The following is a 72,089-nucleotide window of genomic DNA, read 5'->3' as shown; positions in this document are numbered from 1 at the left end:
ATTATCCCTTTTTGTGTTCTAGATTGTTTCCTACCGATCTTGGTAGGAAAGTGGCAAATCCGGTGGCAAATTTGATTTACTGATCCAAATGAGGTATTAGAGTCATTTAGGAAGAACAGGTGCCATGAGGAAAACAAGCAGAGAGCTTAAAAATAATTAAGGCTAAAGGTATCAATTTATTTGTATTCCAGAAGGTTGCCCTTTGGACTCCTGAACATAATATATTAACATTAGGATGAAATGTTGCCATGCTGTCCAAACTTTTCACCTGATATTGAATTGCAAGCTACAGATGCTGAGTCACTGATTTTTTTTATTAGTTCAGAGAAATAACATGACATTGCTCAATGATGGAGACCAGCCTGAGTTTTACAAAGATAAGAAGTGGATGAATTTCCTCCCAAAAGTCCCTACCTTTCTAGCTTCATTCGGTGACAAGTCAGCAGAAAAAAAAGAAAAAAAGATGAACTGCTAAAAAGGATTTGCTAATTTGTTTTCTTAAAGAAGATTTGTTCCTTTTAGAAGATTCCAAACAGCATCATATTTGGTCTCTGACTACCAAGGAATTGGAGACCTGATTTTCACTGAATCACAGGATCATTAAGGTTGGAAAAGACCTTCAAGATCATCAAGTCCAACCATCAACCCAACACCACCATGGCCCCTAAACCATATCCTGAAGTGCCATGTCTACATGTTTTTTGAATATTTCCAGTGATGGTGACTCCACCACCTCCCTGGGCAGCCTGTTCCAATGCTTGACCACTCTCTCAGTAAAGAAATTTTTCCTAATATCTAGTGTAAACCTCCGCTGGCGCAACTTGAGGCCATTTCCTCTCTTCCTATCGCTAATTACTTGGGAGAAGAGACCAACACCCACCTCACCACAACCTCCTTTCAGGTAGTTGTAGAGAGTGGTAAGATCTCCCCTCAACAATCTCCCCTCAGCCTCCTCTTCTCCAGACTAAACAACCCCAGTTCCCTCAGCTGCTCCTCATAACACTTGTGCTCCAGACCCCTCACCAGCTTCGTTGCCCTTCTCTGGACATGCTCTAGCACCTCAATGTCCTTCTTGTAGTGAGGGACCCACCTTATTCGAGGTGTGGCCTCACCAGTGCCGAGTACAGGGGTGCAATCGCTTCCCTACTCCTGCTGGCCACACTAGTTCTGATACAGGCCAGGATGCTGTTGGCCGCCTTGGCCACCTGGGCACACTGGTGGTCGACTGGCACCCCCAGGTCCTTTTCCACTGGACAGCCCTCCAGCCACTCCTCCCCAAGCCTGTAGCATTGCATGGGGTTGTTGTGACCCAAGTGCAGGACCCTGCACTTGGCCTTATTAAACCTCATACAGTTGACCTCTGCCCATTGATCCAGCCTGTCCAGATCCCTCTGCAGAGCCCTCCTACCCTCCAGCAGATCAACACTTCCACCCAACTTGGTGTCATCTGCAAACTTACTGAGGAAGCACTCGATCCCCTCATCCAGATCATCAATAAAGATATTGAACAAGACCGGCCCCAGAACCGAGCCCTGGGGAACACTGCTTGTGACTGGCCACCAGCTGGATTTAACTTTCATAGAACTGCTGCCACATAGCAATCTAGCTTACCATGATAAATATGCCATATTGATTATATATAACCATTGTATGGCCAAACAACAACTACAAAGAAATGCATCCACAAATTTTAATTGTTTTCAACTCCAAGAGGCCAGACATGGAAGTGGAAAGCTGAGATTTTAGGGGAGCACAAGAACAGCTATTTGGTTCAAATGGAATTAGTCAGGTTGCCAGAAGTAACAGGGAACATGGTCAGTATTTGCTAAAAGACAGAAGCTTATGGAATAGCTATGAAATAGTGGTGTTAAACTTTCAGAAGCAAAGGCCCTACTGATGGGTCAGTAATTAAAGCACAGCTTTGTCCAGGAGAGCTCCTCTATTTGGTCAATGCTTGTCGGAAAACAAATATTTCTGTGGATTTTTGGCAATTGCTATTACTTTTGGTACCATACCCACATATAACAATATTGCATTTCAAAGTTGTAGTTTCTACTTGTAGATCTCCGCATTTCAAAAGGATGAGAATATTTAAAAGAGACTATATCCTTAGTGCAGTCAAGCAAACACTTTCCCATCAGCTATGACAGTTTCTGTCTTCTGATTCTTCTCTCAGGTTTAATTCTGTTTTGGATTCTGCTACTGATCAGTTCTGTAGGTCCTGGAGAAGTTGGTGTGCAAGTGGGACAATTTATCAAATGCAGAAATCTGAGATGTAGAAACTTGCTTCCTTCACAAATACAAGTGTAATATGCTATTGAATAGCAGCTATTATCTTTTTTTACAGTGGGTAAAAAGAAGTTATATGCCTTAAGGAAAAAAACATTTCAATGCTAAAATCAGGATAGAAACCAACAATTTCTGAGTGAGTTCTGTTTAGTGTTTTCTGACTGGCACCATACACAGAGGTAGCAACAGCATTTACAGGAAAGAGTGTCCAGCAGCTCATATCTGAAGATCCTCATTTGACTTTGCAAAACTTTCATACAGCTGAACGTTTTCACCCTTGGTATCACTAAGAGTGCCCATCATTAGAAAATATTGACAAAAATGGTTGTCATTGCTGAGAATAAGATGAGACATGAAATACACCTTCTTTTTTTGGGTTCAGTCACTGTTGAGAAGGTGACCAGGTGGGAAACATGCCATGTTTCCTAGGTTAACAAAACTACAGTTGAACTTTCAGGAAGCTCTTCAGCAGCTATGAATTTGATGGGGAATTTCCCGTTTGGAGAGGTGGGGCTTGCACTGTATGAGAATTATTAGAATTAGAATTCCTCAAATTCTAAGCATGCAACAAATGTATGTTGGAAGATCTCAGGAGATCCTGCTACTCCAGTCTGTGGAAAAGGTTCCTGAGCTCAGTGAGGTCTGATTGATGTGCCATCCCCACACAGCACCACTGCAGCTGCCCTGGCTGGGCCAGACTCACACTCTTGTGAAGGCTCCAAGGCAAGGATCAGCACATGAAGCCAACGGACCGGCACAAGATACACACTTATCACAAAGAAATGACGAAAAGCAAATAGCCAGACAGCTCTGTGTTCAGTTCTTCTCAAGTATTCCTGGAGCTGGGAATAAACAGGTTTCTTTTATCAGCATATCATCTGTGAAAGGCAATGGACAGGCACATGTCTTAGCATCCTTTTGGGACTGACTCCCTGGGGAGGAGAGCCTATCTCTTAGTGCACAAGCTCAAAGGGCAGAAGTCAGTGCTATGAATCAAAAGTGTCTTATCTTGCTGATGAATGCGTAAGTGTCAACATGCATGGTGTATACATAGGAGGTCTCAATTTTCACGTTCCCTTTTGTAAACCCAGAAAGTTATTCACACACACACCCCCAGCACGCATGGGCCTGCACTGAAAGAAAATTATTATTGCAAAGTCAGTCCCTCTAATATCATGAGATGCCAGAATTAAGCTTGCCTTTAATAGGGCATTCTGTTGTGTATATATTATGACACACTTTTTTAATGATACCACTGCATCACACTCCTTTCAAGAGATCCCTGCTTCATTCAGTACACACAAACAGCTGAGATTTCTTAATGACAATCTAGGCAGGATTTTTGTTAGCACTGTCCTTCTGCACCCTCTTCTGTTTGTTGAACTCGTTTCCAGTACAGCTCTGAATAGAAAACTAAAAATGTAATATTTTATGTCATTATTCTGAATGTTCAACCCAGCTTCAGCTGAGTGCTAAGACTCAGCAGTCCAAGATAGGAAACTAAAAACTGCAGACTAAGCAAGCTGTGAAAATCTAGTTTTCAGGTCTTGTCTCCCCCAGGTTGTGTGACACAGCCGTATCCAGCTGCATTCACTGTGGCACTACTTGAAAGTTCCCCACTCAACCCTAAAATCCGACCACATTCTGCAGCAAACACAGCAGAGACCTTTCGGAGAGCAGCATGTTTCGGCCCAACCCCAGAAAATGCACATCTTTTACTCTCACTGGGCACAGTTACACCAATGTCCTCAGGCTGACTGACTGACTGTGGGATATGTTTGCACAGAACAGAATCCGACAGAATACCTGAAGGTATCATAAGGAAATGTGGAGTTGAAAACCTGAAATTCCCTCTGATCTATCACAAAATTGACCACTATATCCAATGCCTACATGCACACACACAGAAGAACAGAGTTCTCTCTTCAGAGGATCCTGAAGGTGGACAGGTTGACCAAAACTCACAGAATAAGGCAAAGCATCCATTCCTCCTGTTTCCCAGGAGGTAACATGAGTGATGTGTCTGTGACAGCAGGAGCACTGGGCTGAGAGCTGCCTTTAAGGCAGTGGCAGCTGCAACGTGGGACCCTCCACCTTCAGACTGCCAAGAGGTCCAAGTTGCTATGCCAAAGAAAATAGCAACACAAATAGCCCATTTCTTAAAAGGAAGCTAAAGTGGAAACCCATAATCTGTTTAAAGGTTTCAGAGGAGAATCTGCTCAGGAAAACCAGCAAGTATGCTCTCTGTGTGGGTTAGCTCTTTCACTCAGGACTTCCTAACATACACAGCTCTAGGGGATCTTCAACAAAGGTGCAGGTTTTCATATGTAGATGCCCTCTTGAGTACTCTAGGATATCCCGCCCAGCCTCCAGCCACCAACGCAGAGGGCATGGAGGTCCAGTAGGTCCTGCAGTTGTATCTGCAGCACTGTGTGGATGTCTTAGCTATCCTTGGTAGCTTATGTCCAGGCATCTGCCTTGCTCCCCAACAGCTGAGGTTGTCAGTGTTTGGGCATGCATAGCCTATTTGCTGCCGTACACCCAATGCTCCCACATACCTGCCAGCTGCACCTGCCTGGCCAAAGGAGGGTGCCAAAGGCAACAGTGAGTCATTGCGGTGTTCACCCCAAGACGCTTTTGCATGAGGAACATGGGTCGTTCTTGCCGTGTTTTGTTTGTAATGGGGCTGAAGCTGTACCTCCCACAGAGCTGAGAAAGTGAAAAAGAAAGCCTTAGATGACCTTTCAAGGGAGGGTAGTTTGGGAGGTGCCTTTTCTTTTAAACTAACCTCAGCAAAAGAATGAAGAAACAGTCAGATAAGTGTTAAAATGAATGAATGAAAACACATGAGATAACTGACCCAGTTTTGAAATAATATCATATTTTATTATTTTAGATTTAAAAACAGAACTGTTCAAAACTTAAGAGATTAAAACTGCTCCAACTGTAGCCAATAGAAATATTGTCTTTGACTTCAATAGAAACAGAAAATATCTTGAGTTAATCTGCAAAAACTTTGAAACACTGGAATGACTACTAGTTGCTGCCAATCACTAGCTTTCCTCCTTTTTCTCCAACTGAATGATGTTAAATCTTTCATGGGCAGTACATTTCATTACCATTTATTTATTTGCTCTCTAGCTTCTTAGTTTCTCTGTAGATTTTTGAGAGGAAGATGAAAGGCTGATCTGTTTCCAGAATCTATGATAGGAAAAACCCCAGCTAAACAAACAAACAAGCAAGCAAGCAAACAAAAAATGGAGAAAGAAAGCCTACCTAGGTCCTACGGAGATGGCAAGAGAGGTTGCTACCATCTCTTGGAGGGAGCTGAGAGACAAGCTTGCAAAACATGCAGATTTTATTTACCATCTTCCCTTAAAGCAAAGCCTCGTTGCTGCCATCTCACTGGCTAATCTGTCATATTGCAGTCCCAGCTTTATCCACTTATATCCACTCCATGAAAGACAAAACCATAATGACAGCTAAAAATAATATGTATATGCAGCATGATGCTGAAGGTGGACTTTGCATGAACAGAACTGGGTCGTTTGTTATTCACGGGTAGTGGCACTTCACCACAAAATGGATTACCCAGCCTGCCACTGCTATAAAGATCTTCTTTCCTTTTCCTCCCCTTCCTTTCCCTGGACCCAGACCCAGTCACACAATCCTGTCCCATCCTTTGCATTAGCTTTAGTGCTCTTCAGCAAATTCATGCTTTGAGTCAACTCCATGTGCCAGCACAAACAATTCACCTTTTCACCAATTTAATATTCTTCTTGATTCCAGTGAATCGAATTGGGTTAGTGCAGGGTCAGAAAACACAAGTCTGTGCATGTGAGGGGAGGAGGGCCAAGGCAGGAGGAGAACAGGGAGAAGGGCACAGAACTTCTTTCTTTATGTGGAAATGAGCTGTTAGACCATCTCAAGCCCAAACGTGTAATTTCACCTGTGGCAGCTTCGCTACAGACACTTTAATTCTTTGTTATGTGCCCTGTAGACTTGTCTTAACAGCCATCTGCAGCCTGTCAGTAATTATATAGCCTGGCTCGGAGGATTGAGCAATAATGTGGTATATGGTGAACTTAAAGAACTCCAAGAGAAAACTATCTTGGACACCAGATATTAAATGTGTTTAGAGGCCTAAAATGTGGAGTAGCATATACTGAGGTGTTTCCAAAGGTGTTTCTATCCCTTGAGAGCTATGCATATCTTTCTAGTTGTCTCCGAGAACCTGGCCCTCACCTCCACGCAACCTCCTTGGTCATTTAGGATCATGTCTTGCTTTCTACAATACAGTCTGAGAAACAAGTGTGGTAGCACCACCAAAGACCCTGCAGCCCATGGTCCATGGCTACTTCTTCCAACAGAGGTGTTTATACAGCATGTGGGAGTAGTGGTGAGACAGCAGCCAGCAGAGCTGTTCCCTCACACAACACGGTTCCTCATGGGGATAAAACAGAGTTATTGAGCTCGTATTCCACCCATTCTTCAGGACTTGAAGCTCTATCCGGGAATACAAGCTGCCAAAGAAAGACGCAAGTGGGACATAAAATTTTAATACCTGAAATACTCAATGGAAGGCCAATGTTTCCTTTTTTTGATATAGTTGGTCTATTTGAAAATTGTCATTTCAGCTTCATTAGTATTTGCTGAGCTAGCTAACAGCATCTTTTACTCTTGAGATGCCCGGAGCATGCTTAGGCTTATTAATAAATTTAATCTTCTGTTACATATAGTAATAAACAGGTTTCTACTTGGAATTTTGAACAACTATTTCATGATTTAGTTAAAGCCTTTTCCTTGGTGGAGTGCCACAGAATTATACAGCTCTTACGAAAAGGAAGATTAGAGCAGACTGGTGGAACTGGAATCATGAGAAATTTGAGAAGAACAAAGGTTTCTCATGGGATGGTCCATATGACCAAAAACTACACAAATGCATACACTGAAAGGGAGGTTATAAGGTACCATAATTCCCATATCAAAGCCCAAGAAGAAAATAACCGGCATTAGACTGAATTATTCTGAGCGTGGAGTCTCCTGACTGCATCTGCTGTTCTTCCTTCTAGCTCATACGACTAGAACAGCCTGCGTCGAGCGAACCTCGCAGCCTTCCCCGCCCCTTCGCACCGTGCGCGGATCCGTGCAGGGCACAAACCCCGCCAGCAGCACTGCCTTGGCACTGCTACTCTACACCCTAGTTTTGGTAAAAAACAGCTGGCAGCAGCTAATCCCGCGGGCAAAACCCGGCAATCCTGGTGTCAGCGCCAGCGAGCGTGGGAGCACTGCGGGTTTAACAGGTGGATGTTGCTTTTTTACACAACTGTGCGAAGTACAGTTCTCATGATAAAACATTACAGTACATTACAGGTTATCTGGGGCAAGGGTTATGTTTTCCCCTAGTTTTATCTTGGTGCCTGATGTATTCTTTGGCAGAAATGGGGAGTTGGACAAAGATTAAAGAAGGTGTGGATGTGAACAACTGGGTTACCACATGGAGGCTGTATGACTGTTACTGGCAGTATTAGCAAGGGTTAGAAATGTGAGGCATATAATCATTTACAGGCATAGGAGAGAAACCAGGCAGTTATTTTCTATAAACCTCAAATACCAGAACAATGGAGCCTTGGGGGATTTAGTAATGCAAAGCGCAGTTTGGGTTCCAACTCTTACCTCACCTGCTCAGCTTTAACCATTTCTTCATACTTTACGTAAAAATCTTACTGAATGCCACACCAAAGCGTTTATATAACACAAAGCCTGAGCTGAGACGTGTACCTTGCACACAGCAAGGTTATAAACACAGACTCAATTATATAAAGGTGTAGTACTATTTTAAAAGCTTTTTCAATATCTTTATTATTTTATGATCATGGCCTTAGTATCAGTTATTGAACAGCCATCAGAAAGAAGTACTGGAAGGCAGCAATAAGGTCTCCCTGGAGCCTTCTCTTCTCCAGGCTGAACAACCCCAACTCTCTCTCAGCCTGTCCTCACAGCAGAGCTGGTCCATCCCTCTGAGCATTTCTGTGGCCTCCTCTGGACCCGCTCCAACAGGTCCATGTCTTTCCTGTGCTGAGGGCTCCAGAGCTGGAAGCAGGACTCCAGGTGGGGTCTTACCAGACCTTATTGCAACCTTCCAGTACTTAAAGGGGGCTTATAAAAAAGATGGGGACAGACTTTTTAGCAAGGCCTGTTGTGATAGGACAAGGGGTAATGGTTTTAAACTACAGGAGGGCAGATTTAGACTAGATATAAGGAAGAAATTTTGCACAGTGAGGTTGGTGAACCACTGGCCCAGGTTGCCCAGAGAGCTGGTAGATGCCCCATGCCTGGAAACATCCCAGGTCAGGTTGGATGGAGCTCTGAGCAACCTGATCTAGTTGAAGATGTCCCTGCTCATTGAAGGGGGTTTGGACTAGATGACCTTTAAAGGTCCCTTCCAACCCAAATGTTCTATGATTCTATGATTCTAGGTGCTATAAATAACAACAACATATTAAAAAGTGCTGTAACTCTAAGTATTAGGCCAACTTTTAAAATTGTATCAATTAGTCCACTCAGAGAAATTTCACAGAAGATATTTTCAGTATCTTCTGTTTGACTTGTCTTTGAAATGGGATCTTCAAAACATTTCTAACATCCTTCTGGAAGAGAAAGCCTGAGAAGTACTTGTCTAGTGGAAACACCTTGGAGGTATGAATGGTGATAACAGTTACCTACAAAGAATATGTTATAACAACTACTGAGTTTCTCTCTCAATGATCTCCTTTTTCAAGGTTTCTTCTTACTGTTTTGATTTTGCACTGATCTCTGTCTAACACCTTCAGAAAATCACCAAACCACCAATTTCATCAGAGACAAGGAGAATGCATTTCCAACATTTTTCAACTTTTCAGTAGAACCTTATACTCCATATAAAGTAGACTATACACAATATACAATATGAAGTAGATGAGATGAAAATACTTTGTAATTAAAGATTTGGAGATAAACTAGAAACCGAGAAAGGCAAATTGATCTCTGGAGACTATTCAGTATATGATTACTAGTGGACTATTTTCTCCACTCCTGCTGCTTAACGTATCCCGTTTTTTCTCTATATTCCTGAAAAAAAAAAATGCGGTGTAATATTATATCTGAAAATAGATTAGTCTCCACTAGCTATCAAAAGCCAGAGGAACTAAGGTACGGCACTCAATGGAAACTTGAGATTGCTTTTCAAGAGTTTTATAATGGCCATAGCTAAGTAGTACTAATATATAAAAGCCTGTAAGTTATTATTTTTCTTGCCATGTGAAGAGTGGGTTAGACTTTAAGGAAAATTATGTTCTGGTTATTAAAAAAAATACCAAAGGGTATTTGCTCATTGCCTCAGTCTTTCGAACTAGATGCAATTCTTGGGACCAAGCTACTTTCTGGGACTTGGTACTTTGGACAAAAATCAACAGCAGAAAACTTATGTGTAATCTTTTTGTGACCATCCCTGCTTAAAATTGACAAAAGGATTAAGTGTTCAAATCAGATCATTTTCTGAGACTCTGGACTTACTTAGGGGCTTGGAAAGCTTTCACTGTATTTTTTGAAAAACTCTTATCTTATCAAATCCTACTCTGCTATCTCATTTTCTCCATGAAGGTTAGGTTGTTTCCTGCTGCTGTTTTATCTAAGATACACCTGTATGTATGGCCATTTAAAACACAATGGGATTATTGTCATTTGGTTCATTGTTACATGACCAAAAGGCTACAGAATGAGCGATCTTGTAAATATTGACTACTCTCAAGAGGAATCAATGCACAACTTACATTGCAGTAACAATATTGAATGATGAAAGGAGACAGAACTGCAACACACAAAAAGCTGCCAGGCAATGAACAAATACACAAAGAGCGGAAAAAACAGATCCCATCTTGGGAAATTTGTGGTATTTCCAGCTTTGCAGATCTAATACTACTCAGACACTGAGCTGGGCCAGAGCTGAATGCACGTGGGTAGAGAAGAATTGGAGATGTATATTAATTATCTACATACATACCAGATGTATACTTTCTCTGGGAGGGGATAGGAAAAGCTGGTGGCTCTAGGCTGTTGCCTGGCAGGGGAACATACCTCCAGGTGGGACCGTGGAGCCCAGGGCACCCGCCATGGCCCACCCCAAGGTGGGAGCGCAGCGCTGTGCTACGGCCACCGTGCCCCTTGGTGGCCTGGGGGGCACTCGGCACAGCAGCTCACAGGCTCTGCTTTTATCTCCCAGCCTGGAAAACAACTTAAGGCTGAAAGTTCGTGTTAAAACCAAGGTAAGAGCTGCTACTAATGCATCTTAGGAATTCTGCTTTTCTATGCTATGGGCCAGCATTTTAGTCTTAGCTGCTAAAGGTCTCTGTATAAAATAAATATGCCACAGTGTGAGTATGGTAGGAAAGACAACACCATTGCTGATGAGAAAAATATGATTTATTTCTTCTACTTTTCAACTAACTTGCGAATGTTCCAACTAATATTCAACCAGTATTTTGTGGGTTGTGGGTTGTTTACAGGAGAAGTTAATCATAGAGTTAGGACTTTTTTGGTGTATCCGCTTTCAGTGCAAGAGAATTGCACAGACCTACACTCCTGCCTGTGGTGGGAATCCAAATAAACCAGGAATTCAGCTTCTTTGGTATGCTGCACACATGTCCAAATTCACTCTGTAAAGCTTAGCTGTCAACAAAGCCTTTGGAAAGACTTTGCACATAGCCTCTGTTTCAGATTGTGCCTCTATTGTTTCTCCTACCTTACGCCTAAAAAGAAATGTTACTGTTTCTGATATTGATGATGAATTAAATGACATGTTAAAGAAAACTACTTAGCATGCAGAGAGGATCAGAATGTAGTCAGTCTTCTGCTCTGCTATTGAGCACCTGGCATTATTTTCTCTTCTTACACAGTTATTATGTACCAAGAAAAAAACAATGAGGTCAGCCTGTGGAAAACAATATGAGGATAGCCCTCCAGTATAGGCTCTCCAGCTTAGAAGATGCTGGAAAGAAGATAAACTGGGAAATAATTTGGAAGTTCTTACTTTCTTTGGAAGTACTTTGTATCTTGTGGGCATCACCAAAGAGCCTCTTTACGAGAGATTGGGACACGGTGACAGCTAAGTTGGCAGGAGACGGTGTCTCCAAGGGAACAGGTCGTGGCAGGAGAAAAGGTGAACAAGGTGCAACGGGCCTCAGTCACCACGCTAGACGACTCTGAGAGGGAGCAGCTCAGCATTTTGCACACAGAATAACTCACACACTACAACCTCAGTTATTACCACCAGCAGCATTCATGGCATGATTAGATATGCCAGACTCACTCGGTCAAGGCACCACAATCATGCACTGTGGACAGCAAAACAATATATGTGCCACTAGGAAACTAGACATTCAAGTTCTTTGCAAAAAGAACATGCTGATACAGACCAAAGTGATGAAAAAATGTGATGATTTTCACTTTTGATGTAAATGTATGAAACTTTATAGACTGAAATGCAAAACTGACTCTTGTTGAAGTAAGTAAAAAACTCCAACCCTCAAAAAACAATTGTATGAATGAGAAAACCCACAAAAAAGCTTAGAAATGCACCACTCAGACTCAGGACAGAATTTAATCCTACTACAGTTGTTTCCACACATCAGGTGAGAGCAAGAAAAAGACGTTTTAAAGCAATACTGAGAAGTCACAACCGTGTCTTTCATACACTAATTGAGACGTCAGGTTGGAGAGGAATCAGCGTTGTATCTTTGACTGGAACAAGTCTGTTAGTCATCTTCCTCACTGCAGAGCAGGAAGACTTTAACTTGAAGATTCTTCAGAATATTCTTCATTTGAAACTTTTCAGTGTCATGACTCCCCTCTCCCTGCAAATGGACTATCTAATCCAAGTTACTAGTTGACAAGACTTTCTGCATCGAGAAATAATTGACTGTACACAGGTCTCTCCAGTGCCTCAGAAAATGCCTGGAGGCCTCCTCACTCAAAAGGAGGCAGTTATCCCATCTGCTGCTCACCTGAGTCAATTATACTGGACACAGGCACACAACATAAATTATAGACCTGGAAGCATAAACATTTGATAAAAAAAAAAGACAATGATCTTTTTTTCTACCAAACATACCATTCCGAAACTTTGAAAGTAGACTTTTCCATCAGAAGTCTTTTCATTTTATTCAGAGAATAACACAATATTCAGTAATGTCAACCCAACAATCACCTTGAACAATGCTGCTTTAAAAATTTTTGCAGATGATTCATGAAGAAAAACAAACCTTTCTTTCTTCCCTTTAATAACAGCTTCATCACAAGACATCTACTTTTTACTTATTACTTCTAATTACAGCCAGTAAAAGAAAGGATTCTGTAGGAGCAGTTTCACCCATGAAACACACCTTTCATCTCTCCCAGCGGGTATATTCTCAAAGTGCCAAGCTACTTTGTTTGGATTTAGTGGCTCTGAACGGCTTTGCAGATACACAAAAGATGAAGTGGATTGTTCTCTGTGGAATTTCTAGGAAGACAGGAACGTAGGAACCTTAAGGGCAGCTCCTGATGGTGGCAAGTGCCATATCATATATTCTCCTCCCAACAACTTACTGCCTCCAACTTAAAAGTACATGGGCCTTCTCCCTCAGCTATTCCAACTGTAAAGCATTTCCAGATCCCTACTGATCTTAATCTAAATTCTAACAACTGATGGTTTTCTAATGGTTTTCAAGGCAAGGATCTCCCGTGATTTTGTAACTTCAGTACATCCTTGTTTCTTAAAATATTTTTGTTTCCTGGCACAAACATTTCTAGGTTTTGACATGTTGCATCAACAACAGCTGAATCTCACCTGGAAACGATTTGTCCATCTCTGGAAAAAATAAATGTTTCTTTTTTGTAGCTTGATGCAGACAAATTGTGTTCTTTTTCATACAACGCAAAGTCTCTCCACTAAGTTTCTGTTCTAAAACAGAGCAGGGAGGAGAACAAAACAGAAAAGCTGGTATTTGGGTAACTGGACATACAATTTAATTAAAGCAATTATTCTAACTGCTTCGACTGAACACAAAGTTAAACAAACAAACAAACAAACAAAACCAGATTGAAAATGTATGAAAGTCACTGGTCACATTTTCCAAATAAATGCTAATTTGCTCTGTGATCAGTGGATACGGCTTCAAGGATGGGGAATAGTCCCCACCTGGGACTGAAAAGCAGCTACTCAAGAGATAAGGAAATAACAAAGTGGCCTAGTTCTGAAACGGATCTTGTTGGAGCAAAGGGAGAGTTTAAGGGGAATTTGAGCTGAGTCTACTCTTACAAAAAGTTCCATGTTGCTAAGTTTAGGCAAAGGGAAGTTTTTCAGGAGGATATATTTCTTCTATACAAAATGATTTTCTAGCAAACTTTTTTTTTCTAAGTTGAATCCAGAAGGTTTTCCTTTGGACTGTCCAGAGAAACAAGTCAAGTCTTGGGGCTGGAGATATTGGTACGGAGATAAACTAATAACAACATCCAAAGTACTGCCTGTATGTCTGGAGCAGCTTTTTTTCCATATTAAGTGTACTGGAAGTAATTACACATGATATTAAGTGTACTGGAAATAATTATACAACATTATGCATGTAGGCAGATATTATACAACAGCAGTTTGCCTTGAAGTCATATTTTATGTGATGCGCAAATGAATGCTTCTGTATGTGATGCTGTCAGCCTCAGAATGGCTTATATTCCTCCTCCATGCCACAGTCCCTGCAAAGGAAAAAGGCTACAGATACCCCCACGCTGCCAGAACACATATATTAGGACTGAAGGGAAAGGCTTCAGCTGAAGATGGTAAACACCTCATAAACAGAGCTGACTTGTCACCCTGTTATGCTAAAGATTACAAAGAGAGAAAACAGAGTGTACATTTTTATCATTTTTACTGGTGCAGAAGGAAAATATCTTGGATCTCTTATAAACAATGTACTAGCTCTATCGTTGATATGACTAAGCACACAGGACTAGAAATAGAGCAGATAACGGCACTGAAACAACATAAAAAGGAGCTCAGTTTAGACGTGGAAAAAGACAGACGCTGAAAATGTGCTCTTGAGTTTCAGGTCAAAGAGTATCATTAGCGGTCAGCTGAAGAGTATGGGCTGCGTAATAGCAGCCTGTGTTATAATAAAGGCGATCTTAGTTTGGAAATTTTGTGTACGTTGCTGGAAATGTTTACAGTCAATTATTCACAGCAGCACACTCAAAGCAGCTGGGATCATACCAAATACCCAATTCTTTCAAAAACATCTCTCAGCAACGCAGTGATCTCGCTATCAGCCAAGTGAACTGGGAGCAAGAATCCGAAATAACCTGGACAGGTTTGCACAGACTTGTAAGACGACAATGTTAAGTTTGCTCTGATAGAGTAACATTTGCTCCAAAACCAGGCTCAGCTGCCCCAAGAGAAGGAATGGGGCCAAGACAGCTGGTAGAAAAGCCATTAGGTGCTACTCGGCCACGTTTGTCACTGCTGGGGCTCCTCGGGTGCTCCAGCTTGAAGTTAAAGCTGTGGAAAACCTGAGGATGGGTGGCAGTGTGGTGGCACCAACGTTGAATCTCGATCTTTTGGTGCAACTGTTCCCAAATATGCAGGGCACTGCATGAAGTGTCTTTGTCCTCTCAGATCTGAAATAAAGTACAACTTGGCTTTCACTTGAGGGATATGCCTCATCAGACTCCTGTTGCCAAGTGTGAGATTTTTTGACCTCCTGATTTTTCAAAAATGAAAAAGACTGTGGAATTTTTTTAGCTAAAAGAAAAGATTGTTTTCTTCTCCCTCAAACTAACCCAACAGGCCTTCTCCAGATCTACAACAGTACCAACAGCAGCATTGCTTTCAGTTAGAGATCAGCCATTAACATTTTAGCCAGAATCATGAGTTTTAAGAAAGTCATAAGTCCCTAAAAACAGCGCATTCAAAATGAAATGTTTGTATTTCAATTATAATGGTCAGTGCTTGTTCTTGTTCTGTCAATGCTGCTCCTTGTATACAAACTTAGGTCATTAAAAAAGTAACCAAAATATAAAGCATTTTACTTTTGAGTGGTTTTACTTTAATATTTGATATTTTCCACTAATGCATTTTAAATTTATTATTCTAATGTGTTGGAAGCTGTCCTATCCTTGAGGAACCTCATATCCTGGAATAAGGACAATTAGACAGTTCTTGTCAGTATAGTCATTCAGTTAATGAAATATCTAATAATACAATGCATCCATTAGTGGGCTACAATACCACAATTGAAATATTCTACTAATCCTCAAAGCCTTAGCTATGCAATCCCACTCCACACCAGCCATGCTTGTCCCCAAGGCCAAGAAGAAAGAGCTCTGTGAATGAGATAAAAACAAGGGTTCAGGCATAATGAGTTTCAGCTTCCGAGGCCTTCTCGGCTTGCAAACTTGCTTATATCCCTCAATTTTTAATGGTATCCTTAAAGGACAGTCTTCTCAGAAGTGAGAACCTGTCTCTTCATGCAATGTTCAGTTCCTTGTCCCTTCATTTAGAAAACACTTGAAATAGCACCGATAGTCCTTTCTTCTATTTTGTATCAAATATAAAACACACACCATGACATGCCCCTGCTTCCTCTTTCCGGAGACGAATGCTGTCACAATTCCCTCCAGGACAATTCCCAGGTAACCAACTTATTTTTAACACCTTCATCAGTTGGGCCTTTCCTTGGCACAGCAGGATGTGGGCTCCACAGCCTGAGCAGACACGTCTCGGGGAGACCAGGTGTCTCTCTGGAGCCTCACTCCACCCACCCAAAGCACCTATAGGCGCCTTATTTTTTATATATATATGTATGTATTTTTTGGAGATGTATGCCTTGATCTGAAATCAATACACATCAGCTTTCAGGCCAACCTCTGCGTTTTAGGACCTTTCCGTTAAGACCTTCATTTAGGCACTTTTAGTCACCCCTTTGTCACACGAGGATGCCTCTCCCCCAGAACGCCAGCCCGACCAGATCCGCAAGCGCGACGCCAGCGGCCGCCCCCTCCTGCCCCGGGCGCCCCCTCTGCTCCCGCACCCAAGGCCGGACTCGGGGCCGAGCAGGCCGTTTGCCCGCCGCCATCTCCGCAGGCCTTGCGCAGGGCAGGGACGCCGCCTCCCCGCCGGCTATCGGAGCGCGCTGCGGGGCAGGAACGGGGCAGCGGCGCTCACACGCGCGCGCCGGCGGAGCCGGCGGTTTCCCCGGCGTTTGCTCTTCCAGAGCTGCGTCCTTCCCGCGGACGCTGAGGGGAAGCCGGCGCCATCGGCAAAGGCCGCCAGAGACCCCGGCCAGCCCCCTCGCCGCCCCCATCGCCGCCCCCCGAGGCCGGCCCGCCGACAGGCAGCGCTTCAGCCCGCCCCGCAGCGAGCCCCGGGTCGGGGGGCGGGGCCTGCCGGCGGAAAGTGCTGAGTCACGGCCTGACGCGTCGCTGCCGTCACGTGCGGCGCCCAGGCTGGGCTCCCGCCGCCGCTGCCGCCACGGCGCAGAGCGCACTCCGCGCCGCGCAGGCTCCGCTCTCCTCCCTCCCCTTCCCGGCGCCGCCGCTCCGCTCCGCCGCGGGCCGGCATGGGGTTGCTGTCGCAGGGCTCGCCGCTGAGCTGGGAGGAGACGCGGCGGCACGCGGAGCACGTGCGGAAGCACGGCATCCTTCAGTTCCTGCACATCTACCGCGCCCTGCGCGACCGCCACAAGGACGTCCTCAAGTGGGGCGACGAGGTGAGACCCCGGCGCGGGCCGGGCCGGCGGGGCCTGCCGCGGCCTCCACCACCCGGGCGCAGGTGCCGCGGCGGCGGGGAGGGCGCCGCGTCGCTGCGGCCCGGCCCGGGCCCTGCCCGCCGCCGTGCCCTACCCGCCGCCGTGCCCGGGAGCGGGTCCGGCCGCCGCGGTCGCTCGGTCAGAGGGGAAGGTTCAGGCTGCACGTCGGGGCTTTGTTTCTCCCACGCACGCACGCTCTGGCTCACTCGCCGCCTCCGGTTGCGCAGCCCCGGTACTAGCCTTGTGATTTTTAAACGCTGAAACAACTTTCGGTGCTGCCATCAGGCATCTGTAAATCCGCCTGCGCAGCCCCTCGGGAGGTGTGTTCCCGGGAGCGGTGATGCCGGGCGGTACTCGCTGGTTCCCGGGAGCCGGTTTATTTTCTCTGGAGCGAGGTCTGGTTAAAGCGTGTCGACGTCTAGGCTGCAGCGCAGCGCCAGCTCAGCAGCAGAATCTGTTTTTGAGAGGGGAGCGAGGGAAGCGGGAGGTGGGCAGGTGGGCTCAGCAGTGGCAGCCCTCTCACCACGGGCCAGGTCTTTCCATGGTCCTGGCTTGCCCCTGCAGAAGGGCACTCGCCAAGCCTTGCTTTACCCAAGTCTTCCAGGTGTCTGGCACGAGTCAGACTGCTTTTCGAACAAGGATGGGGATGATCGCTCGGGTCGTGACTTGAACTTTGTTACAGTTGGTTCGTGCCTTTATCTGCAGCTCTTTACGCATGTTGCCATGCAAACCCATGCTGAATCGTGTCCCAGCCTGAACACACTCTCTGAGGAGCAGAGTGTCCCTCCTGTATTGATCAGTAGGATTTCCCAAGGGTCCCGGCTTTCCCTGGGGACAGGGAGCAGCTTCACATGTGCTGGGATAGAAGCCATCCTTAATCGTGATGTTGGTGTGGTCCAGCGTTTGTTGCTTGGAGGTGTCTGTGATGTGACTGCAGGGAAGTTGAAGAGCAGAGCAGGAAGCGAGCAATGTGGGGGCTCAGCCATCGCATCTCTGTCTCTTGCTCCGTTTCCTTTCTGAATGGCAAAGGCATTTGTGAGAAAACTCTGTCCAGATGGCAATAGTAGCTGTTCACAGATGCTTTTTTGCCAGGGGAAAAATGCTGTTCCCTTTGTGCACCTTGAGAGACCTTGTCTCTTAAAAGTCTATCCTTCTTTTAAGGAATTGCTGTCACACTTCACATAACTGAGCAAGGCAAGCATCGGAGCACAGGAGCTGCTTTCAAGAGGAGTGGATGGGGGCTTGGCTACTAAAATCTGTCTGGTGAAGGGAGGGATGCTGCCAGCATGTCTAGCCTACACCTCAGTGTTTTGCGGCCAGAGTAGTGTGTGTTCTTCGGAAACTTACATATACTTGTATCCAGTCCTGTCTGATGTTCAGTGCTCCTACATCTTTTGTATGACTGAAGTTATGCTGACAGAAGAGCCCCACAAGCAGTCTGAAATTCAGGAATATAGACAGAGCAGAGTCTTCCTATTGCTCTGAGACTTAGCTTGAGGGTTTTCTCATTAATCTTTAAGATCGGATACTCATTTTTCAATGGGTGTTACGTTTTAGTTGTCCCTGCTTTCTCAGGGTGAGATTTCACAAGATAGCTAAGGCTGATCGGCTAGCGAGCTGGTTCAGCTTCCCTCCCCTTGCTCCAGGCTCATGTTTCTTCTGCCTTCCTTGCGTTGTTACTGGCTATGTGAATTCAAGAAGTTAAACCAGCAGAAAATTCTTCTCCGTTCAGTTTTCTAGGGTGGTTCACTTTCTCAACAGAGCTTCCGCTGTTTCACTGCGAGATCAAACAAGTTCTGCTTAATGTGAGAAAAGTAGCAGGAACGTGTGGAGGAAAGGGGCAAGTAGAACCATCCCCTGCAGCACCCGCGGCTTGTTGCTTGGTAAGCTTAGCTGTACGGTAAGACTGCACGCCAGGAGCCTTGTTCTTCCTCTGGCATGGGGACCCTACTGAAGAAAGTGTTTATGCTTGGTAAATGGTGGTGCTAGTGTGGCAAGAGTCAGAACTGTAAGAGCAGTACAATTACTGCCATGTTTGTGATACGGAGCTAAGAGCTGTATTTAAAATGCCTGTGAGCGTTCAGAGGTCAGGTAACCTGGTTCATCATCTACCTCCGATTTTAGCAAATGGTAATAAACTCAGGTGTGGCAACTTATCTTTATTCTACTGTATTAGGCGATTTTATTATTTTTTTACATAACACAGCATTGTTGTCAGTCTGCTCTTGTACAAACACAAACACACACCTGTCTCCCTAACTCATTTCAGCTGTGCATGGACTAGTGGGAAAAGTAGTAAATTTGTTTTCTGTTTTTCATTTCAAATATCTAGTTATTAGAAAGTGGTGCCACATTTACACGCAGCTTAGATGAATCAACCAACTAGCTGGACTACTCTCATAAAAAGCCTTTTGTGCACTTTGACCTTCATCTATGAAGTCATAGCCTGAGGGTGGTTTATTGTCTTAAAAACCTCTTGAAGATAGAAATCAAGAATGAAGATGACAGCCTGCACATAATGGTAGAGATTAAATCAGAATAAACAAAATTACTTTTTTGTTTGAGAGATGTTTCTGAGATAGTGTTTGGTGAAAGATGTGGGGTTTTTTACTTCATTTTTAAGGAGAAAAAAAAACCCACAGCTTAGCACATACTGAGTTTTGTCTTTCAGGGCAGATGTGAATACTTTAAAGATTGTCCCTATTGAGCTGATGCCATTGTGAAAAAGAAATCCTGTGTTTGCGCGTGAGAACCAGCCTTTGCTTTGGATCCGTTTTCAACAGGACTTCACTGTGTGTGTTGTAAGGCTTATTATAAGAGCTGTGGTGGTCCTCTGGGGTGCTTGTAACTTCGTAGGGACTGCATTCCCTGTCGTCCCAGGGAATGAAACTGTGGGGAATCATCACACGCTTTTTGTTTCTTGGGTGCCAGACAAAAGTGTTGAGGTGAAGTGCTACCGGAGAAGGGTGATGGCATTTGTTTTGAAGGAAGCGAGGCAGCATCGCATCTTGCATTGCAGAGTAGCGTTCCCTAGTGCTCCCATCCTCCCCTGAGCGAGGACCTGGAAAGGTCAAAACACTGGTTCTGCTACCTCTTGAAAAGTCAGCTATCTTCTTTCTTGCAGGGTTAGTAGAACCAAGGGGTTTACCAAACATCTGTTGTCTCTTTTGGGGGCAGTTTTTTCACTCTGTTTTCCACAACTGTGAAGTCTTTGCAATGGTGTTAAAAAAAAAAAAAAGCCTACAGATGTGAGTGTGACAGAGAATAAGACTTGCTTGAATAAATTAAAAAAAAAATCTTTCTAAAGGTCTCTTTGAACCTGCATTAGCAGGTGAAGATCTTTTGCCTCTTAATCATCCTTCTGCTTCATTTAAAACTGACAGTTGGCCTCCCTGTTAATGCTTGGCTTCTCCTGACTGTGGAAAATACAAAACGCTGAACTATCTCATTATCCCATATCAAAACCCTCCTTATTATCCTTGCCTTGTTGCCCAACTTTTGTGGGCATTAATTAGATCTGCTGAGGAGAGCCCATCATGCTGACCAGTGTGGTCTCATGGTCTTGTGTTTTCATCTTCCTCTCCCATCCAACAATGTGTGCTTATCTTTGGATTTGCAGATTAGTGGTCATCAAGTTTGGGGTTTTTTTTGTGCAGCAGATGCAAAAACCTGCAACTTGTTGGTACTGTGTTTAAAAACTCCAGTAGAGTTAGTAGGTACTATGTGAGACCATTAGTTTATGCAGCTTGGCAGATGTTAGCGGTACCAAAAGAGTTTAAAGGATTTTTGAGAGTAAGGCAAAGCCTGTTCTGCTGCTTTCTAGCTTTTGTCCCAAAAAGCTGTCTTCTCTGCCAGTGCATTTCCAATCTCCTGTGCTGTTCCGTGCCTCTCATCTGCTGATTGCATTTCTCTAGCTGACGGATGTTGCTTAAATTTCACTTTGCAGCTTAATGTAGACACTCGCATCAGACAAGTGGAATGGCTGGCCCTTGGCTAGTCTCAGTGCAGTTGCTTTGTGCTGAGCCTGCGCATGAGTGTACAAACCATGACATTTTGCATAACTACATATACATATATATTCATATATGCATACATACATGTAATACTTGATTAAGTTTTCCTACGGTCTGTTTTGGTGCTAACAGGGACAGGTTGGTTGTTCTGCAGGCCGAACACCTGTCTGGACTGGGAAGAAATGATAGAAGGAAGAAGAGTTGGAAAAGGAAAATTGGTGGGGACAAAGAAACAATGAATAGTAAGGAGGAGCTGCTTCAGCATGTGAAAATGTTGAGAAAGGGGTGCTGGAGGGAGATCCACTCAGAAGGAGGGGTGTCAAAAGCAAGCATGAGAAAAACATGACCATTTTATTTGGAAGAATATGTGAATGAAATGGCAATCTGACTTGCCCAGCCTTGTTTAGTGAAATAGGACATAATGACCCTTTTGTTGTGTATGTGTCTTGTTCCTGTCAGTGTTGGGATGTGGGACAGAATAAGCATCTTCAGCTCTTAGAAAGTTGTTTTCTTCATGGAGACTTGAAATTTGGAGGCCTTTAAAACAGGTTTGATAATGAACTCTATGAGGCAGTGTGAAAAATGTGCCACCGTACTGCTTTCAAGTTGAAGTTTTCCTGGCTTAATTCTGTTTTGTGTGGGTTTTTTTCCTGCGTGTTATCTCTTTCTCAGTCTTTTTTTAACCTTGTTTTGGTCTTTCTTCTGTACTTTTGATTCATTCCTCTCTTTATCCATTACTTTTTTAATTATACCTTATTTATAAGTCAAATGAGAACTCACATGAACATTTGCTGCTCAGCACTTCCTTGTGCGAGAGGCAAAGCAGCCCTTCTCAGATGCTGTGAGAGGGGAGGCCAGAGGTTTCTTACCAGAATGTCCTAGAGGTATTGCTTCTGATTAGAAGATACATGACTCTTTCAAGCTTTCTCCTTTTTCCTAATGAAAGGCTGGGCTGTCAAGAGGTCTTTTTCCTTTTGAATGGTTCTTCCCAGGGACCTAGCTATTGTATTAATGTCTTGCTGCAGTTTACAGCCTGTATGTGTGTGTTTTTCAGGGCAGTGGCAACGTGTAACACTGTTTTTTATTTAAAACCAGCAACAAAGTCTAGGGCGTTTTCTAACAACGGTGGACCTAGGTCCCAGTTGCATAAAGTAAGTACAGCTACTATCTGTAAAATACACAGATAAGGTTTTGGTCATCTCTTCTCCGAAAGACAGTGGTGAAGCTTGGTGAGACAGATGCGTGTGTGCACAGAAATGTTCAGATACAGATAAGAAAGGACTGTAACTGAATAAAAAAAGCAGTAGGTTCAGAGAGCATCATGGTGTACAGGAAAGGTGTTGTTCTTTTCTCGTTTTACGAGAAATGTGGCTAACCTAATGGGATGGAAAGGCAGCAGATGTCTGTGGTGGGCTGACCCTGGCTGGACACCAGGTGCCCACCAAAGCGGCTCTGTCACTGCCCTCGTCAGCTGGGCAGGGGAGAGAAAATACAGCAAAAGGCTCGTGGGAGAGATCGCTCACCAGTTACTGTCGTGGCCAAAACAGACTTGGCTTGTGGGAAAATAAATTTAATTCATTACCAATCAAATCAGAGTAGAGATAATGAGAAATAAAATCAAATCCTAAAACACCTTCCCCCCAACCCTCCCTTCTTCCTGGGCTCAACTTCACTCCCGATTTCTCTCCCTCCTCCCCGCAAGCAGCACAGGGGGACGGGGAATGGAGGCTGTGGTCAGTTCATCACACGTTGTTTCTGCCGCTCCTTCCTCCTCAGGGGAGGACTCCTCACACTCTTCCCCTGCTCCAGCGTGGGGTCCCTCCCACGGGAGACAGTTCTCCATGAGCTTCTCCAACATGAGTCCTTCCCACGGGCTGCAGTTCTTCAGACTGCTCCAGCCTGGGTCCCCCCACGGGTGCCGTCCTTCAGGAACAGACGGCTCCAGCCTGGGCCCCGCGGGGTCACAAGTGCTGTCAGCAACCCTGCTCCAGCCGGGGCTCCTCTCTCTCCCCACGGGGCCACAGGCCCTGCCAGTAGCCTGCTCCAGCGTGGGCTGCCTACGGGGTCACGGCCTCCTTCGGGCATCCCCCTGCTCCGGCGTGGGGCCCTCCCCGGGTGCGGGTGGAGATCTGCTCCCCCGTGGAGCTCCATGGGCTGCAGGGGCACAGCCGGCCTCCCCGTGGTCAATATTTGTATTTTCCTGACTGTCAATAATAGATCTTTTAAAAAAATTCAGCCAAGTCATTATACAGACTCCTGATCAATACTGTGATGATCTCACGTTCTCACTTCGTACAAACTGCTGCAATATACTGGTGTGCAGAAATTGCTTTGCTCTAAAGCTCTTCCTGGGAATCTCAGGCTTACAATAAAGCTAATGTAGCCTGAAATCTTACAAAATTGATTGTTACAGTTGAGCTCTTGTCATTTTAAGACAGTCACTTTTAATCTCCCCCTCCCCCAGCAAAACTCCCCCAACACAACGCGTTTTTGCGTTCCTTTTACGTGGAAATTCCTCGCGCTGGCCCCCTGCCAAATGCGGCACGTGCAGGTGCGTCGGAATGGGAGCTCTCCTAGTCGATGCGCTTGCCCGCTTGCCACGTGGGGGGAAACGGCGCTCGTGAACGATTTGGTGGTTTGTCACGTGTCTGCTCATCCATCCTTTCTCTCTCAGCTTTATTTGGCTCAGTGAAGGGACAGGGTCCGTATTTGTTTACAAATAGATTTACTGCTTCCTTAATGTGTTTTGTAGCTGTGTCTATTTATCATAGTGGTGTTTTTGAGGTAGAGTCTGAAGGTATGATGATAATGCATCAACTCATGCTGCTTGACAGCCTGGAGAAATATATATATATATATATATATACACATATATATATATATATAAAAAGCTCTAAAATGAGTACACTAATACACACAGATATAACTCCTTAAATCTTGACTCAAATAAGATAGTGCCCATGAAGAGTCTCTTTGTTTATTCTTTCTGTGGATGCTTTGGTTGACGGTCATGGAACTACTTTTTCTGCCTGGCTTTAATCCTTGTGTCGGGGAAAGCCTAAACTGAATTATGTCTAAATCCTTTAGCTCTCAAAGTGTGTGTGATGTGTTAACCTCCCCAATGACTGATTATTTTCCTTGAGCTCCCTGCCCTCCCCCGTTCTTCTGCGGACGGATGGCAAGACAAGTGTAGGTTGTAGTGCGGCACCACTGACCTACGTGTGAGCTTTGTCACTGGATACGTTGTGCGTGTGACACTGCAGGACTCGCTGTAGTTTATAGCGAGATGCTTTTTCAAAAGATAATTTTGCAATTCATGGGAACCAGTTTGGAGGAGGTGTTTTGTTTTCCCTAAAAAAGCTGCAGTTTGTCATAAATAGTGACTTGGCCTCCATGGTATGCATTGATTTCCTCCTTCCCAATCTTAGATCTTATTAAGAGAAGCTTAAATTATTTTCTCTTTGTATATTTCCAGTAGAGAAATATTCTATTCACAGTGACCTTCCTTCTGTGGATGTCAAGTGAATTTGCTATGGTCTTGTCACGGGATTGTTATCTTTTGCTTCAACGTAATTCTTCCTTTGCCACAGGACTTCCTCTTCTCCTTGCTGTGCACACAGTTATTTTACTTAACAGTATGAGAAAGGGTGAGTAGGAAGGATGACTACAGGAAAAGTTTTGTTGTTGATGTTGCTTGTTTGTTTTTTTCCTTCTTGCTTTCTGATGCAGGAGGCAACTTAGAAGCTTGCAGCATCTTGTTTCACAGTTGAATAAATGGTCTTGTAATAGCCTATAATAACATAAGGTCTGTGGGGAATAGAAAATATAGTTGTGCCAAAACACTTGTTCTTTTCTGCTTTAAATCTAAAAATTCATCAGTGAGTGTCTTAAAGTTGTCTTTGCTACAGAAATCCAAAATTAACGATATTCTAGTCTTCTTTTAATAGTATTACTTTAGGTGTTACGTAGTACAGCGGTCAAAGAAGAGGCACCTTGTTCTCTACTATGCCACATCTTGTTCTTGCAAGCATGCAAATGGTTATAACCTTTAGATTTTAGTTTTCAATAACACAGCTTCCTGATTTGTGGTATATTCAGCACAGGACATCCTCTAGTCACGTCCTATCACATGCAGAAGAAGAAAATCTGCTGTCCTTATGTTGGCAAGTGGGCAAGGGAACAGGCAGGAGCACTTAGCTGGGGCCGGCTGTGTTGACTGAGATGAGAGGCCCTCCATTGTCTTTGTTTTCTTTATCTATGGTCACCTTTAATGTGGTGTGGAAATTCTTCGTTTTTTGCTTATTGTCAATGTAACATAAAACATCAGTTTGTGTTTTTGGGCTTGGTTTCTGCAAGCTGCTTTCGTATAGAGCTGGAGTCACAGAATCACTAGGTTGGAAAGGACCTTTAAGATCATCAAGTCCAACCATTAATCCAGCACCACCATGTCCCCTAAACCATGTCCTGAAGTGCCACATCCACACGTTTTTTGAACACTTCCAGGGATGGCGACTCCACCACCTCCCTGGGCAGTCTGTTCCAATGCCTGACCACCTTCTCGGTGAAGAAATTTTTCCTAATATCCAATCTAAACCTCCCCTGGTGCAACCTGAGGCCATTTCCTCTTGTCCTATCACTAGTTACTTGGGAGAAGAGACCAACACCCTCATCGCCACAACCTCCTTTCAGGTAGTTGTAGAGAGCGATAAGGTCTCCTCTCAGCCGCCTCTTCTCCAGACTAAACAACCCCAGTTCCCTCAGCCGCTCCTCAGAAGACTTGTTCTCCAGACCCCTCACCAGCTTCGTTGCCCTTCTCTGGACACGCTCCAGCACCTCAATAGAGTCGGTTCTCTGTTTATTGGATTGGCCACTTCCAATATGCTTGATCAAAATTAAGCATTTTGGGAAATACATTTGGTTTTGCTGTTCATAGCAGATTTGTGAAATTATTGCTAGGACAGAGAATACCTGTAGTAACCTCATGAGCATGGAAGTGCTCTGCCTCCTGCCAGTGCACAATTTGGGGGCTTGCTGGCTAGAAATAGTGTAACCAGCTTCTGGGGCACTTCCAGCGTTATTTTTCTCCAAACTTTGCTTCCTCAGGGCTTGGACTTGCCTTTGTGGGCCAGCAAACCCTTCATTAAAGGTACTTTATGAGCTGGTTATTACTGTGGCTCCATGTTTTATCACAGCACTGGTGAGAAAATAACTGCATTAAAAAAAAATTCTTGAGTATGTGCACCTGCAGAAAAAATCTGCTTTTTCCATCTTAGCACTGAAAACTTGTGGCTGAGGTTCTTTAATGAACAGTCAGATTACTAGAACTTTGTTCTCTTGCAGGTTGTCCTTTTAATGATAGATGGTATTTTAATAATGCATTAGCTGACCAATAAATGTATGGAGGAACTAGTGAAATGGGTTTTGTTTCTTTGATGGTCTTGAGAAGAAAGTTTCCCTGGATTTTATTTTCTACTGTGTACATAAAGTATGAGGCATACTGCATGAAAATATTTATATTAAGTGTTGTAGTGGCTTTTGGTAATAGTAAACAAAAGCCATGGGACCTCATTTCCAATTTCTCTTAGAAGTCTAGGCCTGAGGAAAGATACATGTGAGGAGACCGCTAGCCATTGCTCTGAGTACATGTAGCAATAGAAAGGAGAAAGGGACAATCTTGTTGACTGTTTCTCAGGAACAGCAGTGGTCCATGTCAGGTGGTCAGGATTTTTAGAATGACAGAAGGGTTTGTGTTGGATGGGACCTTCAAAGATCACCTAGTCCTGGCCCCCTGCTATGGGCAAGGACATCTTCCACTAAATGGGGTTGCTTAGAGCCTTCAACACTTCCAGTGATGGGGCATCCACAGCTGAGACAGATGATCAGGAGTGTAGTAAACAGCAAATGCAGAGAACTGTTTTTCACAAGTAGAGAGCATACAGACTTATGTCACTTTCCTCTCAAAAAAGCTTGTCTTCAGACCATTCTTCTTAAACTATTTTCCTTTATTATACAATCTTCTCAGCACGTCTGAGCTTACCAAAGTCTGGACTGTATGCTTACCTGTGTTTTCATATGCAGTAATACCTTGTAGCAAATACTTTGAATGTTAAAAGGATTTTAACATTAACTCTGGAGCAGAGGCTCTATTCTCAACTATTAGGTAGGTTTTTTTCCCAGTGTACTTAGCATGATGATGTTAAATTGAGTGTGCATGGAGGGGTTTTGGTATTGCAAAGCAGACCACTGCCAAGGCAAGTATTTGGACAGTGGTACTACATGGGACGTGTGTTGACTTTGATTCTCCGTGTTCCTTTGAATTGCTACTAAATAGTTGCTTGACTGATAGTTCTTCATTTTTAAGTAGTGTGTGCTTTGTGCAGAAATAATATGTGTAATTATAGTCAAATTACTCAAGTCGTTCAAGCACAATTTCAGACATACTTACCCATTCCCAGAGAACAGTCATCTTTCACTTTGCCACCAGGCAAGTCCAGGACAACTGTTTGGCTGAATGCATGGAGAGTGGTTTGGCTCCTCCGCAGCTGAGGGGCTTCAAGGTCTTACTTGTGGTCGTATTTACAGAGGCAACATCAAAGAATTTCCAAAACCTTGACACTTCCTTAGTAGCCAACTGTGAAAGGTAATCGTGACAAGTGAAGTAACGCTGTTCTGGTTGCTGTCTTGCTGGCGAGATAATGGTGCATACTTCTTCCCCAGAAGATACGGCGGTGGAGCAGAGCTGCTGTGAAGTACTCTGTAGATGCAGTACGTTGCAAGTCAGTGGTTGAGAGGAATAAAGCCTGTAAAGAATAGTTTTTTGTGTTGGCTCATGGGTAGATCTGTTATACTCATACTGTCATACTTTAACTGAGATTTTATTTGGTTTTTTAATGCATTTAACTTTCAACGACTTTTTTAGGCTTGCTCTCTGTGTGTGAGTGGATTTACAGCTTTCCCTTTGCAGCCTGGGCCAAACTGTTGTTCCTGCTGCTGATAAGGTGCCACAGCACTTCTGCAGCCATACAGACCTGGGCTGGTCGGAGAGGTTCGTCCACTGAAGCAGTGCTCTGTGTGTCTGTCTGCAGGGAGAAGCTGGGAGGCCGCCTCTTGTCCTCGGCAGCCTTGTGGCATGTGCCAACCAGAGGATAAAGATGCGTAGAGTTCGCTGCAGGGAGACAGCAGCATCTGGGCACGCGGGTCCAAGGCGGCCACCTTTCTTACCATGGCAGGGTGAGCTTTCCTAGCTGGCTCTTAGCAAGGTTGCTTGTCAGCCATCTGCATGAGTGATTTGACCTGACATGTGTTTTGTTGCTTGCTGGGGAGTCTAGTTAAAACTAGAGAGAAAAGTGAACTCTAAAGAGCTCAGCAAAATGATGAATTACGGATGTTGGGTGAAACCCCACATACTTGGTTTTTGGACTCTTGAAGCTCTGCCAGGCGTGCTGATGCTTTCAGCTTGGCTGCATTTCCCTGAACTTTATTGTGGATAGAAAACATGTGAGAAGGCTGTGAATGATGAGCTGAGGTTAAATGTAAAAATGTGTGAACTCTGAATTTGTGTCTTTCTTTCTAGCTGTAGGCTAAATCTTTTGATGAACTTAAATTAAATTCTTTAAAGATGCCCATTCAGTCAGTCCCTCTGTTGGCAAGATACTCTGTGGGTTACTTGGAATTGTTGGCAGCTGTCTGAAGTTTTTTTTTTTTTCTTTACTCATTAAAATTAATGGCAGATCTTCTGTGTGTTAAGACAACTTTGAAGATTTAGTCAGTGTTCCTGGAGGCAAGAGTAGTAGTTGTTTCTAAAGCTAGATGCATAAATGCAATATATTCACTACTGCACTCGGATCACGAAAAGTTTTGGTTTCTTTGGTTTTGCCTTCTTGGCTTAATGTTTCTTTACACTTTGGGCTTATTTTCTTTTGTGAAACTTGTAAGGTGGTTTATAGAGAAGTATAGTGTTCGCACCACCAGCTCATTGCAGTTACATTTGGAGAGAGAGTTTTAAGACAGGAGGCTAATCACAGTAACTTATTCATGTAATGGTGGACAAATGTTCAGCTTTGGGGTCTCTCAAAGGCAGCTGCAGTTCCTTTGCCCTTGCTTCTGCTATCAGCCCACCTGGGCGGTGTGGTGGGAGGCCAGGCGTGTGGTGGGCTTGATGCCCATTCACAGGTCCGTCTGCATGACTGAGAACGGTGCGCTTGCGTACCTCCTCCGGTTTAGGCTGGTGTTTTTCCAAAGCAGGAGGAGATGATGTTGAACACTGTAGGAAACTGGAAGGTATAAGAGGAGTCCCTTTTTATTACCAGTAATCATGGGTAATGTGTCACTGGAGAGACTGGTATTTGGTAACAGGTAAATCCATGCTGGAGTGCATTCTGGTTGACTGTAGTTGTCAAGTAGATATCAACAAGTAGATGATTGTGGCATAACAATAACTTGTATCAACAAGTAGATTATTGTGGCATAACACACACAAACCACAAAATATACCACACAAATAAATGCTGTCTTGCACAGAAACTAGAAGTCACTATTTTTCTTTAGGGGATTAGAAATTGATCTTAAAAATATAGAGAATGTGTATAATTGCTGAATGAGTCCTTCCAGAGTTTGTGTCTAATCAGATTCTGTAGAATGCTGGTTGTGATTTAATCGCAAATCCCAACGGAGGATTATATTTGTTGTCACGGTAATTAGCAATAACTCTTCCATGAACACTGAAGCAACCAAAGAACATGGAGCCCACAAATCCACTAACAATGTGCTAGAAAGCACTGCAGAAGTTCCCTGTGTTTTGGTAAGCTGTTTTCCTATACACATCAGACTTTTGTACAAAACACAAGTTGCCATGAGTTGGTATGCTGTGACTTTATCATCAGCACCTTGCATGAATCTGAAGCCCTGGGGCTGGAGCGGTGGTGTTTGGTAAGTACCAGTGGATGCGTTTTTAAGGCAGTGTCAGAAAACAAAACGGAGGAGCACGGTGCAAAACCTCTGACAAGTTCTAGCTGTGGAACTGCAGCCTGAATTTTTAACTGCAGGTCGATGCTTGTATTAGATGAGCTGTGAAAGCCTCGAGGCAGCGGTTTGAGAGCCTCCAACAGCGTATCACCGCTGGTCCAGCCAGGGGTTTTCAAAGCCAGTACCCGTGCGGTGCATTTCCATGCATGGCTTCTGCTTTTACAATGGTAGGCAGCGCATCGCACCTGGGGGCTGTTTTATCTTTCACACTTCCCAGAACAGCAGCAAAGCATCCCCTGCCAAATAGGTGTCAGGAAACAGATTGTATAAGGGTAAGGCTATAAGGTCCAGGCAGCTGTTCAGTTGCTATACTGGGTAGCGCTCTAAAAGTCTTCACAGGAGCTTTGATAGCAAGTATGCATGGAGATTAGAAAGTTTGACATGAGGTCGTTCCAGATTTGGCTGCTTTCAGATAATCTCTGTTAGAGAAACAATACTCTCCAGTGCCAGGACGCAGTCTTGGCACCGCTGTTAGCGGCTTGTTGGAACGAGTCCTCTGCTGGTGTGTCAGCAGGAGCAGCTGTGGGTCGCAGCCTGGGGCAGGGACAGGGGCGAGGAGGCAGAGGTCCTGGGGCGAGGTGTGCTGCTGGGCAGCAGGCGAAGAAAAGGTGTCAGCAAAGCTGAATCAAGACGGGGTTGGAAACCCCCATGCTGTGCCAAGAGCTAGAGCATATTCACAGCAGGACTGATGCTGTCCGTAACAACCGTGGGCTTTCCCTGGTGTAAATGAGGCTCTGTCTCGTGGTCGTCTTAAATAGCTCCAACAAGTGATGGGTGTAAATGGATGTCTTGTTTGTAGAATGACTCCTTTTTTTTTTTTTTTTTTTTTTTGCTTGTTGTCAGCAGCAGAGACTGTAACTCATGGGATGACAGAGAGATGTTTGTAGGTAATAGCTTGCAGGGGGGTTTAATTTTTTTTTTGTCTGAAAGATAATTTAGAGGCAAATACAAATTCATGAATCTTTTTGTGAAATATCCACAATTAGAAATGAAGGGGGGAAAAAAACTTCAGGGTCGATTTTAAGGAATTTCAGTTCTTTATTCAAGATGAAATAACCATGCAGCCATCTTCTATGGTATTGTTTGCCACATTCATAGTTAGTGATAGTTTTTAAGCTTCTGTGGAGATAAAGTTCAGTCTGACATTCTTTCCCTCCCCCACATACTTGATGCTTAATATTATGTGCCAATGTGTTTGTGTATGAGCAAAATCTCACCATTTAATTGTTTATTTTGTTTTTGTTATTTACAAGGTGGAATATATGTTAGTAAAATTTGACCATGAGAATAAGAAAGTGCGCTTGGTGCTCTGCGGTGAAGAAGTTCTTCAAACACTGCAAGACAAGGGGGAGAAGGTAAACCCCAAGTGAGTAGCTGTTTCCTGTTTTGTTGGGGTTTTTTCCTCCCATTATGATACTGTAGAGAATTTTGTAGACCTGGCTTAACTTTCAAGTCTGCTCTCAGTAAACTGTAAGCCACAGATATGATATTTTCTGATATGATAAATCTGAGGTGCAGGAAGTGAAAGATTTTGAGCACACTTACAGGCAGACCGTGCACCTTTTGTGCTAAGGCCTTGGAAAAAAAGAAGCATGTAATGGTGAGCCCACAGAAGTTGCAGTTTGAGTATTTGTTTTGTCTTGCTCTGGCTTTGTGTCTGTGTGTACCCAGTAATCGCCTACTAGATGATCCCTGCCCCGTAAAGCATGTGTGTGTGCGCTTGCCCCTGTACCCCTGACTACAGGAGCCAGTGGGGGCTGTATAGGGAAGCCTGTTGTCTCTAGGAGCACTCCCATTTTTGGCAGAATTAGGAAGGTACATGTATCGAGCATAACTTTTGCCTTGCCTTGTACTGTGGAAGCAGTTGAATGTTCTGTATATTCCAATTTCAGTTAAAACCCCAAGAAACAAAGCTTGAGACAGATACTAAAGCTGATTGCAGTTTGACATAGCAAATCCTACTTACTGCACTATACAGCGACACTTCCTATTGCCAAGCTGTGCCTTAATTTCTTTTCACCACCTCCTGGCAGCGAGGTACATCAGAAGGTACATTGTGTTACTCTATTGAATAATCAAATTTAGGAGATTTTTCTTGCAAGTTGCATTTGTATCTGAAATTCTTGCAAATAATCCATCTTGTCTGAAGTTGCAGAAATATTGAAACGAGGCTATGCTTTTATTACAGCCACCCAACACTCTGGCGACCAGAATATGGAAGCTATATGATTGAAGGGACGCCTGGGCAGCCATATGGGGGAACCATGTCTGAATTCAACACTGTGCAGGACAACATGAGGAAAAGACGGCAAGAGGCTGCTTCTGTGCTTAAAGAAAATGAGGCGGTTTGCACTGTGACGTCATTTCCAAGGTGAGGTAGTTGTTGAAGTGTAATGCCATGTTTCCTATTCTCCTTATTGCATATAGCTAAACTGTACAATGAAACCAAGCAAAATATGATTCAATTAACGTACTTTGACTTAACGTTCTGGTCATGTTTCCTAGAATTTTTATTGCTGTGAGGCAAACAAATAAGCATATTTTATACTTCTAGATAACTTCTAATCTGTGATGATTTTCTATTAGGAGAGAATACCCAAGTATTCGTAACATAAAGTTTTGTATATAGAGTAGTCTTCCATCTTGAATTGATATAGCAAATCGTATATAAAAGGTTTCTCTTTACCTATTTTGCAACCCTTGATCTTTATAAATAGCAGATTTGTAAAGCATGGCTAACCTGATCTATTTTTTTGACACTTTTTCACTAAAGCATATGCAAACTTCTTTTGGTGTCTTGGAGCACACAGTAGAACAGGAATGTGAATATCCTTACAAAATGAAGACTTAAAACTTCTATGTCACTTATCATATGTATCTATGATACATATGATACTTACTGAATCTAGAAAGGAGAGCACTGCTCCTGGGTTCAAAACACCCTTACAAAGGGTAGATTTCCTCTTTTTTGTTGGAGTAAAAAGACTCTTGAAGAAATTAAATCCAAGATGTACTTCATTACCTAGGAGAAACTGTACTTTGTGACCTTCCTCTCAAACATAGTTCTAGGCAGGGTTTTATTACACTCATTCTAACTAGCCTGGTCAGTCAAATGAAGGAAGATAGTTACGCTTAAAATAGTAAAAAGATTGCTGTAGAAGAGAAGCAGCTGGCCTTACTGGCTGGTTTCCTGTATTGTGCAGAATGCAATGGCCCTACATTCTTGCTGAGAGCAGGAATGGTACAAAATGTGACGTAGCAGTGAAGTTCAGGTACCAAAATACCTGCATTATGCCCTGTGAATGCTATTATAAAAACATTCTGTTGACAAGATATGCTTTCTCTTTGTGGGAGCGATACTAGATATCTTTAAAGTAGTAAGAGCTTATTTAAAGTCCAGTGGTTCTCAGTGTGTTACAGGATTGGGGATTTTTTTGCCCTGCAACCTTACAAAGAGATTATGTCATTTAATAAATTTTATATACAAACATTTCAGACCCAGTCTGAGGACTGGAGTGATACAGTTTGCAGTGTTGCACTTGTAAACCCAACTTCATCACTTATACATGTTGTAGGACAACTTGTATGCTTAAACAAGGAAGAAGAAACTAATAGTGAATTGCATGCTGAGCATAAATGTTTCCAAAAATGTGTTTCCTGCTATTTTGAGTAGCTTGCTTGTAGTTGTATCAGCTAGCCCTTTTTGTACATCCAAATACTAGAACCTCTCGAGATAGTACAATCTTTGTCCTTCATACTGTGCAGCATGGAGAAATTAATCTTCTGCAACTTTACCTCCAAATCCTCCAATGCTCCTTTGTCTCAGCTGTACTCAAAACCTACTTTTGTTTCAGATGACTCTTAAACTTACAATGGAGGTTCCAAAGGGGAGAGTTGTATTCTGATGTACTTGCATATCTTTCAACATTTTACACCTAACAGCTGTAATTTTTCTTTGCTTATTACATTTCTCTTATTTATGGGGTTTTTCAGATGTCTGAAATACCAAACTGCTGTGAGGCTTTGGATGTGTGTATCACTTGAAACTACCTCTAGTTCTTACAGACTTGGTTAGGTACATCTTTTTAACAGGGGTAGATTGTTGGAAGCAGAGCTGAATAAATTACTTCAGCAGTCAGTGTTAACCTGTACCCTCTAAAGAAGCTGTTCAAGACACAGAATGCGGCTGTATGTCAGTATTGCTAACACTAAAATGTGTGTGTGCTCTGCATAATACTGTGAAGTTTCCTGCTTCAGATACTGAAAAGGTCCATGTTTACTGTCTAATGATAAAGTAGTGGCTTTTTTTTAAAAAAAAAAAAGGGTCTGTTTTAACTACCACAGAAGCTGGTTGTTGGTGAGCACCTTTTAACAGCAACTGTTGTAAGACCTCTTTCAGTCTTGAAAAGCTTCAGAAATACTTATGGTAGATGCAAGTTTTTAAAAAATTTCTTTTATTCCTTTGTCTATTAGAATCCTAATCTCTGATCATCTGACTGTTTTAAAATCACAGTCTGTTTTATTACAGCTTGGTTCTCATTGTTGTGTTGCATAGGTTAGGGTGTCCTGGGTTTACGCTGCCAGAATATAAACCAACACCAGTAGAACGAGGAGCTTCAAAATCCCTCTTTTTTCCAGATGAAGCCATCAATAAACATCCTAGGTTTAGGTAAGAGTATTTGGTGAGTGTGAATGAGAAGCTGAATGTTTTTCTCTGCCTGAATATCATAGGCATGCCTGCAGCTTCTTTATGTTACTGGAATAGTGTGCTATGTGGCTAGTTGCTGCAGATATCCCAAGGACTTGGACAGAGATGGTTGTGATGACATGTATTTTCTGTCAAAGTGGGTTAAGAAAACAAACTGTTAAGTTCAAGTAATTTTATATAGTAGTTCACACCATTATGGGGCAAAAGGTGTTGACTGTGCGACTGCAAAATTGTTTCCAGTTTGAAATCCCATGGCTAACTGCTTCCATCACAGTTAATCCAGCTCTTGCTCAGATATGTCACAGCAACATCTCAGTGTAGTCAGTAACTTGGCCTAGTTACTCTGAAATGGAGTGTGGTGGCAAACTACTTGTATTAGTCTAAGAGGGGTTTTCATTATAGTGTGAGACTTCAGAGTGTGAAAAACATTCTATCTAAAAAACTAAGCATAGCTGTATACATAGCCCCTGTGTTCTGCAGGTCAGTAGCCTTTTACTTCTGACTACTCTATCAGCATAGTCCTGTAAAGTCTATCAAAATAAGACTGACTTTACTGAAGAAAATTTCAGTGTTGTATCTGTGATAGTCTGTCTTAAACAAGGAGAAGATGTCCTGAAGGAAAATGCTCAAAATAAATAGAAAGTTGACATTCTGAAACCCTGAGAATTGCTGAGGATCTAACTGCAAAAACATTTGCATAAAGAGAAACTTTCAGATATTTCAGCAAACTTTTTTTGTTGTAGTACACTGACCAGAAACATTCGGCACCGAAGAGGAGAGAAGGTTGTGATAAATGTACCAAGTGAGTAAATTCAATCTGTCTTTTTTCTTTTTAAAAATAATTGTTCAATCTAATGCTCTGCATTACTGAATACCTGCATTTTCCACACAGTATTTAAAGATAAGAACACGCCATCGCCATTTATTGAAAAGTTTCCTAATGATGATGGAGAAGCAGCAAAGGCAGCTAAGCCAGACTATATATACATGGATGCTATGGGGTTTGGAATGGGAAACTGTTGTCTTCAGGTAAAACGCGTTTGTTTTCAAGATGTTACTGAATGTTGTTTTCCCTAAATGCTTCCCTTTTTAAGACTTGCCTTGTGTCTAATTTCTCTAGCTTAGTTCAACTGATGCATTTTCAGAGTGGCAAAAGGGGAAATAAACAATTAATCTTATACTTGGAGGGTAGTCTTAAAATCCAGTTTTGTTTGCTTGCATTATGTTTATTTGCTGCTAATATTCAAATATAATTGGATGCCTTGCTAAAAGGGTTTCTTGAACTGGCCAAACCCCATTTGATCAAGCCCCCTTCTCCTCGAACTCCAGCACTTTTCAAGTGTGAAAGATAATCTTCCACTGTGATCTTCTTTCAGCCATGACCCAAGGACACTGTGGGAATGGAAACTGAGCTGTCTTTTAGGAATGTGTGGGGTTTTTTGGTTATTCATTTTGGTGTTTTCCCTCTTCCTCATTCTTAGAACAGCAAAATCAAGGACTGACAAGAAGTCATTGGAATATCTTTAAAAATAAGTAGCTTTCTCCTTCTGTGTAATTTTATTTTATTTACAAACAGCATGAACTCCTATATAAAATTTCTCATTCTTAAATATTTTTAGCTATCTGCTAAGAAGTCGTCTTCTCACTGCTTGTACCGTGAACCTACCAAATCCGCATGGGTAGCTGTCTTCTGTTACTACGTGCTGGGAGAGGGTTTTGGTTCTGTTTTCTCCCATTAATGCATGCTCACTCTTTGTTGTTTTCATTCATTTGCCTGAGTTCCTACTATCTTAACAGTATCTTCCGTTTAAATCCAGATGCTGTATCTTGGGAGTGCTTTAATCCTTTCAGTATCTGTTTGCTTTAAATGTTTCTCTAGCATAGTAACCTGATGCAATGGGCTGATGGTGTAGATAGTAGCAATGTATTTGACTGTTGATAAATCTGCCTGTTGCCAGCACTGTCTTGGAAGCAGAGCTAGGAAGAGGCTAGTGTTGAGTTTCCAGGGGATTAAAGGAAATTCTCCAAGCTCCTCTTGTTTCACAGCACTAGCAGAAATAACCCCCCCTTCAGAGCACTTCCCCTTGAGATTGAGAAACTACAAAAGCTGAAGCAGCTAAGTATGATTTCTTGTCACTAGGGGTAAACTAGGGAGGATCTGATGAAGTAGTAAAATGTATACAATACTGCGTGTTTTTACAAGGTGTTAAGTTTGGTATGGTCTATATTTAAGACCAATAAGAGAAATACAGCTTTACTGTTCAGTCATTGTATGAACTTATTTAATAATACGTTAAATTCCTTTTTACGGAATACCATTTTACTATTCCCCATTCTTGTAATCAGTGGTCAAATTTGGTCGTCTTGTTATCATCAAAGGGAAAATGAAGACGATGCTGGTAGGTGCTGTAAGCGGCTGCTTGTGCATCAGCTGACCATTCTCGATGACCGACTAGAAGAAAAGACATACTCCTCACCTGTTTTCTGTAAGGTAGTTTGCAGTATGCAGACTTCCTTTTGGGTTTTTTTGCTATGCACCAAGCTACAACTTGTTTTGATCTATTTCCAAGGTTAAAAATAACATCCTGATGACCTTGGCTGGGACAGCCCTCGATGACAGTGGAGTGCGAACGGCAAGGCAAACAAGCCATTGCACTCCTGCCCCTTTTGAGGCTTCACATCCCTATGCCTGTTGAGCCTTGTGCTCGTGCCTGCTGCTTTCTGCAGTCCTTGCGGTGCTTGCAGCCTTCCTCTGGAGAAGACTGCCGTGCCCTTTTCCTCTGTAATGGGATATTTGGCTAGAAACTGGATGGAATCCCAGATTTAATGTGATTGGGAATAAATGTAAAAGGGAAGGGGAGGTGGATATTGCTCTGTCAGGGGAAAGAGGGCAGGTGTCCTGTCCCCACTGCCCCAAGGCAGGCTCTCTAGTGCTGGAAGTCCAAAACTAGTGATGAGAAATCATACTTCTCCGCAAAGAGAATGAAATAGTCTTGTCTTTTCAAAGTGCGAGGTTTTTTTCTTTTTCTGATAGCTGCTTGAAGGATAGACACAGAAGAAATACTTTCTCTACCATACACCCTTTTTCTAACTTGGGATGTTTTAATGAATGTTGGCTGCAAAACAAACACAAACAAATGCCATATTCCTCCCATCCCTCACCCCCCTCCTCAAAAAAAAAAAAAAAACAAAAAAAAAACCCACACAAAAAAATCGTCCACTGAGCCCACCAGTGAACTCAGGAGTTTTGGGGGGCTTTTTGGGTTTTGTTGGTTGACTGGTTGGGTTTTTTTTTTAGCTTACTTGGAGTTCGGTTGCTCTTCAATGATAGACTGAGAATAACGTGTGTGTTTTGTGGGACTGTAATTGGAATCTGTAGAAGAGGAAAACCTGTTTCCGGCTGGTGTTCTTCGGGACAAGCCATGATGGTGATTTAGAGCTGAAGCCTGTTGCACAATGTTATGATACCGGGGTACACTCCCATCTAAGTTATTCTCTGATCTATGAATATGTAAACTGCGAAGGAGAGAGAGGCTTTTAATCTGTTTAGTGTCTTTTAACAGTTTTGAGGTGTTCGATCACACTCTGCATTTTTAAAATGCATAAAGTGTTGGTTTGGGAAGTCTGGAGGGTAAGGTCTACTACTGGAAATGTGGCTCGTGTCTGATGCTGCTCTGAGCAAATTTCACCAAAAGTTACGAAGAAGTTATATTTTCCAGTGGCCTACATGTGGTAGGGCTTCCGCATTGTTATTGCCTTCTGCAAGTAACATTTCTTTTCCATCTTGTGCTGTGTCCTGGCCTCTAATACAGGCAAAACTGGACATTTCTTTTTAAAATAAGTTACAGTAGATATGATGATACTTATATTTTGCAGTTTTGCAGGATCAAAGGCATCTTGAAATTATCTTTGAAATAGAATTAGCTGTTACATGAAACAAATGTTAAATTTATGATGGTTTCTGACTGTTGTTCTAAGTAAGCAGATCCCTGGCTTATTTCTTGAAAGGTACCTTACTGACCCATGTGTATTGTAGACGTTAAAGCAGTTTTCTTTAGTTCTGGCAAGCGTTTGTATATCTAGCCCCACAGCTGAAGCACTGTGGTCTGAAATCTGTCAATGAACATGGAAATGGTATGGAAAAAAACTCGTGATAGAAGTGCTGCTGATAGATGGGGCAAGTTTGTCCAACGGGGTTGGGAGGGTAACCTACACAAAAAACCCCACCCAAAACCAACCAAACAAAAGACTCCTTAAAATTCTTGGTATTTAAATGTGTTTATGATATCATTGATTCTAATTCTAGGAAGTCTGTGCTTGCGGTGTGATTATAGAAAGTGTGATAGCAGTTGTACTTCTTCCAACAGGTAACATTCCAGGCTTGCAGCATTTCTGAAGCAAGGTATCTCTATGATCAGCTAGCCACGATCTGTCCCATTGTGGTAAGTAATGGGCTTCTATCACACCAGCTCTTCACTGTGTGAAAGACAGTACATGTAAAAAAATAAAATCTACATCAAAAAAACAAACCTGAATGCTGCTCACAAATTTGGTACTCTGGGAAGAAGTGTCAGTCTCTTAGTAGGTTGTCACACGAGCGGTGTTATTTATTTAATGTCCAAAAGACACCACAAAGCAGATGATACCTGTTTCTCCTCTGCCCTTCTTCCCACAGGCATGAGACTCTTGTTGAAGAGTTCTAGAAATACGTTTGGGGTACTTTTTCACAAAAACAAGACACGCTCACTCCTTAAAACAATTTTTGATTTTTCAACTCTGGTCTGGTGTTACAGAGGGTTTCAGCTTAAGTTGTTTAAATCTGTCCCTTTTGCAAGCGTGTGGTTATAAACAGGTGTTTATAAGAGGCGTTAGAAAAATAAAATATTGGTCTGGTCTAGGTGATGAGCAGATCCTGCTCCAAGTGAGGTATGTTCCAGCTGTGTTGCTAAGGTCTTTTGCCAGACAAAAATAAGCAAAATAAAATGATTGCCAGGTGAACTTTTGGAGTTTGGAAGTATGCAAGGAGAATACTTGCTGATTTGTCACAAAATTGCTTCTGTGTATATAATCTTGTGTGTCCCTTATATGCTGATCTGTAGAGGTAATAAATTTGGAGGGCGTCAGATGCCACTTCAATAATACTAACCCTTCATCTAGGCATTTTCTGGAGATAGCGGTGAAGAGATTTCTGGTTGTATGGGCTTTCACTGTATGTTAAACTGAAGTATATACTTCAGTTACTTCTGGACCAGCAAGTTTCCCTTTCCAGTGGGGCTGTATTTTGCTTTTGGTTCCTTGGCTTGTCCTTTGTTTTCATATCAGGCTGTTTTATTTTAGATGGCGTTGAGTGCTGCGTCTCCATTCTACAGAGGCTACGTGTCTGATATTGACTGTCGCTGGGGAGTAATCTCTGCATCTGTAGATGATCGAACACGAGAAGAGAGGGGGCTAGAGGTAAGTAATGTTAGGTAGTAGAGATGTGGGGGGTTTTCAGGCAAAAAAAGTTAAAACTCCTTTAGTGTCAAATTCTGGTTGCGGTCATCAGAATCCTTGATGAGGGAACATGGCAGTCTTTGTAGTAGATATAGGAGAGATGGTGTAAACATTCACCTTGGTTGTACAGTTTATGTTAGCAAATACATATTTTTAGTTAAGCGTGGAATCCCAGTCCACTCGCTCCTCCACAGCTTGCTGAAAAGGTCCCTGTGTGATGAAATTTTCCAGTCCGTGCTTGAGCCCAAAAAGCAAAAATTGCTTTGGATTAAATAGCAGGTTCTGCTGAGTAATCCTGTAGTATAAACTAGAACTGTGTGAAAAGAGACAGTTGGCAGAACTTGAACTTAAGGAGTTTTCTGTAAGAAGGAATTGGCCTTCAAGGCACTTAAAAATTTCTAGAAAATAAAAAAAATCTAAAAAATCTACTTGAAATATTTCTTGACTACCTATTTTAAGAGCATGTCTGACAGTGTGCACATAGTGAAACTGTATTGGTATGTGTTGCAATACGATAACGCTTTCCAGGTACTTGGGGTAAAGTAAATTGCATCAGGAAAATGTTTCCACTTTTAGAGAATTCTAGTCAATGTGTGATTACTGGTTTTTTGCTCAGATACATACATGTGCAAAATAGTCATAATTCCAGGATCACTTTCTATTAAGCCTGTTTAAGACTCGTGCTTTGAATAATTTTATTTGAGGTTGTAGGGTTTTTTAAACAGGATAATAATTCTCACATAAGTGTCATTAGTGAGCAAAACTTAGGTAACATTGTTAACAAGCTGTTAAAATATTGTATTCTTAAATTATATAGCCACTGAAGAACAACCATTATAGAATCAGTAAATCCAGATATGATTCCATAGACAGTTATCTATCTGAATGTGGTGAGAAATACAATGACATTGATTTGACAATAGACAAAGATATCTACGAGCAGCTAATAAAGGAAGGTAAGTGTTTGCTTCATTATGAGCAGGTTAAGAATTATGCTTGCAGTGTGTGGGGATATTTTACATTTCGTTCTTGTTTGTTTCAAACATTGTGCATCCCTCAGAGTGACTCCTTCTCAGGAAGTGTCTGTGTAGCGTGGTCTTCAGAGTTTTTTAAAAAGTATTCGTGGTGGAAACTGTCCCCAATTCCAGCTTGAGAAGCTCAGCGTTTGACGCATTAATGTTTTATCTTTGTGGAGAGAGCAGAACTGCTTTAGGAAACATGGCACAGAAGTGCATCAGAAAACAGGAAGAATGGCAGCCACACCAATACGCAGCTGCCATTTCCAAACAAGAACCTGTTCTTTCCCCCCCCCCCCACTCTTTAATCATTTCCTTCCTTCCCAAAGTCATCATTTAAACTTGAACAGGATGTGGTGGGTTGAGGTAGCATTGCAGAGTTGGATGTTTTCGGTCTTTTAAAACAAATCGTTTCCTAGAGCCTGCTTTGCTATGTCTGAATTGTTTGTTTGAATTTTCATTTTGTAGGTATTGACCACCTTTTGGCACAGCATATTGCACACTTGTTCATTCGAGACCCATTGACTTTGTTTGAGGAGAAAATACATCTAGATGATGCAAATGAATCCGACCATTTTGAGGTTGTGTCTGATTTAGAGGAATTTAATAAATATAGACCTAAAATTGCTTATTCTTTATAGTACTGCTTAATTGGAGAATGGCCATATTAGCTAAGAATTCTTTTTTTCCTGAATTTTTCACTTCAACTACTTCTTTAGCATATGACTTTGTAGGTATAAGCACACTTATTTCTTTGTTTCATCATTTATTTAGGAGAAGGTGGTGGCTTATACTTTAAATCTGATAAAATATATACATAGCTATTGTTCGGGCCCTTCATAAGTTATGAGGAACTGTCTATTTTTATGGCTTCCTAAAAACTGTTTTGCATGACATTTATATATAAATGTCTCTTTCATACATCTCTCTGAAATAACAGCTATAGTAATGTGAGGTATTTTTAGTTTGGGATTCATCAGCCCCTCATAAAAATATGTCAGATAAATCTCAGTCCCTTAGTATCTTATACGTAATCCTCAAACAAAATAACATAAGAAAGTTAGCGTACTTGCTCCTCGGATGCCTAGTTATACTGTGGTTTTTAGGAAGTCGTGCCACTTAGTTTGGAAGCGCTTCTCTAACTTGATGGGCTGTTCCAGGGAAAATACTAGTACTCTAGCTATCTGCTTATTTTTCTTTGATTATATTATAGAATGATGCATATCTTGATTGTGACAGATTGTTTCCTGTGCTTTGCAGAATATTCAGTCTACAAACTGGCAGACAATGAGGTTTAAGCCACCTCCTCCAAATTCAGATATCGGATGGAGAGTGGAATTCAGACCTATGGAGGTAAGGAAGGTGTCAGTATGCACAAAAGCACATTTCCTTTTAAGTGGAAAAGTACCAGGCATTCTGCCATCCAGTATCAAACCCTTATTACTTATGCTGTGTTTTCTCCCCTCTGAATTGCTAGACGCAAGTGAAGTGGACAGCAGTATTTAATCAGACATGGGCTGTGGGAATGTAACTGACAGGAGAATCCACTGCAGCACAGCAAAGCATGCTAATGGATTTGGGGTGATGGGGAAAGGAATTAGGCTTGTATTAAAGCAACAGTAAACAAAGCCCCATTTAGGTTATAGGGACTCTTATTTCTCCAGTACTTTTCCTGGTACTGAACAATTCCACTGTCGTCGCTTTGTTTTTCACAAGTGCTTTTATTTTATAGCTGTCTATTTCTGAGCTCTCTGAATTTAATCTCTTTAAAGTGGAAATTTAAAAGCTATTATACACTTGTAATTACACAGAGAGCCTGAAGGTGAGGGTTATTAGATAGTCTTTTGAAACTCAAGTGTGTTTTGGCACTGGATTAAAGGGTTGAGTTTGTAGTGTGTGCATGCATTGTGCATTTGAAGCCACTGCTGATGATTCCCTGCTCATGCATCACCATCTTAGCTAGTGTGTGGTTACAAGTACCAACATGAACATTCGTGTCAAACTGTTTTAAACTCTCCCATTTATTTATCTACTTCCATGAGTGTGTTCCCACTAAAGTAATTTAATCTCTAATCCTTTCATGTCTAGGTCCAGTTAACAGACTTTGAAAACTCTGCATATGTTGTGTTCGTGGTATTGTTAACCAGAGTGATTCTGTCATATAAACTGGATTTTCTCATTCCTTTGTCCAAGGTAGGTGTGAAAGAACACATCTATTAGACCTAAATGCCACGTATTTGCATCAAGTCTGATTTTTATCCTCTGCAAGGTGGGAACTAATATTTATGCACTTACAGAACAGCAGTTTTTATCTGTCGGTCGGTTTTCATCTGTACCAGTACTTCAAATCAGTTTCAACTCTACAATATTAAAAAATATTTTACTGCTGTCTCATGGAATTAAGCTTATAGACAAATACTGTGGGAGTTTCTGTGCTGCCTAACAGTGTCTGACTACTGCAGAAATGTTGAGAAACACCAGTGTCACAAAACTGTTTTGAGACTGGGAAAGGGCATGTTTCCACCATTTTACATGTGGGGAAAATAAACCTGTGGAGGTCAAAATTAAAAGCTATTTGGATTTTAACATGGCTATTGCCTATGTCTCATGTTCTTATTCTCTGTTTTGTATTTGATGGAGAGGGAAGGGAGGAGTTCAGCATGCTTAGTGTTGCATGGTATTTGACTGAAAACAAATACTGCTGATTCTGATCACAACTGTGACTTGTGTTTAGACCAGCTGTGCAAAATATGCTTTTTCCTTTATCTTGTCCTCATCTGCTGAACAGTTTTGGGTGAAACTGTCCTTGCACATCTTCCTGAGGCACCTGACCAGAAAGTTGCTTTTCAAATAGATAGTCCAGCAAGTCTTTTAAAAAAGGTCTTGTACAGCAGCAGACTTTTGACAGGCTGTATACTAGAAAATAATGTCATCATGGACTACAGCACAACAGTAGTATCCTGCTGCTTTTCTTAGTGTTTTTAATTAAAATGGAGGAAAATACTGAAGTTTTAACTTAACAGTAATCATACCATACAGTTGGTATGATATCTAGAAAGAGGAATTCTCTTGCTGATGTCATGGAGCTCAGATTCTATAAATAATGCAGCAATTAAGCATTTACATTGCATGATTATATTGTTACTTGGAATGTCTCAAAAGCACAAAAAGATTGAAAAAGAGATTGGGTGCCAAAATAACCTGGGGGAGGTGGGGACATAAAATTGCTTTAGCTTGCCAAACGATTCAGCAGGTAATGCAATACAGAATTGCAGAACCGTTGGTAAGCCTGCCTCTTGCAGGTAAAATAATATGGGTTTATGGGGCTAATCTCACCCTAATCTTTGCTGTCTGACTGAGTGTGGTTGTACTCCTGTCAGCTAGGACTGGAGTTCTTTTAAACTTTAAAAACAGCCTGTTGTGTAAATAGGTTTCATAATACAAAGTGAACAAAAACAGACTTTTGAAAACAAAGCTTTGAAAGATAAGTAGTGAAGATTTTTGCATTGCCCTTAATTAAAGGTCAAACAATTCAGCAAATCATATCCCTTCTTCTGAAGACAGTACAGTAAAGCTAATATCCGAAAGCTGTGTGATCTTAATTCCCTGAGAACGTATTGACCAAAGAACTTGGACAAAATCTTCTGTCCAGAAAGATGGAGCAATGCTTATGTCGTTCGCAGAGCATATGAGCAGTTTTGTAATTTCTGACTTTCTGAGAAGCCTGCAATTTAGAACTTCTTTACTAGCAGTCTAAGATTATCTAACTAACATGTTTGAGTCTGGAATAGATAGAATTCCCATAAAAAGTTACTGTAATTATGTTTCTGAAAGTTTCTTTAATACAGTGATAACTCTTCTGAAGACTTCAATGATTTTGTTAATAAAAGCAGCAAACTATGGCTAGGGAAGTGGCAATTTTCTTCTTCTATACTCATTTAAATTGCATCTAAATATACAATGAAGTCTGCCAGATGGGATGCAACCTGTTAATCACAGCTGTTCCTGTGTCTTCAGCCAAACTTAAAAGATTAGCATAGTGTGTTCTGACATAATACCATTGCATTTTCTGCTGGAGACCTAATTTCAAAGAATGTCATCTCTTTGTGGTTTTGCCTGGGACCCCTGAAGAATGAAACAAAACTTATCTCCACGGCTTGTCCTTGTGTGACAAAATAATAAGAAACATAGTAAATGTTTCAACTGCTGAGACCAAAATGTGGGAGTTTTGGAGAATCCTAATTTTCTAGAGTGTCACAAATCTCTGAAATAATTCTTTTGCCAGGTGGATGAAAACATGAAGGTGGCCCAGAAGAGAGATGCTGTCCGGCAGGGAATGTTTTACTTCAGAAAAGATATTTGCAAAGGTATCGCAACAAGCAATCTGATTAACACTGTTGTGGATGTTTAGTATGTCTCTTGCCTTCTAACTGCTTCTTCCTTTCCCTTTCTCACCCATGAAGGTGGAAACGCTGTTGTGGATGGATGTGGCTCTGCACAGAACGGGACAGGCACCAACGCAGAAGAGTACACCTTAATGAGCATTGATACAATTATCAATGGGAAGGTCATAGCCTCTTCTACCTGGAACACACAACCTTCTCCTCCACTCCACCCTCCCAGAAATCAAATCAAGCATGTTTTATACTGACTCTGTTCTCTTACACAGGAAGGAGTTTTTCCTGGTTTGATCCCAATTTTGAATTCCTATCTTGAAAACATGGAAGTGGATGTGGACACAAGGTGTACTATCCTAAACTACCTGAAGCTAATAAAAAAGAGAGCATCTGGTATGTTTGACACTTTTGGACATTGATTTTCCTGGCATTTTTCTGCTTGGACAGTAATTGGGCTGTTCCCTAGTTTTCAGCTGGGTAAAACTGGTGGCATCTGTGGCTGGTTGTGTGTTGAATCATAGGAGCAAAGGACTGGAATGTGTTCTCTGGCTTAAATCTGGTCCTGTCTAATTCTGATTATAAATGTTTCATAATCCATTTTAGAACTTAAATTAGGAGTAATTGATGCATAGAGCATTCATAACTCATAACATAATTCTGGTATGCTACAGCATGGGATCTAGTCTTCAGCTCCCTGATACAAAAGTCCTTCTGTAAGTAGTAAAACAGTAAAATTTCTTCAAGGTAGAGCAAACCAGGCTTTTCCCCTGTCTTCCCCATGTTGCAGTGTTTTTGAAGACAGGCAGTATAATGACTTTTTATGCTCCTTTTTAAAATTCAGCAGTATAGTGAGTAAAAGATGTAGGCTAAACTTTAATTCAGAACTGGGTGAGTAACACAGTCTGCAGCAGCTTTATTCCTTTCTGTGTGCAAATCCCTTGTATGCCTGCCTTGCTGTAAATTTAGCTAGACTGTTAATTTTAGGCTCACAAGTCAAGATATTTTTTTTTTCCCCCCAATTAAATATATTAATTGGTTTTAAATTGAAGTGTTGCCTTCCTTTTTCATTCTTGAAAACTGCTGTAGAAGCTTCTAGGTGAAGACCTTTTTAAAGCTGAGGTGGAAGTTGGGACTTTCTCTTGCCTGGTAATTCAGTACTTTAGCAGTACTTCAGAATGGTAACAAGTTTTAAATAATTACAGTTTTCACTGTAAACGTTCTTCTCTAAGGCTGCTTGTTTGTAGGAGGCTTCTGTCCCTCAGGTAACATAGACAGGGATTTGATGCTTGGCTTAACTGAGGGAGAGAAAAGAAACTGGCAGGAAGAAAATGTCTGAGGCACATCAGCCCTCAAAATAGCAATGCTTTCAAAATATTCCATGGTTTGTTTTTTTTTTCCTTCAGAAAAATGCTGTTGAAAAAAGAAGGAATGTGTAAGTCTTATAGAGGTTTTTTCCAAAAGCTAATGACCTGGGTTCGACCCTGTGTGGCAGGTGTTCCCCTTCCAAAGAACAACTTTGCTACCTGGTGCAAAGTCACAGGCGTTGCAAAAGTCAGCGTGTGTATTTACACAGACCTAAAAAGTGTGAGAGTGAGGTAGATGGAGTCTAGGGTTTATATCTTAACTGATTAACTGAAATGATTTTTAAATGATGCTTCATGAGAAACAGAATTCACAGAATAAAAAAACATTTGGCATTGTATTACTGTGCCATGATGTTTCTTAGATGTGAGCTTTGGATTATTCCAGTTTACTCTCAGTCTTAAATCAAATGTTCCTGAACTGCAGCCTGCCTGGCGAGACATGTCCACAAAGAGTGGCCATTTTTCAGATTTCTCTCCTCCAATGGTGAACCCAGAGCACTCAGGAGAGTTAACCACTGGCACCTTAGCTGCTGTGGCCTTAACCTTGCCCTGACATAGTTCCTTTGTGCTTCAGCTGCATCTTCTCTTGCAGCACAGCTACGTCTTGCAGCACAGCGAGGTCTCCATGTAGCTGGCATGTGACTGCCACCGCTCACTGAGACTACAGATTTACTAGGGAGGCAGCAGCTGCTGGCCACCACCAAATATTAATGAAAGTGGTGTTAGGATAGCAGCATCTAGATTCAGACTAGATCAGATTGCTGAATGCTAGAACATGTTGTGCAGACATGCTCTGGGGTCTCCATCCTGGGAGTTGTTCAAAATCCAGCTGAATGTGGTCCTGGGTAACCTGCTAGAGCTGATGTTGCTCTGAGCAGAAGGTTGAACTAGATGATCTCCTGAGGCCCCTTCCAACTGCAGTTATTCTACAGTTCTATCTACATCAGCAATCAAAATCTATAGTAACAATCTGTATTACTTCAATATTGATTAAAGCAACAAAAGTTTATCATGCTGGAAAGGCCATGGTAGGATTTGCATGCAGCTGTTTGTGTCAATAGTTCTGAAATTAATGAGGATATCTTCCAGAGAAAGGAAGAATACTTTAATTATTCTGGAATATGAAATGCTTTAACCATTGACAAGAGGAAATGGCCTCAAGTTGCGCCAGGGGAGGTTTAGATTAGATAGTAGGAAAAATTTCTTTGCGGAGAGAGTGGTCAAGCATTGGAACAGGCTGCCCGGGGAGGTGGTGGAGTCACCATCACTGGAAGTGTTCAAAACACATGTGGATGTGGCACTTCGGGACATGGTTTAGTGGGCATGGTGGTGTTGGGTTGATGGTTGGACTTGATGATCTTAAAGGTCTTTTCCAACCTTAATGATTCTGTGATCAAGTGATCTTTGTCCTGATGTGCTCTCCTAGTTCCTGGCTGTCTGCAATGTGTAGGCATTTTCTCAGCCGAAGACAGTGCAGTAATCGTGGTGCTTGATGACTGTTCACAAACGTGATGTCCATGATCATTGTCTTACCCTTCTTGAATCAGTTAGACTTTTGGTCCACGTAAAGTCATACAATAAGAAATGCCACAATTTCATTCCCTGCTCTTTGAAAAATGTAATTCCTGTAGTTTTGGATGTTTAGATGCTCTTCGCAGTTATTTCATGATATGCCTTCTAGTTCCTGCATTGTAGGATAATGTTTCTCTACTCAGTTCTCATCAGCATCCATGATTTTGCAAACTTCCCAAGTATCGTGTTCCTTCCAAACTTGCAATCCCCTTTGTCTTGTTGCTACTCACATGGAAGTTGTCTCACACCTTTTGTCAGTCTGTGGTGCCTTTTCCCGTTACTCATAGGTTCTTTGAGAGTTGGACGCTGCCTTCACGATGAAGGTGTTACAGATTTACACCAGCACAAAGGATGAGGAGTGATAGGGCTGCCTGACCACTAGGTGTCTGTGTTGGTGTGAGCTGGACTGCTCTCCCATTTCCTCCTGCACTGACAGCCTGCAGCAGCCTTTAGTCCAAAAATGTGTCTCTCTATGCTCCTCTCTGCTCATCTTCCAGCCCAACTGATTTTCTTGCAGGTCCCCTGCTTCTTGTTGGTTTGAGAAATTTTTTGTGTGAGTTTTTAGTGCCTTCAACAAATAATGCTTCTTGGGTATTTTTTTCTGCCCTCTTATATAGAAGTGTAAACTCTGGCCTCATTTCTTCAAAATGTGACTTCTGGTTTTTGAGGGGAGCTTTTATTTCTAATAACCTTTTCTATTCTCCTTTTCTTTCCCGTACTTATCACAATTTTTCTGATTTGTGTTCATGTACTGTTGTTCAAAACCACTGATAGGATATCTTTAAACAGTCTTCAATGCTTTTTACTTTTGTGTATTCCTCCTTGCTTTCCCTGACTTGATTCCTCTTGCCTTTTTATAATATTCTTAAACCAAAGATTTCTGTAGTGGAAGCCCTTGACTCTTTCCACTCTTAAAAGGAAGCTGAGGTGCCAGTAGCTGGCAATGCAAGTTTTGCTGGGCTCTTTGAGGATCCCATCAGCCCACTTTAATGTCTTGCTGTCAGACATACCTTAAACTTGTACTAGTTGAGGTTTGCTTGCATATGCTGCATTCAGGAGCAAGATTCAGTAGCCTGAACACTGGTGTCCAGCTGGCCTCCAGTGCTGGAGGGGGATGCAGGTCTCCTGCAAGTGGAGTGTGCCATTTGATGACCCTGTGTAGAAGTGTTGGGGACCCTCAGGCACCTGCTGGCTGCCCCGTGGACTGCATAGTGAAGCAGAAGCAGCCTGTGCAAATGAAGAGTTAGTATGATCAGGAACCTGCCTATTTTTGTGCTAGGGGAGCTACCAGAGGGAGAAAGAATAATAAGTCAAGGTAGACAGAGCAAAACTAGCAGCTGAGTTGGATGGGTCAACTACAAAATTTTTTTTATATATATATATATATATGTAATTGTTGTAGACATGTCTATTGGTTTATCTCAGCCAGTTTCTCTGTTAAATGACATGTTTAAGACCTCTTATTATACAGTCTGTTGGTAACACTTGTTCCAGTACCTACTTCTCTCTGCACTATCTCATTACAACATCTGAAAGTTTGAAGATCACACCAGGCGAGTGGGTTTTAGACTATCAGCGACACATCAGTTTAATTACATCTGCAGTTTAGCCATATTTTAAAAAACATATATACATATAGGAATGTGTTTCTTATGAAAGCATGGACTACTCATTAATTGTGTATATACTGTATAGAACTTCAGGTGTCGTACTGCTAAACTAGATGTATAAACTAAAATTTGACTTCCCCTTGCCCACAGGAGAATTAATGACAGTTGCTCGATGGATGAGGGAATTTATCGCACAGCATCCAGACTACAAGCAAGACAGTGTGATAACTGATGAAATGAATTATAGCCTTATTTGGAAATGCAACCAAATCGCACAAGGCCAGGCAGAGTGTCCTGAACTATTGGGGGTAGGATTTAATAAGAAACAAAGCGGAAACAAAACTGGCTCTTTGTAATGAATGAATGTTTCTTAAATAATAGAAAGTTTAAGCCTTTTAGCAAAGCACTAGCAAAGATACTGTGAATCTGGTACAGTTTCATGGTGTGAAGACCAAAACAGAGATACTGCACTATAAAATGGGCCAATCTGCCTAAATACTCATTTAAGGCATCCTAAAATGGGCATATTCTTATTGTTAAGGTTTATACCATGTACATGTAAATAGTAAAATATTTTTATGATTAACATCAATGTATTTTAATAACATTGTATCTAAGGTTATTGTGAATTAGCTTGTAACTTTTTTATGCTTATTCTAGAAAGAAAAATCGCCCTGAACAGCTTTGTAAATGTAATGGTACTTGTATATTATATGCATTCCAGTTACTGAATTGTTTACTGTAATTTTTTTAACCTGGAATGTGCTAAGTAATCTACCTTATTGTGTAAGAAAAAAAAAGAAAAATCTTCTGGACCTACCTGAATCACAGATACTTCTTCCTTACATTTGGGTTTTGAAAGTATGTAAGAACAGATAAATGCATGTGCATCCTATTTGTTAATCTTTACAGCAGTTTCTCAGTTGCCACAAGACCTGCATCCACTCATAAACTGTAAAACTCGGAGGAACAAATCTGCCTTTATTCAGATGAGGCAAATCTGCCTGTCCTCAGCTGCATCGTTATTTTTTTCCTCTCTGAAGTAAATTTGTACGCGATGGCAATTGAGAAATTCGGCCGACGATTTAACAAAAAAGCCGTAACGGGGGAGGCGTGGTGAAAGAGGAGGAAATGAGCGCTGAGCATAAAGCTGTCTTTACAAAGGAACCAGAGAGACCCACTCTGGACTTCATCACTCCTTAACTGCTCTTTCTCCCACTTGGCTGCTCTTCCCACAGCCACTTCTCCCACTTCTTCCTAAAGGCTGAGTTTCTCATTTGTCGTTCATTATTATAAGTATTTTTGTCAGCATGTTTATTTCCTGTAAGGTGCTTTGTGTAGATAGCTGAGGTACCTACATATCTGTAGGTATTGGACAACTTAATCCCCTCTAGAAAATAGTTATAAAGAAATCACAGAATGCACTAATCCATTTAATTGGGAGCCAGTGCTGGCAGTGACTGTAAAGTATTTAAAATTTAGCCATCGCAACTGTAAATAAAGCAAACTTAAGGGGCCTTTTTGATTTAGCTTCTTGACTGACTTCTAGAAGTGAATTGCATTATGGGTAGATTATGCAGAGCTTAATGCAAGCATATATAAATACCTAAGGTGTAATGATTTTTTTAAAAAGAACTAATGGAGAAACTGCGATGAAGAGGTGCACTGAGACGAAGCTTTTATGTACTGACATTAGACTTTGTTCTGTGTTCACAGGTGTGCTTTAGAGAATAAAAAGAATGCTTTTTTTCAGTGGTGGTGAATTTGTTTTAATCAACCTGTAGGCGTATGCTAATTTAGTTTCTGTAATAAGGAAATAAAAATAAAATTTGCAGTATGTCTTGGTCACTTGCATGATTTGAACCTACGTTTTCAGATTCAATAAAGGAGGTGTTGCATACCTGGCAAGTACAGCTCATCTTATCCAGACTCACTTTGTTCACAGTGAAACTTCTCAGGACTAATGGTAAATGGTCTAGTCCTCCTGCAACAGAGAAGTCATTGCCATTGTCATGGTAGCATCTGATTGCACAGCATCAGTTGCTATGCTTGGTAGACCCCTAAAAACAGTTAGAATGCTTTCCTGATGATACCACATCAACACATGTTCTTTTTTTCCCTTTCAGTTGACATTAAATCACCCTTTTGGCCAAGTAGGTGGCTACTGGCCTGTAAGTGAGGGCAAATTTTGTCACGATGCCCAAAACCTAAAATGCGGGAAGTTTCCCTCATGAGTTCTTGTATGCATGTTTTCAGGAAGGATGAGAAAGATCAAACACAAAGCTGCTGCTTGCTTGTTGAGGTGCCCATGGTTGTGGTATCAAAGCAGCATACGTTCCCTAGATGAAGAGTTAAGGTATGTGCTCCAGGCTGTTCTCAATGGTGTGGCATGATGAAGGCACTCGCATGGCAAACCAGAGTTGCTGCAGGGAAGGGCACACTTTGCCAGTAGTTTTGAATATCTGTATCTGTACCCACTTGGAGGTGGAGAAGCAAGCCCTAGGCCAAGCCTAAAACTCTGGCTGACCTTTTGCGGAGAGCATGAGGAAACTCCCTTGGGCTACGAATTCAGGATTTTTGGTCCTGCAGTCATGAAGTGATTTTATATAGTAAATTAAAATGGAAATTGTTTGCTGAAAACATCCCTGATTTATTTTATTTATACCCTCCCAAATTAGCTCGGGGAGTGTAAAAGCTCTAAGGTGGGTAGCCCTTAAGGTGAACCTTGCTGCAGGCAGCACTGCTGAGCTACACTCTAATTTTGAGTGTTTCTGGGTCCTCCTTGCTGAGATACCACCGACCTGGAAAGAAATAACATGGTAGCCATTGGCACCGTACTTTGCCGGAGCCTCCAGCAGGTTACAAGCATTGGCAGCAGCCCCACGGCTGGGGGGGGTTCCCAATGCCTGCACCGTTCACCCTGCTGCCCACGCTGCACGCACTTAGAGATGGGAACGACAGCATCTCCTGTCCCAGAACCTTGAAAAAATACGATGTCCTTCCAGAAGAAAAGCATAACTGTCCATAAATGCTGGCTACGAACTGAACCGGATGAAATCTTATGGCTTATGTTAAGCAAGAAATGGCTATAAAGTTTTAGAAAACAGTCTAACTGCTAATTTAGCCCTTGAATTTAGTTACGTATCTCAAAGATGACCCAAAAGCTACCGCTGTTACATAGACCAAAAGAGAAAGCTGTAATCATGCTGGCAGTGAGAAGGCAAAAATGATCCTAGTGAAGCAGCGTGAGGGTAATACCCAGAGACATGTTGCACTCAAAAATCACAACTGAAAGTGTTGGTGCATGATGGCTCCTCATCAACTTCCAAGAATTTGTGTTCTGGCTGGAAAAATGCTAGTTTATAAAATATTTAAGCAACAGCAACTCTTCTTACTCTGGAGAAAGTCCAAGCTCCTATTAAATGTAATTAGATCAAAAGAAAGCGGGTTTTCATGAGGATGACGGTACAGATTTTGATGAAGGCATCTTAAAGTCTGCCTTGTTACCTGACTACAGGCTGTCCATGTGGAAGCGAGGAGTCGCTTTGTGTATGTTGGGGAACAGACTTTTTAGCTGGGCCTGTTGTGGTAGGACCAGGGGTAATGGTTTTAAAGTGAAAGAGGGCAGATTTAGACTAGATAGAAGGAAGAAATTTTTGACAATGAGGGTGGTGAAACACAGGCACAGGTTGTCCAGAGAGGTGGTAGATGCCCCATCCCTGGAAACATTCCAGGTCAGGCTGGACAGGGCTCCGAGCAACCTGATCGAGTTGCAGATGTCCTTGCTCATGGTAGAGGGGTTGGACTAGATGACCTTTAAATGTCCCTTCCAACCCAAACTGTTCTAGGATTCTACGATTCTATGCTGCTTGGGCAGGTCATGTTCAGAAGAAGAGGCTCGGGCAGTGGGGAAGAAAGCATAAAGGAGTGAAGCCTATTACCACTGGAACATCCTGCTTTCTCCCCACTCTCTGATTTGCAGCTGTGCTAAGATGACCTCAAGCTCTCTGACAATTTTTAGTTAGGTTTATTCTTTCCCTTAAACCATTTGCTAGGTTGGACTATACAACTTCCCATCCGTTCCCATCGCGCACTCGCACGCAGTGCTGGACATCTAATCCCTGCCAGTTTACTCACAACATGGGCATTCAGAGGCCAAGAACTTGCAGTATTTTTCTTGGCGGTGTAAGGGACTGGGACTCCTCGCCCAGAGACCGTCACGCAGCTGCCTAATGAAAAACAGGAAAGCCTTCCAGAAAAAAACCCTCTCCACCGAGTGGAAGCAAGGCTCGACATCACCCACATTTCACACCCGTCACCCCACCCTGCAGCGTTCCTGTGCATTACTCATCCCTCTGACATCAGCTCAAGTGCATCTGATTTTAGATAGCAGTAGGGCAGGGGGTCGCCAGGGATGTTACCGGAAGGAGGCCAAGCCAGCAGCCAGCTCTCCAGAGCCCCCCTGATTTTGGTGAGCAGGACGTGTAGCTGCGTTGTACTTTGTGTCTGCAACACAAACCAGGCTACCGAGCACAAACCACTTCTGCTTGTAGTTCCTCCCCCCAGCAGGGTGAACTAGAGCAATGCAGAATAAACTCCGATGTGATCCCTGAGCTATGACACTGTTAACATTGCCAGCAAAGCGAAATAATCCCGGCACGGAGTGGAAAACCAGCCAGGCCCCTCGCTGGGGTGTGCTCGTGGCGCAAGCAGGGCTGAGGTCGGGAAAAGCTCATTGCTAAGCCCGGGGCCAGCCCTAGGTGGCCTCCTAAGTTAAGAGGCAATGCAGTGAGCTGGAGAGAGAAAATAACTGTTCACTGGGGAATAAAGAGAAAACCAGGGCCACAAGGGTATTTCAGGTCCAAATCCTCTGTGGATTTTGGCCCGAGCGTCTGCTCAGGGGCTTAGCCCCAGCCCATGCGACCGGTGCAAACCTCTCCACGTGCCGGCGTCCCGGCACGGCTGCGGGAGCTCAGAAGAGCAGCCACGGTGACTTTGCAGCCCCCGCCTGCTGCCGGGGAAAGGGTGGCGGGGAGCTGAGGCTGGTGGTGGGGCTGCCGGGGACACCCCAGCCAGCAGCCCTGCCGGCAGACGTGCTGTGTGAATGTTCTACGAGCAGGGCAGGCCCCGGCGCGTGTTTTTAAAGGGTATGCCATAGCACAGGCTGGAAAATAGGCCAGCCTGTCCCCTTCAGGCATTCAGTTCAGCTGCACAATTTCACTGCTGAAAGCAAAATCGCCACTGTCTGAATTGAAATGTGTAACATCCAAGCGCTTCTGGACATGACGCATCCTGAACAGCAATGTGAGATGAACAGGAGGGCTCCCCTTTCAAATGCAGTTAGGTCTTGCTCTTAAAATACTCTTCTGGACAACAAACTTCAGTCACCATTTTAAAAAAAACTGTCTCAGCCTCCTCAGTGAAAGGCACAAAATAACATATTTCAGATTTTTGTCTTTTCCCCTTTATTCGTCGCGCAGCCTGACTGGCGTTAAGTCCCACTGCTTCTGCTGGGTGAGGGATGGGGCCATTTTCAGAAGCGCATGCGAAAAGCAGAGCTCTGGAAGGGAGCATCCACGTGGTTCCTCAAAACTCATTCTGACTCTCTTCTTCCCAGTCATCCCAGCACAACGTGGTGTTGTCGGTATCTGCCCGTTCCTGCTCAGGCCGCGAGGGTCTGAAGGCCTGGTGCGGCTAGGAAGGGAGAGGGCAGCCCTTGCAGCCGGCTTCGGTCCCTCCGGCGGTGACTCCGGCTTCCAGCAATGTGGCGTCTTTGGCCTTGCCCTGAATCCAAACCCAGCGCTAGGACAAGATGTTATTTCTCACCCTACCGTGGAAAAGGAAAGTCCCTGCAACATAAAGGAAACTTGGAAGATTCAAACTGTGCCACAGGGACATCCAGGGAAAAGCTCTGCAGGCTGCTGTGTTTCTCGCTATCTGCCTTCTGTGCTTGTGTGTTTTTACAAAGCTTTGTAACGGTTTTCAAGATATACCAGGGCAAGCTGTTCTCTGGGGGAGAGGAACGCTTCCTCCAGGACCACGCTGTCCAGAGGAGGGGACAGTCTGCCAGGGCATCGCTGGTCAGGATGTCAGCACAGCTGGCATCCATTTCCAGCTCTGCTTCCACCCTGAAAGGGAGGTTTTATCTCCCTTTTGTCCCAATGCAGCCAACAGAGTGTTGTAGTGTGAAAACTTTGGTGCCAAACACGTTTGCTGTTGCAATAACATGCTACAGCACCGCAGTTAAATCCATGTATTTGGACAGGCGGTGGTCTAGATGCTGGTCTAGAAGAGTCTGTGGGATGACGTGGTGTAGTGAGTCTGATGCTCTAATTGCAATCAAAATGAAAAGCATTGTGACTGATTTTATCATCAAACTGGTCTGTCTTCACACTTCCCTGGCTGTGCCCAGAGTTTGAGAGAGACAACATAGTGACAGCCTCACACAGCCATTTCCTATCTCTTACCACAAACAAATACAGAGCATGTGTAAAGTTGGTCTGCGCTAAGCTACTTCCTTGCAAACAACATTTACTGGTGGAGCCCACTGGCAGTAAGGATTCATAATCAGTCAGATTTTGTTTACCTGATACCTACTGTGAGAAGATATCTGTAGGCTGTGCCCTGGGACACCACAGGCTGCATGTGCCTCCCAGGGGACATCACATCACATCGCTGAAATCACTGTCTACTACTGCTGTGTCCTTATGGCATACCTCCAGTTGGGTATCAGCCGCTCTGACAGGCCCTGCAACAAGAGCTGGTAATTTAGCAGCCACTTTGAAAAGCTCTTTCAATGGGGTAGGAAACACTGACATAACATGAAGTTACCAGTTTTGTGACCTGCTTGATGATTTCTGTCTGGGTAGGAATGAGGAAAAAAATCTGAATCCCTGTGTACCCATCAAATCCCAGCCGCTATGTCCTAACGCTCCCATGAGCTCTGCCCTCTTGAAGAAGAAAAACTGAACCTAGTTGAGAAGAACTGCAAAGGAGGCTTTCAGGGAAAAAGGCCAGTTTCATCATTATTTCCCTCTTTGCCAGCCTTACCTTCTCCTTCAGGACCTTCCATCGCCCTCTCTCTCCCCAGGTAGGACATCTCCATGGCTGAGTCTCTTGACCAAATGCTTCTTTTGCTCCCGCTTCTTTTGCTCTGCCTCCTGATGTTACCCTGCCTGCCTCAGAGCAAGGCAGCTGCCTGCCCTTCTGCAGCTGCATGCCAGCATCCCCACACCCTGAGGATGCAAAGTGGGAGGCTGAGCCTGCTTCCCTCTGCCCAGGTGGTGGAAGAGACAGAAAAACCTCTGCAGCCAGAGTGAACCTTAGAGAAATGGCGTGAACCACTCAATAGTCCTCTTAAAATGCCTCATTACTTGTCATTACGAAGGAAGACACTGCAAGGTTTAGGCAGCCTGGACATAAGGACTGAGTGCGCAGGCTACAATCCTGTGTGTAGCTTTTTTGTCCATTGTTAACGAAAAAAAAAAAACAACCAAAGGAAGAAGGAAAAGAGGGAGATGCTGAAGAGCTCTGGTTTGGTTAAGCTCAGCTTATCTGGCAGCCGATCTCAAAGAAACAAGCTAAGATTTCAGTGTGGGCAGAAGGTGGCAGGTCTGGCATGGAGGGTGAGCTGTGAATTGTCTGCCAGGAGGCAGGCAAATGAAATCCTGCTTTTATCCAGACAGAGCAGAACAGACAGCAGAAATGGAGACCCACAGAGAGGTGAGAAGATGAGGACAATCCACCAAAGGCAACCTGATAAAGTGAGGACATAGTCAGGAGGGAACCCAAGAGCATGTAGAACAGGAGAAAGCCAGGGAAAATCAGACAGCAGCGAGAGGGTGGCAGTGTCTGTGGAGCCTGATGGACCGAGGGAGGTAAGGCTGGAGTATTATTTGGGATGGAAGGCCTTTTTGTTTGCAAAATTTTATCTTAAAAAAAAAAAAGTTTTTTAAAAAAAAAAGCTCCTCTAATTTTAAGCCACTCCTTGCAACTTAGACATCCTCAAATGATTGCCAAGGAATGTTTTCATATTCTTACCTCGTTAGCTTTGGAACACGGCAAAGCAGGCAGGAACTCCTCTGCATCTGGCTACCATGGAACTGGTTTTGGACATGCAACTGGTAACTCTTTTCTAGAAATCCTAGTAATGTTTTCTTCGTGGGAAAAGCTGGGGTTTCCATCCTCCCTCTGCTTCTTTCTGTGTGGCGGATAGAAACTGAAAAGGAATTAAGCATTTCTGGGCTAAAATGGTAATTTTATAGCAAGACTGGGCTGCTGGCCATGCCTCAGTTGGAACATCAGGGCTTGGCACTGAGGAGAGGGACCGTCTCACAGGTGAGGCTGGAAAGCAGCTGGGTCCGATGAAACGGATGCAGCACTGTGACAACGGCTGTGTGTCCTGCTGTCATGGGACAGCAGCTAAAGGTTTACGTCACTCATGGCAGCATCCACAGAATCACAGAATCATTGATGTTGGAAAAGACTGTGTCCTGGTTTCAGCCAGGATAGAGCTGGTTTTCTTCACAGCAGCTAGTGTGAGGCTGTGTTTTGGATTTGGGATGAGAAACTGTTGATAATGTGCTGATGTTTTGTGTTGTTGCTGAGCAGTCAAGGACAGTCCAGCTTCTTGTGCTGGCCTGCTAGCAAGGAGGCTGGGGGTGCACGGGGAGCTGGGAGGGGACATAGCCGGGACATAAACTGGAGTTGGCCGGGGGGCGGAAATCGCTGCTCGGGGACAAGCTGTCGATCACTGGGTGGTGAGCAATTGCTGTATTGGGCATCACTTGTTCTTGTACATTCCTTTGTTGGTATTATCATTGTTGTTTCCTTCTTTCTTTCTGTCCTATTAAACCGTGTTTATCTCAACCCACGAGTTTTTTTTTTCCTAATTCTCTCCCCCACCCCACTGTGGGAGGGGGAGTGAGCGAGCGGCTGCGTGGTGCTTAGTTGCTGGCTGGGGCTAAACCACGACAGACTGTTAAGATCATCAAGTCCAACCACCAACCTAACACCACCATGCCCACTAAACTATATCCTGAAGTGCCATGTCTACATGTTTTTCGAACACTTCCAGCAATGGTGACTCAACCACCTCCCTGGGCAGCCTGTTCCAATACTTGACCACTCTCTCGGTAAAGACATTTTTCCTAATATCTAGTCTAAACCTGCCCTGGTGCAACTTGAGGCCATTTCCTCTCGTCCTATCGCTAGTTACTTGGGAGAAGAGACCAACACCCACCTCGCCACAACCCCCTTCCAGGTAGTTGTAGAGAGCGATAAGGTCTCCCCTCAGCCTCCTCTTCTCCAGACTGAACAACTCCTGTTCCCTCAGCCACTTCTCATAAGACTTGTTCTCCAGATCCCTCACTACCTTTCTTGCCCTTCTCTGGACATGCTTGAGCACCTCAACGTCCTTCTTGTAGTGAGGGGCCCAAAACTGAACACAGGATTCAAGGTGTGGCCTCACCAGTGCCAAGTACAGGGGCACGATCACTTCCCTACTCCTGCTGGTCGCACTAATCCGAACACAAACTTAGGCTTTTGCAGGCTTACAGCAATTTTTTATCTAGATCGGGAGTGATAAAAGTCCATTTATGTTAACAGTTCTTTCCAAGATGGGTTGAGGCATCAGACCCTTGCTCATTTCTTGTCTTCTACAAGAGTCTAAGCTCCAGGCTCCTCTCACATTTGACCTCCAGTTTCTCAGGCGTCTTGCCACGCACCCCTCCAGGCAGAGGGGAGCACCAAGACACCTGTGTAGGTCCAGTCACTGCCCAAACCAGCAATGCCCAAGTCCCAGAGGGACTCAGTTTGGAAGGTAGGCAAGAGGCAGTGGCAGTCCACAAATTACAATAGTGGCCACTTCCTTTTTTTCAAGAAGGACTTAGCAGAAAAAGATGTCTCAAAGTTCATATGAGACCCTTATGGTTAGGACACTTCACAGAAAGTGGAAGGACAGATCCGCTGCTGCCTCAGAGGGTTCAAACGCACATCATCTCCACACAGCATACCTAAATCAATTCCTTGATGTATTTTTCTAAGGGGTCTCTGGAAAAAGTGGAAATTCTCCATCCTCCTTATTGGACTTTGCTATCAGAGAGAACAAAACAGAAGATATTTTTAAAACTCTATATAAATCTGCAATGTGTTGGCATCTTCATTACTGTTCAGTGTTCTTCCTGCCTAATCTCAAAAAGCATAAAATAGAGTGAGAGATGACCAAAGTCAAAGAGGATTTTCAGAAAAATAGAAGGTCTTTCATAACAAGGGAGACAATGTAAGTTAGAATTTGTTCTCTTGGAAAATAGATAATATGCTAGAGGTACATAAAATTAAATAATCTAAGTAAATTGTGGAACTGATCACTGCAAGATTTTATGGAGGTCAAAATAGGGAAGGGTTCAGCAGGTGATTAGCCAAATTAATTGAAAAGATGTAGCTACAGTAGTAGATAGTAGCATCATCATCACTGTCATTACTATTATTGTTATTATCTGGTTTAATATTCAGCATTCTGGTTGCTGTGCCTGGGTGCCGTCTCTGTGCGAGGAAATCCCCAAACTACACAGGAAATGTGTCAGGAAAGGATCATTTTCTACTGGCTGTTTCTCATCTTCTTTCCCTAAGCATCCACATCTGCCAGGGAGAAAAGATTGGCTTTCTGGCCAGACTGAGTTATGTTCTCACACAATTCAATGTTAATTGAGAAGAGGGCATAGGAGAAAAAAAGGACTGCAGCCTAGAGGCAGGTTTGGGGTTAAGAGTCCTGGATTTTGGGAGCTGGATCAGTATTCAAGCCGTCACTAGTAGAGTACAGAGAAAGAGAACATAGACCGCTCAGACCTCTCCCACAGCAGATAAACTCCCAATCACCAGGCCTACACATGCCCTCCTCTGGTGGGAGGCTTGACCATGCCTGATGGCTCCTCCTGAGGGGTGGTTGTTAGTGATTTGAACATCCCATGGCTGAGCACGCAAAAGAATTAAAGCCTTCAGCTTTCTGGGTGAGCCCTCCAAACTCGATAGTATTGCACAGAAGACAGCTAGACCAGCTGCAGCCATGTCACCGTGTTCCCTGACAGAAGGGTGAAGCCTGCCCAGCCCTCTCAGCAGTCACGCAGAACAGGAGAGTGCTTAGAGTCCTGAGAGGACTCAGGGCTCTCGAGGGGCTACCTCGCTACGAACCTTGACTAAGCGGGATGGAGGGAAAACCTCAGTGTTTCCTATTGACTTTGCTATACAGCAGCATTTCCAACTGTTTTGCTCCATGCTCCTGCTCTAGGTGAACTCAGTCATTCACACCCTTCTCCCTAACTACTCAAGAAATGCATTAATGTACCTATAGTTGCTCTTTCTCACGCCACAACTATCTTCCCAATCAGGTCTTTTAACCTCATTAACAGGTACAGCCCACATCTTGGGAAACACTGCTCTAACAGCCTGCTAACATTAACCAGCCCCTTTGATGGAAGTACTGGTTGATTTGAACCGTGAAGATACCTAACCCTACCCAGGACATGGAAAAAGAATTTGGTGCTTATATACAGTCCTAGGAAAGCAAACAGTCCTGGCTGGCCACATATGCACAGAAAATATATGGTTAGTTTACTCCCTGCATGGCCCTAACCCGAGCTGACCAGCACTCTACAGGTATGACCCAAGAGTTATATGGGCAGGCAGGACGCGGCCACACTGCTCAGAGGGCAGAGGGTTTAGCTGTATGGGCACGAGTTGGACTGGCTTCAAGGTGAATCAGCCCCCTTGGACTGCTTCATTTACTAGTACAGATGTAGCATATGTACCTCCCACCAACTTCCACTGTCGAGAACAGGCTATGTCTATAAATTAGGCATATGACATCTAGCTTTCACATGCTCAAATCTTTTCTTGGTTTTGCCACCAGACTCTCTACAGAACTAGAGGAATGTTATGCCTTTGTGGTTATATCCAGCAGTACTTGATGGCACATCATGTACTATACAGGACCTAAGGAGCCCTTCACAGATGAGGAGGCTGGTCAAGTACTGCAGCTCCAGGCAATGGCAAAGTCTCAGAAATTTATGATTCAACCTTGTGAAAATCAAGCAACACTTGAGTCTCATATAACAAATGTTCTTTATACACTGTCTTCAAGTCCAACTTTTTGTAAAACATCTGAAAAGCTACAGACAGACTTTGAGTCTGAAATAGCAAACAGATGTTCTCATGCGTGCAGAGGGTCTGATATCACTGCCTGTTCCCTGTAGCGTGAGCAGGAACTGATTTGCTTTCCTGATAAAAGAAAGTGCAGTTCAGACACATAGCAATTTAGAAATTACAGAACAGAAGCACATTAACAGTTGAGGTTGGAAGGGACGTCTAGAAATCATTTAGTCGGATCCCCCTTCTCAAGGCAGGGTCAGCTAGAACAGGCCACCCGGGACCATGTCCTGATGGCTTTTGATTATCTCATCTCCAAAGATGGAAACTGCACAATCTGTCTAGGTAACCTGTGCCAGTGTTTGACCATCCTCACAGTAAAAAAGTGTTTTCTTATTTCAGATTGAACCTCCTTCGTTTCAGCTTGTGCCCACTGCCTCTCATCCTGTCAGTGGGCACCAGTGAGAAGAGGCTCTGCCTTCTTCATACCCTCCCATCAGGTATTTACACACACCCTGAGCAAGACTACATCCCTGTGAGCTTTCTCTTCTTCAGTCTGAACAGTCCCAGCTCTCTCCACCTCTCCTCATATGACTCTGTCCCTTAATCATCTCTCTGACACTTCATGAGACCCCCTCCAGTAATTTCACACTTTTCTTGTACAGGTGAGCACAGAACCTACACAGCACTCCAGGTGTGACCTCACCAGTGCAGAGCAGAGGGGAAGAGTCACCTCCCTCGACCTGCTGGCAATATTTTGCCTAATGCAGCCAGGATATGCTTAGCTTCTTCGCCTTGAGAGATAATTGCTGGCTTATGGTCAGCTTGTCCATCAGGACATCCAGTGCCACCTTTCCAGCCAGCTGGCCCCCAGCCTGTACTGGAGCATGGGGTTATTCCTCCCCAAGTGCATGTAGGACTTCTTTGTGTTTTTCTTTACTGAGCTACATGACATTCCTCTCTGCCCATTTCTCCAGCTTGTCCAGGTCCCTCCGAATGGCAGCATAACCATTCGGTGCATCAGCCACTCTTCTAAGTTTTGTATCACCTGCAGACTTGCTGAGGGAGCACTCAGTCCCATTATCCAAGTTATGAATGAAGATGTTAAGCAATAGTTGCCTTAGTATCAACCTGTGGGTACACCACTAGTGACTGGCCTCCAAATTGACTTTGTGTCACTGATCACAGCCCTTTGAGCCCGGCAATTCAGCAATTCAGTTTTCAGTCCAGTTTTTGTCCTGTACATGCCGTGTAATGGCACTCAAGATGATCTGCTCCATGATCTTCCCTGGCACCAAGGTCGGGCTGACAGGCCTGTAGCTCCCTGGATCCTCCTTCCAGCCCTTCTTGTAGATGAGTGTCACATTTGCTAACTTCCAGTCAACTGGGACCTCCCCGGTTAGCCAGGACTGCTGATAAATGATGGAAAGTAGCTTGGCGAGCACTTCCGCCAGCTCCCTCAGTACCCTTGGGTGGATCCCAGCTGGCTCCATGGACTGATGTGTGTCTAAGTGGTGTAGCAGGTCGCTAACCATTTCCCCTTGGATTACGGGGGCTTCATTCTCCTCCCCATCCGTGCCTTCCAGCTCAGGGGGCTGCGTACCTGGAGAACAACTGGTCTTACTATTAAAGACTGAGGCAATGAAGGCATTAAGGACCTCAGCCTTTTCCTCATCCTTTGTCACTATGTTTTCCCCCACATCCAGTAAAGGACGGAGATTCTCCTTATTCCTCCTTTCGTTGCTAACGTATTTATAGAAACATTTTTATTGTCTTTTACAGCAGTAGCCGGGTTAAGTTCTAGTTGGGCTTTGGCCCTTCTAATTTTCTCCCTGCATAATCTCATGACATCTTTGTGGTCCTCCTGAGTTGCCTGGCCCTTCTTCCAAAGGTCATAAACTCTCCTTTTTTTCCTGAGTTCCAGCCAAAGCTCTCTGTTCAGCCAGGCCGGTTGTCTTGTCCCCCGGCTTGCCTTTCGACACATGGGGACGGCTTGCTCATGCGGCTCTAAGATTTCCTTCTTGAAGAACGTCCAGCCTTCCTGAACTCCTTTGCCCTTCAGGACTGTCTCCCAAGGGACTTTGTCAGCCAGGCTCCTAAACAGGCCTCCTCTGGAAGTCTAAGGTGGCAGTTCTGCTTGACCCCCCTCCTTACTTCTCCAAGAACCAAAAACTCTATCCTATGCCCAAGATGGCCTCAAACTGTCACATCACCCGCAAGTCCTTCTCTATTCACAAACAATGGGTCCAGCGGGGCACCTTCTCTAGCTGACTCACTAGGGCTGTGTCAGGAGGTCATCTTCCACATACTCCAGGAACCTCCTGGATAGTTCCCTCCCTGCTGTGTTGTATTTCCATCAGATGTCCAGTATATAACGTTATCCATTCACTGGTGGTGTTATATAACCTACACCTGCAGCCAGGGTTTGTTTAGACATTTAAAGGCAATATCCTTAAAGTCCTTTGCAAATACACTGAATTTATTGGGGGAAAATTTTTGTGTAACGTTTTGGTAGGAGGAAGGCAGAGCAGGAGTACAGCATGCCTGCCTGCTGCCCCGTCCTTTCCACTACAGCCGACATTAGCATCAAATGGGTAGAGCAGGAAAGCTGTTTCTGAGGAGCATTTTCCCCATCTGAATTGTGCGTTTTACAGGAATAGGGGAAGTAACAAAAAGCTGAATTTTGATAAAAGCTTCATCCCTTACAAAATCCAGAAGGTACAGTAGGGGACTTTGCTGCATTTAGAACTTGTCTTTAATTGTCTCTTTTGCAGGAGATATAAGAGAATGGCATGTAATTTCAAATTACTGCAACAAAAGAGGGTGGTTATTGCACTATGGACACACGTACTTACATACATCTCTCTGGCAAGGTAAAATAGCCTGCAGTGTATCCACATTTTAAAGCCTTTTCCTGCTGCTGTGGACACAAAAGCATAATTAGGTCAGAAAGTGCTTTAAGTGGTTTCTCTTAAATTACTCTCATCTTTTGGTAGTTAAGATTAGCAAACAGTTTAAGATTTTAAGGTGAAAACTATTCATTTTTGCTGTTTTCATACCAAAACCAAAATAATCTCTTACTGAAAGCTAAATTTCTTGCGGATCCTGGAAGAATGAGTAAGAAATGAAGCAAAGGAGCGTGCAGACATTAGAGCTCATTCTTGTACATTAAGTAAAGCCTTCCACGGACAATGAAAATACATTTGGAGCTATCATCGTATCTTTGGCTTCTGCAGTTGCTGCCTGGCAAGAAATATTGCGCTAGCACGTCCTTGGTAGTATTATAAAAAAATCACAAGATCAGCTTAGGAATATTTCAGTGTTAATTATTCCTTGTGCTTAACTAACAGGCTTATTCAGTGACCTCGGAGCAAACACTGAGCTCGACGTCTGGGGGGGAAAAAGGGGAAAACGCGGCTTTGGGGAGAAGTGCCGACCGCTCCGGCCGTGCAGTGGAGGGGCCTGGCTGTTTGCCGAGGCTGGGGAACATTTCGCTGACAAAGACGGGAAGTGCTGATGCCATTTTCCCCCAGCAAGCCGTTAAAACTGTTCCTCCCCACTATCGATGCCGCCGTTTTCAAACGAAAACAAAGGGTGTTTGTTCTTATGGGTTTAAAAACATACAGTTTGCTTTAGATATAGCAGGAATAAATCTATTTTTTCTTCTTTGTCTGACATGGTTCTCTTTGGGCTTATGGCCATTCGTGTTCAAAACCCAATTGTTTTTCCTTGTGTTTCCAGAGGTGGTTTGTTTTTTTTTTAAAGCAGTTGTTCCTTTCTAACTGGATGGCAGCAGAAGTAAATCAGCTTCCAGATGTCTAGAAACAAAAGAACAATGAAATATTCAGCCAAGCTTGCCTCAACAGATTTTTTTTTTTTTTTCCTTCATACTTCCAGGGCAATTTGCAACAGGAAAACTGCCTGAGAGCTCAGGGGATTTGGGAGGAGTTGCTCCGAGCAGCAACTGTGACTCTCCTGGGAGATTAGGGGCCAGATTCGACCCTCACTTAAAATCATGGAAGTCATGCAACAGCCCAAACAGAGCTGGGAGAAGAATTTGATCAGTTGTCTTGCAGCAGTATGCTGAGGGTAAATTGCCATGATTAATGAGTTTGTCAACCGAAGCGCAGTAACTGGGCGCGTGACAACCAGCTCCATGCTTCTCAGCGGCGTAAGCAAAATTCAAGTGTGTAGCCACTCTGCTTACGGTCCTGGGAAGAGGTGGAAGAGCGAAGAGAGAGCAGGGCGGGCAGTTGCCGGGGTTTGGGAAGAGAGGGTGGCCGAGGCAGGCAGCCCCTGGCTCCCCTGGCTTGCGCCCGTGGGTAGCCGCCCGCCCTGCTTGTAGCACCGGCGAGTCCTGCCTTGTCTTTTCAGCCTGTGGTTGCGAGAGAAGGCTGGTTATTGAAATCCCTGCAGCTAGCAGGTTTTACACGACCATCCCACGGGCTGACAGCAAACAATGAAGTAATGGAGGCCAACTGTCACCTGGGAAGCCGTCAAGGCACTTATGTCCCGTTGCTTGCACACACACTTCCTTAAACACTACGTGGCACTTACATGCAGGGGTGTCCTCAGACCAGAAGCATGCAGCCCCTAATAGGGCTGGGGACATATTTTGGGCCTTGAGAGTAATTTCCAGTTGTGTGACCTTGTCCTGGTTTCAGCCAGGATAGTTAATTATCTTCATGGAAGCTAGCGTGAGGCTGTGTTTTGGATTTGGGATGAGAAAGTGTTGATAAGGTGCTGATGTTTTGGGTTGTTGCTGAGCAGTCAAGGACAGTCCAGCTTCTCGTGCTGGGCTGCCAGCGAGCAGGCTGGGGGTGCACGGGTAGCCGGGAGGGGACACAGCCAGGACAGCTGACCCAGGCTGGCCAAAGGGATATTCCATACCATATGACATCATGGTCAGTATATAAAGCTGGGATGAAGAAGAAGGAAGGGGTAGGGGGGTGTTCAGAGTGATGGTGTCTGTCCAAGAAACCATTACGCGTGGTAGAGCCCTGCTTCCCTGGAGATGGCTGAACACCTGCCTGCCCATGGGGAGTGGAGAATGGATTCCTTGTTTTGCTTTGCTTGCGTGCGCGGCTTTTGCTTTACGTATTAAACTGTCTTTATCTCAAACCATGAATTTCCTAATTTTTACGCTTCTGATTCTCTCCCCCGTCCCACCATGGGGGAGTGAGCAAGTGGCTGCATGGGGCTTAGTTGCCGGCTGGGGCTAAACCACGACAAACTGAAACCACTGCAAAATTATTAACCCCCTCACTCTAAGACACAAAAGAAAGGACAGAGGCAGAGGGAGGAGGGCATCGCCTACACCCCGTTGGCTGGGAGCTGCGGTCACGACACGGCACAACCACGACTCCCTGGCACTCCTAGCACCTTGCGCATGCAGGAAGATACCAAATTCAGTTCAGACTGCTGAAGGTCATTTCGGCAGGCAGTATGCCATCACGCAGGCTGGAGAACAGCCAAGCCACTGGTTAGCACCCTACAAAAAAGTCGCCGGGGATCAGTAACGATGAGGGCTGTTTGATGAGCCACCGCTGGACTCTGAGTGCTAGGCTGTTCAAAATATCATCTTCTTTTCCAGGCAGCATTTCCTTGTTACCATCTCCTCAAACCTTATCTGATTAATTTCTGTTCCTCAGCGTTGTCCTTAAGAAAACTTTCCTTTGTTTCCTTTCCAGTGTTCTGCATCATTTCCACCAGCTTTCAGTTTTATTTTGAATCATAGAATCATAAAATAGTTTGGGTTGGAAGGGAACTTTAAAGCTCATCTAGTCCAACCCCGCTTCAATGAGCAAGGACATCTTCAACTCGATCAGGTTGCTCAGAGCCCTGTGCAACCTGACCTGGAATGTTTCCAGGCATGAGGCATCCACCACCTTTCTGGACAACCTGTGCCAGTGTTTCACCACCCGCATTGGGAAAAATTTCTTCCTTCTATCTGGTCTAAGCCTACCCTCTTTTAGTGTAAAACCATTACCCCTGGTCCTATCACAACAGGCCCTGCTAAAAAGTCTGTCCCCATCTTTCCTATAGGCCCCCTTTAAGTACTGGGAGACTGCAATAAGGTCTCCCTGGAGCCTTCTCTTCTCCACACCGAACAAACCCACCTCTCTCAGCCTGTCCTCACAGCAGAGGTGTTCCAGCCCTCAGATCATATTTGTGGCCTCCTCTGGACCTGCTCCAACAGGTCCATGTCTTTCCTGTGCTGAGGGCTCCAGAGCTGGACACAGGACTCCAGGTGGGGTCTCAGCAGAGCGGAGTAGAGGGGCAGAATCCCCTCCCTTGACCTGCTGGCCACGCTGCTTTGAGTGCAGCTCAGGAGATGGTTGGCCTTCTGGGCTGCGAGCGCACATTGCCAGCTCATGTGCAGCTTTTCATCCACCAGTACCCCAAGTCCTTCTCGGCAGGGCTGCTCTCAATCCCTTCATCCCTCTGCCTGGATTGATGCCTGGGATTGCCCTGACCCAGGTTCAGGATCCTGCGCTTGGCTTTGTTGAACCTCCTGAGCTTCACATGGGCCCATTCCTTGAGCTTGTCCAGGTGCCTCTGGATGGCATCCTGTCCCTCAGGCATGTCAACCGCACCACTCAGCTTCGTATCATCTGCAAACTTGCTGAGGGTGCACTTGATCCCACTGTCCGTGTTCTCAATGAAGATAGTAAAGAGTACTGGTCCCAATACAGATTCCTGAAGGACACCACTAGGTCATTTTCAGAGTTCCTTTTTTGATTCTTTTTCTTAGCTAACTAAAATAAACAGCCAACACCATAAATATTTGTGATTTTAGTGATACTCTAGTAAAAAGGAGGGAGGCACAGGAAGGAAGTACCTGTTTTTAGAAGAAAAAGCAGGTGTTTTGAAAGTACCTGCAGAGAGAGGCCAGCAGTACTGGTAATGGTGTTGAAAAAATTGCATGTGCAATGGGTTAATGCTTTAATGATCTGTATTTATCTGAGGGGTGAATCCCAGCTCGATGGAGGAACTTTGGTCCTGACCACAGGGATCAGTCTGTCCTTAATTTAAGATGACAACATGACCACAGAAATTTAGTGTGAAGAAAAAGACTTCTGTGTTCCTCTGGTGAACGAGGCCCAAACACCCCCATGCTGGGCTGTAAGGTTGCACTCAACAGCCGTGACTAGAAGAGTACAGGCTGACACGCTGGAAGAGACATTAGTCAGTGAGACAGTCCATGGGGATAGAAAATCCCCAGCGGAGGTTCATGTTAGTAACACAAAACTGCCTTGCCAATGGGTGAGACCAACAGGTTAGATACTAGACAAGGATGGAGGCAGCCTGGGTCCCAAATGTCTGCCTAGCAGGTCCGTTCAGCCCCAGCCCGCTACGCTTCCCGACTGGTAAGAGCAAGTCTCTGTAATGATGCGGGCTGCGATGTTGCGCCAGGTCTGGCATCAGGACGGCCACATCTAGCACTGGCTGCTAGAATTAAAATAATTGAATTTAATTTTAAATAAAAATCTAGACTGTTTAAACAGAAGAAGGGACTTGTAGCTCTCCCACCGGCCAAAGCTTCTGCTGATATACCCACTGTAGAAATACTGTGCTCAGCAGAGGGGGTTGGCTCTGAATAATGCCCGTCCATTTCCTTCCTTAAGGTCCATGGTTCGCAGCAGAAGCTTCACAAGACACCTCCTTTCCAGTCCTTACTTTCCGCTGCAAAACCATGCTGAGGACCTCACCGCTCCTGTCCGCCCTGGGAATCTGCGCTGCCTTCCCGCCGCCGCCACGCACCCCAGGGAGGTGGCTTGCTGTGGCCTGGCACTGCTTGCCCCGAGGCAGGGCAGGGCACACTTGCACCTCAGCCAAGGCTCAAGTCATGCAAAGAGGGCATGACACAAAATAACGAGTCCCTACAGACCTGCGGTGGCCTCCACCGGGGGGTCAGCAGCAGCTCGAGCAGCCCCCCAGGCGCTCCCAGGAGAGGAGGGAGCTTGAACCAAGCCAAGCCCAGCTTGTCCCTGCATTTAACCAAAACCTCTTGGCCTCCCTGGCAAAAAACAGGCTTTGAAGTACCTCAGGGAGCGGCCTGCAACAGCACATCCTGAGGCAAGAGGCCAAGAGGCAGCGCTGACTAAGGCCCTGGAAAACAAAACAGGAGCTTCCTGGCAAGGGCTGGGCTGAACGCCCGCACCTGAGATGCCGCGGCCGCCCTCCGAGCGGACACTGCGATGGGCGCGCCGCGCCCCACGCCGCCATCCAGCCGGTGAGCACTGGCCTACGAAGCCGTGGCGGCCCTGCTCCCCAGCCATCGGTTCTGGTAGCTGTAGTTTCACTCCTCTACTTACCGTCTTTACAGAATGCAGAAGTGTTCTCCGGTAGACAAAACTGAACTGAACAAAGAAGTTGGGGTTTTTTCCCTTCACGAGAGATGTTTCTCAGATAAATGGCATTTAAAAGGGGAACATGATAAATATAGGGTTTTTAATAGCTCTTACCCAAAGTGATGTAATTAGTTATGATCCAAGAGCGCTTTGCCACATTGAACACGATTTCTAGTTGTTGTCTAAATCAACGCGAGGGTCATTCCTGCTGCTGTTGAAATCAACAGCAATTTAAGTTTAAGAAGAAGGTGGGCCCCGGTTCCGTGAAAATGTAAACCACATCTTCCCCTTTTGGCCCTGCTCTTTTTTAAAAAGTAAACCCAGCAAACCTACGCCATGTTAAGTTTCTCTCTCTTCTAAATACATGTTTCTAAAGAGGTTTCAAAAAATGCGTCACACTTCTGACTGAAATGTTTCCTTTATATCATATTGCCCATCGAGCTGGATCTGTGGCCTTTCAGCAACTGTATGTGAATTTCCCAAAGTACGTAGGACCGGACAGCTTTCGTGTAGGTGATGGGTTTTCGTAGCTGTGTGACTTTGGGGACTCTTACCCTGCACATCCTAACAAGCCTCAGAGACATTCCTGAGACCCTTGGGAAGTGGAGCCACCGCTCCCACCACCTGTGAACATGCTGCAATTTGCAGGGGCCAGTCACGACACTAATTTGCTCTAAGACTTTACCGACAAAGAGAAAAAACAATCGAACCGAGAGAGGTCTAGTCAATACTTGCTATTGTAGAGCTGCTTTCTTTCAGTCTTAGTTGTACGAGATCTGACAGTGTGGTTTTTTTCCTCCTTGCAAATTCATCCAAAGAAAGAGGAGTTAATGCAGGGAAATAAAACTGGGCAGGGGATGGAGGAGAATACGAAAGACTAAAATCAGAAAATGTATTGTGCTTGTTTTCAAGAGATTGCAAGCAATTGAAGCAGAACAAGAAGTCAGTCTTTTCAAAAGTCTGCTTGGAACGAGGGGTGGAAATGAGAGGTCTAATCCCAGGTACCTTCTAGAAAAGGAGACCAACAGCGGGAGGAAATTTCAGTAAGCACGTAGCACCCAAACCTGTGTCTGTAGTGACAAGTGACATCATAGTTCCATGATCCTTACTCCAGCAGGAAGGGGTGGTCCTGCCTTCCCCCTGCTCCCAGCTTTCATTCCCATCCTCTCCCTTGCACCCACACCAATGCTGATGCAGTCTGCCAGAGCCTAATACTGAACCTCTGAACAGGTTATTTCTGATATCCCATATGAGCAGGGTTTAATGTTTTAATACTAAATTATTTATTTGAATAT

The 72,089-nt window shown here is 43.7% G+C and overlaps 1 protein-coding gene across 1 annotated transcript; it reads left to right on the top strand.

Moving 5' to 3' along the window:
• Positions 1–16,913: 16,913 nt before the first annotated feature.
• GCLC (glutamate-cysteine ligase catalytic subunit) lies at positions 16,914–50,655 on the top strand (the record flags this gene model as incomplete). The annotated part of the gene is made up of 16 exons (XM_081997451.1): positions 16,914–17,063; positions 31,393–31,505; positions 32,328–32,510; positions 34,695–34,808; positions 35,591–35,649; positions 35,740–35,876; positions 39,215–39,289; positions 40,185–40,301; positions 41,158–41,296; positions 41,825–41,937; positions 42,617–42,709; positions 43,445–43,549; positions 45,642–45,723; positions 45,820–45,923; positions 46,026–46,146; positions 50,450–50,655. 16 exons carry the CDS (start codon positions 16,914–16,916, stop codon positions 50,653–50,655), a joined length of 1,911 nt encoding a protein of 636 aa, XP_081853577.1.
• Between the last annotated feature and the right edge of the window lie 21,434 nt (positions 50,656–72,089).

The sequence above is a fragment of the Phaethon aethereus genome, assembly GCF_964289735.1.
Source record: "Phaethon aethereus genome assembly, chromosome: 3".
Lineage (NCBI taxonomy): Eukaryota > Metazoa > Chordata > Aves > Phaethontiformes > Phaethontidae > Phaethon > Phaethon aethereus.
This window is presented reverse-complemented; position numbering and strand designations above follow the sequence as displayed.